Here is a 72,089-nt window from a genome sequence, read left to right as displayed (position 1 = left end):
CACATAACCTAGTTCCCAAATTTCTTTGATCACCCCATAAAATGTCATATCACAATTTATGGGATTTTTATCTTTGGAACTAGATATTTGAAAAGTCTGGGCGATAATAGTAACACCACTATTTTGTGTCTTTCTAATATTTTCACGTTCTGTGGTGTTGAATTGAATACCGTGAATATAATAGTATTGATACTTAATTAGACTTATTGAAGGACCTCGTGCTATCCATTTTAGTGTTTCAGACACTTTGTTTGTGGTGTTATTTAGAACCTAGAATACAATAAAATAAAGCAAAGTATGTTTTAAATATTCAGAATGAGTCCCTTCTTCGCAAATGGGACATTCCTTGTACCCTTTCACGCTAAATCCAGAAAGATTACCTAAGGTTGGAAAATCATTAATAGTCCACAACAACACTGCTTTAAGATTAAAACTTTCTTTCTTATAAGCATCATAAGCATTAACCCCTTCATACCACAATGTGCTCAAATCATCTATTAAAGGAGCTAGGTATACATCAATATCATTTCCAGGTTGTTTAGGACCACATATCAACAAGGTCAACATGGTAAACTTCTTCTTCATACACAACCATGGCGGTAGATTATAGATAACTAACATTATAGGCCAACAACTATATTTACTACTAAGGGAATTGTGTGGATTAATTCCGTTAGCATAAAGACCCAAATGAATATTCCTCGGTTCATTGCCAAATTCTGGTCATTTAACATCTACTGTTTTCCAAGTTAGCGAGTCAGCTGGAGGTCTTAGCTTGCCATCCTTTACTCTTTTTTTAACATGCCAAATTAAATTTTTAGCATGATCATCATTTTGGTACAACCTAACCAAACGAGGTATCGGTGGTAGATACCATAAAACCTTTGCAAGGACATCTTTTCTAACTGCATCTGAATTTTTTTTCTTTGGCCATCTAGACTCGCCACATGTCGGAAATGCAATTGCATCAACAAATCTCTTTTGATATAAGATGCAATCGTTAGGACAAGCATGTATTTTTTCATATTACATGCCTAACGAACGCAATGTCCTCCTTGCTTCATAAAATGAAGATGACATTTCATTACCTTTGAGTAATAATTCTCCTAAAAATGTTAACAACTCTGTCATTCCCTTATCACTCCACCCATGTTTGGCTTTTAAGTTATACAACCTAAGCAGTGCTGATAATTTAGTGAACCTTGTACAATTAGGGAAAATAAGTTTCTCAGCATCTTCTAAGATTGACTGAAATTTAATTGGATCCACATGTGATTCACATTGTGCATCATCAATCATTTCTACAATATCACCAACTTCGTAATCCACATCAAAATACTTATTATTCTTAGATGGTCCCTCATCAGTGACTTTCATTCTTTCTCCGTGCAAAAACCATACATTATAACTTTTGTCTATTCCATTCCTAAATAAGTGGTTTTTTATTTTAAAAATTGGCATTTTCACAACGTTACCACATTTAACACATGGATAGGGAATACTATTAGGAGATTGAGTATTTCTTGCACAAAATTCCAAGAAAAACTCAACTCCATTCCTATATTTCACGGATAACCTATCCGTTGACATCCAATCTCTATCCATTGTCAAACTTCACACAACAAAAAAACAAAGCAACAAACATTAACAATTAAGTTCGTGGATTACTTAATTGACAAGTAAATAAAGGAAACAATATGTCCAAAAAAAATGGGCAGCATTTCCCCTATTTCTATCACATTTCCCAAATTTAAAATGTGCATTTATACAGCACATGGTATACACAAAAATATCCAACTAATTAATCAAACATGCATAATTCTCAAATTACTAATCTTAAAAAATATTGGGCAGCATTTCCCCTATTTCTATCATATTTCCCAAAATTCAAATAAAATTATATTCATCACATAAATACAACAAACCAATTAATCAATCAAACATGCATAATTCCCAAATTACTAATTCTTAAAAAAAAATTGGGCAGCATTTGCCATATTTCTTTCATATTTCCCAAAATTAAAATAAACCTACATTCATCACATAAATACAACAAACCAATTAATTAATCAAACATGCATAATTCTCAAATTACTAAAGCTTAAAAAAAAATTGGGCAGCATTTCTCCTATTTCTATCATATTTTCCAAAATTTAAATAAACCTATATTCATCACATAAATACAACAAACCAATTAATCAATCAAACATGCATAATTACAACCTTATATCACCGCATCACACAGTCCCAGAACATATCTCTACTATTTTATAATCCATACATTCCACTAGGTTCAATATCTTAATTATACATTAAGGTTTAAAATATTACATCTAATATAAAATACTCCAAAACTTGATCTCACCAACAAAGTTGTCAACAAAATACCTACTCAAATATAACAATAAACAAAAAAATAATAAAAAAGTTGACAAAATATAAAGAAAAATATATTAAAGCTATATTGTAACTAAATAAACAATAAAGTGCTTTAAAAAAACAAATAATTTTTTATTTGTACTCATTTATATACTTAAACCCGAAATAATTTTTTTTTAAAAAGGTTAACAAATCACATAAAGAAAAATCGACTATAAATATCCTAACTAAATCGATAATAAAATATAACTTAAAAAAACAAACAATTTTATTACAGACATATTTAACCAATTAAACCCAAAATTCACAAATAAATTTAAAAAGTTAACAAAATAAAAATAAGAATTTACTAATAATAATCAAACTAAACAATAAATAAAATGAAATTTATACAAAATATATACATTAATATATATATACACTCATTTACATAAGTAAATTTGAAATTAAATTAAATTAAAAAAAATTAATAAAAAATAAAGAAATTATAATAAAAAAATTCTAAAAAAATAAAATATTAAAATGTAAAGTTTAAACCTAAAACAATTTCATAATCAATAATATAAAACTATCCAAAAATTAAAAACCCAAAATATAGTCAATTTATAAAAAAAAAAAATCACGAAAATTAAATTTAAATCATAAAAATTAAAAAAAAAATTGCACTTACTTATGGTAATTGAGCAATGTGGGTTCTTCAAGTAGAAAACCCCAAAAAACCAAGAAAGTTTATGGGTTTTCAAACAATAATCTTCAAAAATACAAAATCTATACAAAATTTTAAAAAAAATGAGATATAAGTTTCATAAACATATATAAATCATTATTTTTACATTAAAAAAATTGATAAAAACGTACCAAAATGAGCAAAAGTCAGTTGGGGCGCCGCTGGTTTTTGAAGGATTTTCGTTTCTGAAATTTTTAGGTAAAATGGATCTGTTGGGGACGATGGCGGTTTTGTGTAGTATGCGGGCCGTTTGAGTCAGTGGGGCACTAACGCAAACGGCCCCATTAAACATCGTCAGTGTATGTTATGACGCAATTGCCCCCTCATTTGTGGCAATGCCCAACTGTCACAAATGCTAATTTTTGGTCAACAGTTGACTAATGCGTTTGAATAACAAAATTGCCCTTTTTTGTAGTAGTGCAAAATATTACAATTAAATTCTTAAAGAAGTGTATGTATATCAAAAATTACACCCAGCCAACCTAAGCGACAAAAACAGGGCTGCAACCCTAGTTCCTCTGAGATATCCTCAGGCATGGTGGTCGAGCAGCCGCATATGTACACGCCGCCATCGAAGCTCTCCAACTCATCGTTGGTCAAGTTGTCCCTTCCCCTTACCTGCACCACAAAACACCCGTGAGACAAGGCTCAGAAAGAAAACTCTACATGTGCATAAACATAAAATATAGATTTCTAGACACTTGTCTAGCATGTCTAGCAGTAATAATCTACACATATAGTCATTCAGTTACAAACAAATGGTCATTGGACCAATTTGGGGCCGCTGCCCTGAATAGTTGACCATAGAGCCAACCCCAGACCTATGCCTTACTATGTGACCATCGAGCCACTTAGGGCCATCGCCCTTAGCTATGAGTAACTAGCCATAGAGCTAGCCCAACACCTTTGGTTTTCCAATGACCATACGTTGCCGATTTAGGCCTAAGCCTTTCGACCAGCACACAGCTCGCTTTTGCCATCCTTGACTAATAAGTCAAGCCCTGATCCAGGTATTCGAATTTCAATAGAGAAACAGATATGAATAGGCATATCCCAACAAAACAAGCATGCATGTATGTTAATCACATAACACCATCGAGTAACTGTACTCATAATACTAATCATACCTATCTAATGGGGCCTCAGGCCCTAGCCACAGAATTCATGCAACAAAAATGAAACACTTAAGCAGGTATAGAATATTCCAGAAGGATCAATCGACATGTAAAACAATAGCTTAAACATAAACATTCGCAGGGGCCCAAGCCCTAATAATAATTATTGATAACAATCGAGCCAAGCCTTGATAACATATTACACGTATTGGGTGCAATTTTCTTACCTCAGGTTCGAGTATAAAATAAGGACGAACCTCGAGCACGATCCCGATTCTGAGCGCCTAGCGATAACCTAGTCATAACCATAATATATGATTCCATCAATAAAGAGCCAATAAAGGCTTCCAGACCAAGTCCTAGTGTAACGGCCCAAATTTGCTAATAAGGCTTAAGGGCCTTGATTAGCGTGCCTGGAGGGCATATTGGGAAGTATGCGTGAATTTAATGATTAAGACGCAGGATTATGATTTTAAGCATGTTATATGACTATTTGAGTATTTGAGATGCATGATTATGTGTACTATGGTATGTGATAATTCTAGCCCATTGAGGGCATACGTGTGATAATTATGCGATGTGATTTGTACCACGTGGGTGTGGTGATATTAATGCGATGCACGTGCCGAGACGGTCCTAGAGAGTAACAAGATTGGTTAAAGGAAGTGGTAGAATTGTAAGGAAGTAGGAATGACAAAAAGGGCCTTGAGGTTTAGTTGGAATGGGAAATAGATGGAAGGGTAAAGTGGTCATTAGGCAAGGAATTGGATTACTTCAGCTGAAGGAAAGGGGGGTCACGTATAACACTTGGTGGGGAATTGATTTATGCTGAAATGTGAGGAAAAGATAGAAGAAAAGAGAAGAAGAGGAAAGCTGAAGTTGGGAGACCTAGGAGGGGAGCTTTGATGGTTCTAGGCAACTAAATTGAGCATAAATCAAGGTTACTCAGAGGTAAGGGTTTGTCTATAATTTGTGTAAGTTTCAAGTCTGATTTTTGGTTGATAAGTGTGAATTGAAACAAATTGGTGGCTGGTTTTGTATGAACTCAGAATTGGGTAATCAAAGGGGAAGGAGGTTTAAAGCTAGAGGTTGGACTCACCACTCAAGGTAAGGTTTCTGTGTGTTTATTAGGCTTGTTTCTGTTAAGGTATAGGGAGTTTGGAGTGTGGTTTGTGTTTGAGTTCAAGCTGTTCTTAATTTTCTGGTTTGAGTTGCTAAGTGTGAAATTCAAGAGTGAATTTTAGGATTGAAGGTGTGAGTGAGCTTGGGCATGATGTTTTTGGGTTGTTGTGAGGTTTATTAAGGGTTTAGAGTTGGTTTTGGGACTTAGGATGGAGTTTGGGGTGATTTGGAGAGGTTGGAGCTCGGGAAAATGCGAAGGAAAAACCCAGAATTCTGGGCTGCGAAGGCGTGCCGCGGCACGGGTTTTGTGTGCCGCGGCACAAGGAAGTGGTGCCGCGGCACAAGGCTAATTTCAGAGTGTCACTTTTGGCAATTTTTGGCCTTTGCTCCGGGGGTTTGGGGGGATGTCTCCGGGGTGTTGTTCTAAGGTTTTGGGGGTTCCGAGAGTGTGGGTTAGGTTCCGGGAAGGTAGTCTTGGATTGGTTAATGACAAAGAATATTATGTTTGTGTTGTGATTAGGACTTTGGAGAGGCTCGGAGTAGAGGACCGTGCTTGTGGCTACGTGGCATCGGAAACCAGTGAACTGAAAGGTAAGAAAGCTGCACCTGAGTATGTGGTTAGGCTGGGACTAAGTGTTCCCTATGTTTGTATGCATTGTTATGTAAATGTGATTAGCCATGTGGTCACGATGGGACTAAGAGTTCCCAATATTTGTATATCATGTCGTGAGATGGTGTTATTACGCCATGGGACATGCGATTACTGGCCTAAGGGTGTCGGAATCATTATTTGCGCACTGGGGCGCGGCTTGGCCACTGGGAGCTGAGGCAGTTTATTTATCACTGAGCTCGGTTAAGCTGGCCGGAGTCAATGAGTATTACACTGGGGGCGGCCCTATTGAGCCGAAGACAGTGTGTTAAATAGAGGGTGCGACTAAGGGCGCCAACCCTGAATGTTATTTGATGGATATGACAATCTATTAGTTATGAACGTGAATATTGTGCTATGAATATAGTTGATTGACTGTCTGGATGACAATTGTTATCACTACGTGGATAAGTGTTATGAATTGATGAATTTCTGATTATGCACTGTGGAATATTTGATTATTGATGTTAATCTTGCTATGTTATTATGCTTTCTTGCTGGGCCCTGGCTCACGGGTGCTACGTGGTGCAGGTAAAGGCAAGGGTAGGCTGAATCAACCATGAGTTGGAGAGCTCTGGGGGCGAGGTGTACATGGTCAGCTGCTCGGCCGCCACGGTCGACAAATTGTACAGGAACGGAAACCTAAAATGTATATTTTTCCATTAGAATGGCTTGAACTATTTGTAACTTCTAGAATTTGTTGTAACTAAGACATCTAAACCCTGTTTCGAGTCTCCATGTATTAAATCATCATTTTTAGTGAAAATAGCCTGTTTGTAACCAAAATCTTTTTATTCCTACTTTGATAATGGTATAGAGTTTACACTTTGTCTGAATGACTTGATTAGCAAGCCTTGCACTATTTTAAACACACAGTGTAACGGTCTTGGTTATCCAGGGCGTTACACCTAGCCTCTGGGGCCTCAAGTTCCACTAAACCGGGTAGAAGAATCGATCGTGAGCCCTAAGGAAAAGGTTCCCATCATTAAAAACTACCCAAGGAAAAAACTGCCCAGGCGGGCGGCAACCTACCCTTGAGGGTCGCGGCGCGCCCCCTATAATCCAAGGCCCTCTCCCCTAAGGCCCTGGGTTGACCTGAGTTGCGGCCCCTCAAGAACAGAGCCGTGACTTGGCCTTGCAAACCCAAATTTTCCTCATTTTCCAACAACCAAATTCAACCCAAACTATCCCAATTTCACCCCAAAACCATAATTCAATCACCACAACAGTTCTAACATCTTCCCAGCAGGAAAACCCAACAAGAATTTAGTTATAAAACTCATCAAAACACCAATTTCACTTTTGAGCTATAAGGTTCAGAAACACCTTAAGAACAACCATGGATTCTACTAAAATTCAGTTACAACAAAGAGATTTAATTGTTACCTTAGCTGTGAATGAAGATCCTCTAGCCACAAGCTATCCCAATCCCAAGCCTTCAATTCTTTGTTTTCTAGCCAAAATCCTTCTTAATTCTTCAAAGACTAGCTTAATGAAGCTTTAGAGAGAAAGAAAGAGGGAGAGAGAGAGAGGGAGAGAGAGGGAGAGAGAGTGAGTCGGTCAGTGGTACATTTCTGAATGTTTCTTTATGTTTCCTAAGGCCTATGTTTCACTTAAGCTAATATCGAGGCTCGGGATACCAAAAACGTCCCCGAGGGCAAAATGGTCAAATTTTCCAGTATTCCCTCCTAAACTCACTAACTCCCAATATATCCCTAATTAATCATTTCTATTACCCGATAACCCATTTAATTTCCAAATACCCAACATACCCCTTGACTCGCCCCGATTCGGGTATTGGGTCCTGTTGTGACTTTCCTGCTAACTTTCTCCTTAGGATCGTCTCGTGCCGAGTAAATCAAATAAACCCACATAATAATGTGGCCTCACACATATATCACAAATATATACAATTATGCCCATAACGAGTCAAATTACAAAAATTTCCTTTCTAATAAGAAACGGGGCCACATGCATATTTAATACCATAAACATGTACAACTATTCATATTATCATATAACTCAAATAATCACAATCAAATATAGCAAATACACATAGAACTCCATATATTTCCTTCCCGGCCCCATAATCAAGGCGCTAAACATTATTAGGTAATTTTGGGATGTTACATGGTGGATACAGCACCCTGAAGGGTCTCGCCCTAGCAGCCTGCACTCAGCGTGCTCAACGCCGATCCCTACCCTTTGTCGTACTTGGATTCATGCCGTTCTCGACCTTCGCCATTCCCGACCCTTGTCGTTCATTCACATACATACATATCATTCACAGATATTTTCACGTATATTAAACTTAAATAATAGGGTCGTGCCCTGCTCTACGTGTACAACGATTTTCTTACCTGTGTCCCGAGCTGATAAGGCAATGCGATACCGAGCACAGTCCCCTAATCCGAGCCTCATTGAAAACCTAGTCACAATGCATTCATAGTAACCATCCATCAAGTTTGAAATCAATAAATAACTTTAGAATACTAATCTAGCCTCTGAAACTTTGGATTCTACTAAACCAGGTAGTAGAATCCTTCTCGAGCCTTAACATTCAAATTCTCGAGCTTAAAAACCTTTATTTCCCCTTTTTTTTTCTTCCCATTTTGGGCTGTGGCATGCCCTTTAGGGTTGCAGCGCGCCTACAGGTGAGAGTACAGAACTCTCTCTATTGAAGGATGCAGGCCGCGACGCACCTTGCCTGCACCGCAACACCTGGCAAACTCAGAGGCTCCTCCAGCCTCTTCGAACACGCGGGTCGTGGCTCGGGCCCCAGAAACCCAGAAATGCACCATTTTATCATGTTTTCCCCCGAGACTAAATCAACAATTCACACCCAAAACATCATTTAAACCCATAATTAAGTCAATATCTCCATTCATACAGCCTAAGCATCCTAACAATCCCATAAACAACCTCATAACCTTTCCAAATAGTCCAAATTAAACCAAAGTTCAGGTCACATGAAATTTCCAATTCTCAGCAGAATTAAGCAGAAAACAACTCAAATTAAACCCTTACCTCAGAGATATCTTCAACCTTGAGCTAATCCTCAAGCTTAGCAAGTCAAATCCTCCAATTTCTTAGTCTAGAATCCTCTAAGTTTCATCAAAAATCTCCAAGCATCATAGAGAAGGAGAGAGAACCGAATGTGAGAGTGAGAGAGTTGAGAATTCCTGTTTTCTTCCAAGTGATTCTAGAGTTCTAGCTGCCCAAATGTTTAAGTCTATCCCTTAGCCAAAAAGTTCAAAATACCCTTAAGTCAATCTTAAACCTATAGTGCCACCAAGGGAAATTCTGTCAATTGCCACATCTCACTAAATCCTCGAGTGTTCCTTAAATTCCCATTTTAATCCCGGCATGCCCAAATAATTGCTAGATTACTACTTGTTACTCGGTAATTCCTAAACATATACTATATTCCTAAAATACCCCTAGGCTCCTCCCGAGCCGGGTATTCGACCCCGTTGTGACTATTTAACTATTCCGCTCCTTAGGACCGTCTCAGATCGCGCATCACAAATATATCACCACACACTCGTGGTGTCAATCACAATATACACATATATCACATTCATGCCCTCAACAAGATAAAATTACAAATATGACCCTAATAACCAAATGAGGCCGACATGCATATTCAATTCACCTAAACATGTATTTCTAATCACATACTCATTAAATTCACATATTAGCATAATTAAATCAATTATTGCCCTCCAGGGCACGCTAATCAAGACCCTACACCTTATTAGCGAATTCGGGACACTGCAAACATTGTTGTTTGTCAAATGTTCGACCTTTGAAGTTATGTCAAAACAACTCATTGACCCATTTTTAGCTTCAATTTCAGTCAGCCACTTGTATGCATCCTTGTTGAACTCTTTAATTTGGTCCATAATACGCTGAAAAGTTTGGAAATTTCCTGTTTCATCTGCTGCCCAAAACGTGTTCTTAAGATCAGAAGTTCGAAACTCTTTCACCATGTTATTTTCAATGTGAAAACAACAATAATGATGGTGATTTTCAGGTACATGACTAACAGCCTCAATTAAACCCTGCACCATGTAGAAGAACAAGGCATGTGTAAGTATTAATTACATTCAACAAGCAGCATGTATGAGAGAGTTGTTTCCAATCAGCTTAATCAACAAGCACCAAGACTGAATTAATTATTCATGTGCTCTTAAGCATCAAATATTCTAATTCACAAGTTAAAAATTGAAGAATAAACAAGTAGAAAAGTTCAAAAATGAAGAATTACCTTCTGCCTATCACTCATTATGCACCAAGGCTGACCATTGGGACGTCTCTCTCTAATTTGTTCCATTAAGTGCTCCATAAACCACCTCCAACTTTCATTGTTTTCAGCCTCAACCATGGCATAAGCAATGGGATAAAAGTGGAGGTTTGCATCAAGTCGAACGACAGACAATAAAATAGCCTTGTACGAGCTTTTAAGATGGCAAACATCAAGACCAAAGAAAGGTCTGCAACCAACCAAAAATCCAACTTTCACACCCTCATAGCAAAACAATATCCTCTTATATCGAGGTTTCATAATTTGGGGAACGGATTGTATCGACAAAATGCACAGAGAACAAATCTCTGATCAGAAGCTTCTTCATCGACAATGGTGGCCAACAGTTTTCTTTGTTTGCGTGAGGAAGAAGAAAAGAGAGGGAGTCGTGAAGTTTTTTAATTTTTCTTTGGGTAACTTGTTTTTATTTCAGTTTTTTATTAATTTGTTTTTTTAAATATTTTTTATTTATTTCAAAAATACAAAATACATTAAATCAAATTAATATCAAAGTAAAATTAAAAGCTGGGGATATTTTGGTCATATTTAAAAAAAATTGACCAAAATCAGGCTCAAGATATTATTTTATTCCATTTTGCAAAACACAGAGATCAAATTGTCATTTAACACAATACGGGGTCCTATCGGTAACTTTTGGTATTTACCCATTAAAAAAACTAATATTGTATAATTATATTTTTTAAAATTAAAATTAAAATTTAAGAATAAATCATTTTAAATAATAGAAAATCATTAAATAATTAAATTTTAATTTTTTTGATTGAGTAAAACTATTTAAATATTATTTATTCCTAAATTTTAATTTTAGAAATATAATATTGTTTTAATATACTAGATATTTTGTGTAATTAAAATATGAATTATTTGTTAATATTGAAAATAAATTCGATTAAAATTATATTTAAATAATTTTTTGTACTAATTTATTAAATATATAGTAGTATTTTATTTATTTATTAAATGAGATATTTGTAAGTTGGTACTGAAACAAACATAAATAAAATAAAGTGGTATAATACTTTATAATTTGAGTAACAATAAGAATTTTACATGCATTGGCGCATCTACATATGTCCTAAAGGCAGTTAATCCTCTCAGTAATTCTTTACTTCTTTTTTAATCTTTTTAATATGTACTTTATTATTGCTGAAGTCCTTCATTTTTATATTTCTACAAGTATACTTTTGTGAGTATTGCTTTGGTATAGTGCAACATGATGTCCAACACCATTTTGATATAATTGGTGCAATTTAATATCTAGAATATATGAATTATTACAAATGGACTAAAATATTAATAATTGTAATTTATAATTTTTTTATTCAGACCAAGTTCCAACATAAATCGGACTAGGCTTATAAAATTGACCAAAAGAAAGAAATAAAAGTCTAGTTTGGACCAGGTCTGAACATAGTCCGTATTAGGTTCAAGCAAGATCCAAATAGAAAATCCTAAATTGCAAATTTCTATTTCAATATAAAATTATTTTTTTGGTAAGTTTCTCAACTCAGAACAGTGAAAAAAAGCACATATAAACTATTTTATAACACACTCATAACTTATAAATAACAATAATGCTTACTCATTATCAATTTATTCAAGAACTCTTTCATCCTTCTACTATGGAACTTTTACATTAAAAAAATGATGTCAAAACTCAAAATCATTATGCCTAAGTTTCGAATTCTCTCTGTTATTGGAAATCTATCTTTGGATCTAATTGTGATTTAGATATTTGTATGATGATTTGAGAGAAGAGAATGTTAGAAAATGACTAGAGATATGATGATTTGATTTAGATCTTCTTCTTTGTTCTTTTGTGTTAGGTTAAGTTATTAGGTGTATTTTAGTCATTTTAGGTAAGATTATTGTTATATTTTTGTGAGAAACATTGGAAGAGAAATGAAATTAGAAATATAAGGTTATGATAGGTTATTTCTTGGAGTTTCCCTTTCATAACTACCTACTAAATATCTTACATTTGTCTTTCTCTCCTTCCTCTTGCTACAACTACTTTTGATATATTGTTACTGACACGTTTTCAAAATAACTGAAGAATAAATTACTAAAAACTAAACAAAATAACAAAAGTATAAGTTACTAAAAACTAACCAAATATAAGTGTGGGTGGTCTTAATAAGTTTACCTAAGTAGTTCTACAACTCTCCTCTTTAAAAGGACGTCAAGGGTTCAATCCCTCCCCCCACATCTTTATAAATATATATGGGTGTACTCTTAATGGTTACTATCCATGGATGTCTACTTTAATGTTAACCATTGGATTAAGATCAATAGTCCATATATATAGTTGTTAATTAATATTTTTAAAAGTAAATTTTGATTTTTTTTCAAATTTTTGGAAAGATTACCGGATGAAAAACGTGTATTTATCATGAAAATATAATATTGTAAGCTTTTTCATTTTTCAAATGCATGTCCATTTCTAAATATAGTTATTGTTTCTCATTGGTTCGAAACATCATTAATTATAGGAAAAAAATGAATTAAATTCGAAATTAATGTAGAAAAAAATATTTACTTGTTGGTGGCTTGCTATACCAAGTCACTATGTTGCCAAATCATCATAATTGTTAGTACCCATCTATGAGTAGTAACCATTGATAAGTCTTCCAAATATATATATGCTAACTATTTTGCTGCTAATTTTAATTTGATAAATTATTTTCAATTTTCAAGACACATTTAAAAAAAAAAATTAAACAGTAACTAAAACTATAAGGGGGTGTTTGTTACATAGGTTAGAGTTCTTGGAACATGAATATGAAGTCAAACTCATGTTTGGTGTAATTCTTAGGGAATAATTTAAAGTTTTGTGGGCCCTATTTTTAGTCTAATTTTGGGGTAATGTGAAACTTTTTGTATACTTGAGTTTGAGATTCTCCATAATCTCAACACCTCTCAACTAAAATCCAACAAGTAAACACCTTACACCAAACACCCCATAAGAGTGTTGTTATTTGACACCTTAAGATGCTCATCACTTAACAATAATGATGCATACGGGGTAGGGAATTGGCGGGGAGTGCTCCCCCTGTCCCCGACCCCATTTATAATATTAATCATCAACCCTGCCCCATCCCCGCTTATCCCCGTCGGGGGCGGGGTGGGGATCTCCTATTGGGGCGGGGAATCCCCACGGGGAACATAATTATTTTAAAATAAAAATCATAAATTATATGTAACTTAAAATACTAAGCATTATCCAAAATAAAATTTAAAATATTAAAAAAAATTACTACTATGCTACAATAACATAAAGAAATATATAAAATACATATAAAATATTGAAAAAATATATAAAAATTTAAATGAGTCTTGTCGGGGCAGAGAGTCGTCTAGCGATTTCAGCGGTGTTGTCAGCTGGCGGTGTCGGCGTGTTGCGGCTAGTAGTAGCACGCACTCCTCTTCTGCGAACTGGAGGGCATCATTGGTCGTTGGAACAACGTTGGAGGCGTTTCCGCTGGTGCGTGCAGATCTTCGGAGCGACATCTTCACCAAAAGTTCTAACAGTCGAGAACTTGTTAGAACTTACCCTAATAGGCTCTAAGGCAAAAACTTATTCTAAAACAAACATATCTCGGACCTATTTATTATGACTTCTTATGAAAAATTATATAGGTCTTTATTTATTATTAGAGTGGGTTTCTATACTTAGAAAAATAAGTCATCTTTATTTTCTAAGTGTGTTTCTAATCTTCCTATATGACTTAATTCTCAGGCTCGAAACTTATCTTTGTTCCAAAGTTAACCATATTGAGGGAGGGCTGGGATCAGTAAAATCGTTCCCACTACTAAGGCCCCCTAACTCTCAATAAGGAAACTTGGTTCATTGATTTGTATCCACCCTCACTGAACTTGGTCATTATTCATTTTATTTATTACTTATTATGATTGTGAAAATAAAATCAAACTCATACATGATGATAAAATAACATGAAATTAATTTGGAAAAAATAATTTTCACTTATTACAATCATAAAATAAAGAAATAAACAAAACAAACAATGAAAAACTAGCTATTCTTAAAAATCGGGATCTTCTACATCCGATCCTTCATCTAGCATATCATTATCTATCTCCTTATAATTAGGGGTGAGCACGGTGTGGTTTGGGCGGTTTGAACACATTTTAATACACCACGCCACAAGTGCGGTTTAGTAACTAGAACACACCATGCGGTGTGATTTGGTTGCACCAAACCGACCAAACCAAACCATTTTTTGCGGTGTGGTTTGGGCGGTTTTCCACGGTTTGTGTTAAAAAATATGTCATAACAAAATTTAAATTTTTTAAAAAATACTAAACCCTTAGTTCATAACAAATTCTTAATAAGTTCTAAACAACATCACAAGTTATCAATTAAGTTAAGTGAAACACAAAAAAAATATACAAGTCTCCCATATTGGGTAACTATAAAAAATGGTATATATGTAAAATTTATTTATTTTTAATATATTTGTAAGTATGCTGTGCGGTGCGATGCAAACCAAAATTTCACACCGCCAAACCGCGCACCGCACGGTTTAGCTCAAATACAAATCATACCGAACCATTACACTTTTGACACCACAGTTTGTGGTGTAGTATGGTGCGGTGCGGTCGGTTTAGATGCTCACCCCTACTTATAATCATCATTGTCTTGAGCCTCAAAATTTCCTCGGGGAAGATTCAAGAAGATCCTATGTTGTTGCTCATTAGTGAATTGAAACTCTAAATCATAGGTGAACTTAAGTATGAGAGAATAATATCTTAGGGCTGCTTGTAAGTCATCATCATTATTTATATTCTCCCATATTTCTTCTAAAGTTAAAATTGCTGAAGGAAAATCTTTTAAAAGCCTAATTACTAGGACATATTGTTCTGCAGCTCTCATCATGATTTGCTTAGACTCTTGAAGGTGACCTATCTCTTTGTGGAACAAGATCAATCTTTGAGTGATCTTTTCTAGTGCTCCTACGGTGTTCCTTGGCTCCCTTATTCTTTTTAAAGCCTTAATGGCTCGGATATCCTCATTGCTTAAAGCTCCGTTCATTCTTAACTGAAAACATAAACACTAAAGGTGTTAGCTATACACATAAGTAACATAACTAGTAACTTAAACACTTACTTGGCGGTCCGATTCGGAGCTTTGAGCATGTGTATCGAGGAGAACTTCATGCAAAAGAACCGTTTCTCTGATACCAACTGTAATGACCCACTACTCTAGACTATTTGGACCATTAACGAAACTATACATAAAACTTACATTTTGGCGAAAATACCATAATTTATCAGAAACTTGTAGAAACAAAGTTTACTTTCATAAAATAAGTAGGATATGGGTACCCATTGTCTTTAAAACAAAAATAACTTAAAAACTAAAAAGAGTTACATAGAAAATGCGGAAAATACATTTAAAACCATAAAAACATAAACAAGACTACATCCTCGAATCGAATAACGCTCGGCCCCTTGACTCCATTCACCATCGATACACATCCTCTAAGCGTCACGAATCTTTCCACCTCTAAAGCTTATTTCCTGCACATAAACAGAAAGGAATGAGCCTAATGCCCAGCAAGGAAAAATCTAACACTTAATCATATACATAATTTCATAAGAAACATAAAGACTTAACATAATACATATAACATACACTTATTATAATGGCCATTATTACTTGGGGTCCCATAGACTAAACAAGCATATGCCCATGGAATTAGTGGGGTCCTACTAGCTAAGTAGGTCATATGCCCATAATCCATTTGGGGTCTTGTTAGTCATATGGGTCATATGCCCAAGCCTACAAACATACATACATATCATAACACATTAATAACATAAAACATATAGATAACATAAGCACATAACATATTGATTCTAGCCTATTTTCCTTACCAAAGTTACCGGGATATAATGGACTGAGTTGGGACTTTTTGGAACACTCCTAAAACCATAAGAAAGAGTGAGTCTAAAGAAAGGAGATGAAATGAAAGAGATGGAAAGACTAAACCATTTGAGAAACATGCTTACCGAACTTATGTGCTCAAGAACTTAGATTCCCTAACCAAAATGAAGATTAAGGTTAGAGATTGAGTAGAAGACTATGAGAAAGAAAATAACATAATACAGAAATGAACTAGAGTTTTGGTTACCTCAAGGACTTGAAAGACCAATCTACACCTCAACCGAAATACTATAGAACCTCACTTCCCAAAGTGTTTGATAAGCTTATGATGTTTAAGCTTATGATTTTCCCAAACCAGGTGTTTACACTCTCACACTCACTTAACACTAGCAGCTTCTGAACTTAGAGCAAAAGGTGAATAATGGCTGGGTACTAGGTCCTATTTATAGAGTTTGGAGATGAAAAGATCTTGATTTTACTTGAATAAAAATAATGGCTTTTTAGGTGAAAATCATTTGAATAATCGTTCAGCAGAGGCTGAAGACTCGTTCAAAAGATGCTGGACTGTTGAAGGAGTTTGAATGGCTGAAAGGAAATGAATTCAAAAGAGTTTGAATTTATGCTGAAGGAGGCGATATATCGCCCCCTGTAGGCGATATATCGCCTGGGCCAGTATGCCCGAGGCGACCGTGCATCGTTTCGTGTTTTCCGTATCTACGTGCTGCGATATATCGCCCCCTATAGCTGCGATATATCGGCACACGCTGAATATTTAAACACGAAATTACACATTTTTAGCTAAGTTTGAATGGAGTAAACAGCCTTGACCAAGCCCTCAACGTACTCAAAGCTGCTGACTGACCCTATAACATTCAAACTTTACTCCTTATTATATTTAATCCTCAAAAATCTTTAATCCTTAATCACCATTCATAACATGTGCTTAAAATCCTATTGGTTGATGTCTAAACCTTATAATATAATAAATATAATCCTTAATATCAGTCACATTAATCAAACCTTAGGTTATACTTAATATTCTTAAACTATAGGTTAAACTTAGAAAATCTATAAGTACTACTATGAGTGTCCAAATAATTCCCGGTCTGAACCAAAAATCCATAGTAACAAAGATAACACTAAACATACTATAATACTACTAAACAATTAGCTAAGTAAAGTTCTTGGACTCTACAATTCTCCCCTACTAAAAAGAATTTCGTCCTCGAAATTTACTTACCAAATAACTCCGGATACCGGCTCTGCATATCCTCTTCCAACTCCCACGTTGCCTCGCGTTCAGAACTATTGCTCCATAAGACTTTAACTATAGGAAAGCTCTTGGACCGTAACTGCTTCATCCCTCTATCTAGGATGCTAACCGGTCGTTCCTCGTAACTTAAGTCTTTCTGGAGCGCTATGGTATCGTACTTGAGGACGTGAGATGGGTCTGACACATACTTGCGTAACATCGAGATGTGGAAGACGTTGTGACTATTGGCTAGTGCTGGCGGTAGGGCTAGTCTATACGCAACTGGTCCCACTTTGTCCAATATCTCAAAAGGACCTATGAATCGGGGACTGAGCTTGCCTTTCTTCCCGAACCGCTTGACACCCTTCATAGGAGATATCTTCAGGAAGACTTGATCTCCAACTTGGAACTCCACATCGCGTCGCTTGGTATCTGCATAGCTTTTCTGTCGGCTTTGAGCAGCAAGCATACGCTGTCTAATAAGCGTTACTGCTTCTTGTGCTTGTCTAACAGCTTCGGGCCCTAGAAGCTGCCTTTCTCCTACCTCGTCCCAGTGCAACGGTGATCGGCACCTTCTTCCATATAGCAACTCATAAGGTGCCATCTCGATCGTCGACTGGTAGCTGTTGTTGTACGAGAACTCGATCAGCGGTAAGTACTTGTTCCACGATCCTCCAAAGTCAAGTACACATGCGCGTAGCATATCCTCTAAAATCTGAATCGTACGCTCGGACTGCCCATCTGTCTGAGGATGGAAAGCTGTACTAAGACTTAACTTAGTACCCATGGCTTGCTGTAAGCTTCTCCAAAATCTTGACGTAAACACTGATCCTCTATCTGATACTATCGTCTTGGGGATTCCATGCAATCGTACAATCTCTTGGATGTAGATGTCTGCGTATTGGTCTGCCGTGCATGAAGTTCTAACAGGCAGAAATGAGCCGACTTGGTTAGTCTATCTATTACTATCCAAGCGGAATCATGCTGCTTGTTCGTCTTTGGTAGCCCCGTCACAAAATCCATGGCTATATTATCCCACTTCCATTCTAGTATGCTAAGCGGTTGCAATAAACCTGCAGGCCGCTGATGCTCTGCTTTCACTTGCTGGCATACCAGACACTTAGATACATACTCCGCTATGTCCTTCTTCATCCCTGGCCACCAATAGACTGCCTTGATGTCATGAGTCATCTTGGTAGACCCTGGATGAACTGAGTACGGGGTGCTGTGCGCTTCTTCTAGGATCGTCTTCTTAATACTCTGATCGTCTGGTACGCATACCCGATCCTTATATCTCAATAAACCTTAACTGGATATTGAGAAATCTGTAGTCTTGCCTTCTCTGACTGCATCCATGTGTGCTGCTAGCGATTCATCATGTCTCTGACCATGCTACTCAATAGGAGAGGCCATTCCAGGATCCTGAGCAGCAACCACCCTCTCGCGCTGGTCGAGATAACACCCAGCAGCAAAAGTAGAATAGGGTCGGACAGCATCCTAGAAGCCTTAGACGCCAGACGGCTGAGGAATAAAACCCTCCGAGCAGAGGAAAACATCCTTCGGGGAGTAGAAGGCAGGTGGAGTCAGGATCTGCGGTCAGGGGTCCTCCATGACACAATAATGCTAGGGGACCTACCGACCAACACATGCCTCCACCTATCTATCGGGACATTCCAGCAGGGAGAGAGGGAAACAATGCGAACAGCAAGTCGCACCATCATAGGTGACAATAGAGATGTCCATGATTATAATGAGGCGGACTCTGGCAGGAGGAATGTTGGTTGACAGCATGAGGAGAGGGGTGAAGGACAGAACCCTCTGCCAATGGAGAATCAACAAATAAGCCAGAATGTTGGGGGGCAACCTAAACAACCTAATGTCTTTGACCAACTAGGAGTGAGCGAGCAAAGGCAAAGGGAAGAAGATATGAGGGATGTTCTCAATGATCGAAGGGAAAGGCACGACGAGTAATTTCCCCCAGCACTGGCCACTCCAGTAGTACCAGATGTTGTACAAGCCCAGCTAGATGCCTTAAATCAGGTCGTCCAGCAACTGGTTGGGAATAGGACATCCCATATAGAATTTGATTGGAGAAAGGGCACTCCATTCGTGCATAGAATTTTTGTGGCTAAGACTCCAACCGAGTTTAAAATACCAGTCTTGCCCAACTTCACTGAATTGGAAGATCCTGTCTCTCACGGTAACATATTCGAGATACAGATGGACATCCAAAAGGTGTCAGACGATGCTTGGTGCAGAATTTTTCCTGCCACTTTATCCGAAACTACTCAAGAGTGGTATTTCAAATTCCCTCCGGCCAGTATAGTTTCTTGGGAAATGTTCGTAAAAGAGTTTTATGGACAGTTCTATGATGGCTGAGTACATCTAACTGAGGTCAATCAGTTGGTCGAAATACGCCAGAAGGAAGGAGAGACCTTAAAGGGGTATATTCAATGATTCATGCGAGCAGCTACTGTGGCCAAGATAGTTGGGGATGAAGGAAAGATGATGGCTCTCACTGCTGGGGTACGGCGCCACTCATCCCTTTGGAACAGTTTGCAAAAGAATGGAGTCAAGAGCACTGAGGAATTTCTAGATCGAGCAGACAGGTATATCAAGCTCGAGGAGGCCATCGCCAATGAAGGAAAGTCTCCTACAGACGACCAGGGCCAGAAAGAAGACTCCACCAAAGCCACCAATGGATCTGGGAACACCAATGGAAATGAAAAAAAATAATGGGAAGAATGGGGGAAAAGGGCGAACCACGAGCCAATAACATCTGATAATAAGCACCCAAAACAGAATAGATACGAGCTGAGGTTCACCAATTACACAGCCCTAGTCGATAGCCGAGCGGAGGTATATCATGCCAATCACACTACTGTTCCCTTTAAGCGACCAGCCCCAATCAGGAAAGATATATCCAAGGAGATACTACCAAGTTTTGTCATTTTAATAACGACTATGGCCATGACACCAACGAGTACAACCAGCTCAAGGATGAGATTGAGTTCCTTATCAGACAAGGACATTTAAGGAGGTATGTGCGAGCAGCTAGAGGTTCTCAGCAAGAGGCTCAATGAGGCAATGGGCAGGAACCTGTACGCCAACGCTCGCCTCCTTTACAGCTAGCTCCAGTTGTCGGTACATTGTTGACCATCTGTGGAGGACCACACATAGCAGGTGACAGTGGGAAGGCAAGAGAAAGGTATGCCAGAACCTTACATCACGATCAGAATATTGAAATGCTGAACATCGAGGAACGAACTCCCAAAAAAGCTCGAACAGAGGAAGAATCAATAACTTTCTCCGAGCTAGATGCTCAGCATGTTCGATTGCCCCATTCAGATCCTCTGGTGGTGGATGTTCAGATTGCCAACATGATGTTTAAGTGAGTGTTGGTGGATATAGGAAGCTCGGTCAACATTTTGTATAAATCTTCACTGGAAAGAATGAAATTATCGGTGCAAGATCTGGAACCATGCGACCAAACCATTTATGGTTCTTTCGGCAAAGGACTCACGCCAACTGGGTCAATTAGGCTTCTAGTCACAGCAGGAGCTGCACCTGCGAACATGACATTACTCACTACTTTCATAGTAGTTGATTGTCCTTCTGCATATAATGTTGTGATTGGAAGGCCCATTCTCATCGATATGCAGGCAGTCAGCAGGCAGTCACCTCAATATGGCATATTTCCATGAAGTTACCAACCGACTTAGTTATTGGATGCTTGTTGGGAAACCAACGAGAAGGAAAAAAGAGGCGGATTGGGAGAAAAAGCCGAAAAAAGGTTGCTAATGATAAATGAACCACAGGCCCAATCAGGTTAACAGGTCACTGAATAGGGTGTTGCCCAAAGTGAGGATAGGGACTTATATCCTCTCTTTGAGGATTTTGAAGAGAACGTTGGACCGTGGAGGACCTCGAGGACGTCCAATTAGAAGCAGATCCGACCAGGGTTGTAAAAGTCGGTAAAAACTTAGAGACAACAACAAAAAACAGACTGGTGGAATTTTTGAAGGAGCACCAGGAGGTGTTTTCCTGGTCGCATAAAGATATGGTTGGGATAGACCTATTGGTGATAAGCCATGTCCTAAATATAGACAAAAACTTTCCACCTGTACAACAAAAAAGAAGGCTACTCTACAAAGACAGATTGAAGGCTCTAAAAGAAGAATTCGAGAAGGTGAAGGAAAATGGATTCATCAGGGTAGCATTTTATCCATCTTGGGTCTCTAATCTTGTACTAGTTTCCAAGCCAAATGGCAAGTAGAGGACGTGCGTGGATTTCACAAATCTTAATAAAGTCTGCCCGAAGGATTGTTTCCCACTTCCAAGAATTGACCAACTAGTCGATGCTACATCAAGGCATGAAATTTTATCGCTCATGGATGCATACTCTGGATACAATCAAATTAGTATGCACCCACCTGATAAGGACCACACTAGCTTTCGAACAGATATGGGACTTTACTGTTATAAAGTAATGCCCTTCGGTTTGAAAAACGCTGGTGCAACTTACCAGCGACTAGTCAACCATATGTTCAAAGAGCTGATCGGCGTTAACATGGAAGTATATGTCGACGACATGATGGTCAAGTCAAAGAAGGCCAAAGAACACATCAAAGACCTGCAAGAATGCTTCAACATCTTGAACAAATATCAGATGAATCTGAACCCTCTCAAGTGTTCCTTTGGTGTTGGATCAAGAAAATTTATGGGATTCATAGTAAACTCACGAGGAATCGAAGCTAATCCCGAAAAAATTCGGGCGCTAATCAAGATTGTAATGCCCTAAAATCCCTAATGCAGTTTAATGGTTGGATTAGTAGGCCGGGAGGGCCATAATTGATTTATTATGTCATTAAACTATTATATGCATGTTTATGTGAATTATATTATAATATGATGTTAAATGCATGCATGTGGGTCCACATTTCATCATAGGGGCATTTTGGTAATTTTCCCCATTGAGGGCGTAATTGTGTATTTTCATGCATGTTGATGAATTATTGTTGAGGCCACATCATAATGTGGATTTGTTCGAACCATTCGGTATGAGACAATCTTTAAATGCAAGTTAGCGGTTTGGTCATAACGGGATTAAGTTCGGGGCTCGGGGTGAGTCTCGGGGTAATTTTGTGATTAAAGCGTTGTTGAGAATAAAAGGGTAACAGGATATGAATTGTTGGTATTTGAGAATAATGGGAATTGGAGGGGGTTAATTATGATTAACGAGATAGGTAGGAAAGGACAATTTTACCCTTGGGAGCCTTTAGAAAACTTTAAATGACCTAGTGGCAAAAAGGTCATTTCACCTTAAGATTTATATAAGCCATTGAAGGCTGTAGAAGGTTGGAAAAAACAGAGTACCAAAAACATCTCTCTCGTACCTTTTTTCTTCTCCTTTTTCTTTTGAATTTTTGAGTTGTGCTTGAGGATTCAAGCTAGGGAAGTGGATCTTGAGGGCTTAGGATTGTGTTCCACCATTGAAGAGGATCCTAATCTAAGCTTGAGGTAAGTTTCTAGCCATTAAAACTCTAGCTTTGCCCTGTGTTGACGCGGTTTTTCGCCAACAGTGAATTACTTAATTAGCTGGAATTGATTAGTGCTTAATGATAAACCGTAAAAAGAAAATGATGCTTAAAAGAGGCTGGAAACGGAAGATGAAGAACACCCATTCCTTTTTACGTGGTTCGGAGGTTAAAATCCCCCTAGTCCACGAGTCTATATTATTACTGTATATCTCTCTATATCTTGACAGAGTATTTGCATTATATAAAGAAAAATAACCAGCCCCCTTCCCTATCCAAGGCCTTGGTATTTATAGAAAAACCAACCCTGGAATAGGCGTTGGGGCCATCACGTGAATCTGGATCCCCCAAGTGACTTGTCTTGCACTAATGATGAATATTACAATTTATTTTAGGGTATGGTCTAGTCATTAGGTAAAACTGATCATGGGTCATCTGGCATTATCGGACATGTGATGTCTGATCATACACGTTTATATTACGTGTCTGCGAATTCAGGGATAAATGGACATGCGATGTCTTATCACGCACGTTTATATAACGTATCTAGATTTATAAAGATCCTTGGAAATGGCAGATCTCTAGCGCACCCCGAGCTGAACATAGCGTCATTTTGTGTCTCGGATGTTGTGCTTCATATGTGTTCCCAGCTCGTGTCTTATTGCTTTGTATTCATCAGCTCATTCTATTTTCCTGGGGAGTTGCACTGTCTTTCCAAAGGAAATATGAATAGTACTAAAAAACTCGGGCTGAATATGAGGACGTACATTTGCCCCCGAAGTCCCTGCCCATGTCTTATGACGTCATTCTCTGACTGACACGGTGGGGACTTTTAAACTTCTGTCGCGATTACCCAGGTTCGTCCACTACTTGAATACGGGACACGTGGAACACCATGATTGGCGTCTGTTCGAGTTCTGAGGATTGCATTAATGGTATGGCCAACTTTTTGCCGCCGTTTAATCTTTCGAACCATGATCCTCGTATCTTGCACCAGCTTGATCGGATGGTCCACGTCGCTTTATGCCTTTTACGTATAAATAAGGTTGGCAATTTCAAGGATTCACCACCTTTCATTCGAAAATTTTCTACATTTTCTCTCTTCTGCATCTCCAAACCCTTCTTCCTTTTCAGAGAAAATCCAAAAATCACCTGTCACCAAACTCTTGAAAATCCAGTTACTCAGGATTTTTCCAGGAACTCTACCCTACGACGTCTACCTCTTTTACTGAAGAATATATTGTAAGTTTTCTGGTTTTACCGAGACTTTTCTTCTACTGGTTTTCATGTGTTTCTCTTCCCTTTTTTTTTATCATGCTCATCCGCACTTCATTGTAGTCAGTGTTAGGTTGTTCCCCAAATGTTTTTGGCACATAGGCTTCGACTTAGGTTGATTGAGTAGGTCCTAAAATATCCCTAGGATTGTGATGTTCATAAAACTGGGTAATTTCTGGTTAATTTTAGGAAATACCCATTCGGTATATAGAAGACGAAAGGATTTTAGGGTTCGAAACTAGGTTGCTTAGGGGCTACGCTTCTAAGGTGGTTTTGGGCCCAAACTGCCCTCAAGGAAAGTAGTGGCCTGATCGTCTGACATGTGGATCCCTAAACATCAAGGGTTTGTTGGGAAACCTAGGTGCGTAGCATAGGTAATGCATGGCCATCACGTCACGGGCTGAGATTATCTCAACTCGTGGACTAAAAACCTTAGTCTTCCTGCTATCATGCCTTTATATAAATTCTAGGTCGCCTACTAAGTGATTCACCATTCTTGTTCATTGGGCAATCTAATGGCGCCCAAGAAGAGCGTATCAAAGAAGAGTTCAACTGGCTCATCGTCCCAACAAGCCAACAAGGGAAAGGAGGTCGCACCAGAATCCCTTATCCTTTAGTTCAGCCCTGCCGTGGAGAAGGAGGTCGTGGTCAGACCTGATGCCTACTTCGAGGTAGAGAGAATAGTCTCCAAGATCACGACCCAAGGAAGGGTCAACAAGATAATGTTGTCCCAAAACATTGAGGTCGGGACTGGCGTCCCCATCGCCCGACCTCCCTTTGAAGGGGAGCGGAGCTGTTCACTGCTCCAGGACAATTGTGCGGCCTGGAGTGATGAGCACTTAAAAGCAAGGGTATTCCTCCCCTTCGATCAATACTTCGCTGAATTCCTTAATTACGTGAAGTTGGCGCCGCTTCAACTCCCCTCATACTCGTATCGACTGCTGGCGGGGTTGAAATACCTCTTCCTGAAACAGATGTGGGAGGTCCCCACTCCTGCGGATATCCTATATTTCTTCTGCCTCAAGGCCAGCTCGGATCAATAGGGGCGAGGTGACGAGTTTTATTATTTGACCCGATTCCTGAACTCGCCCGCAGTCATCGAGATTCCCAGCCATCCCAACGACTATAAGGATCAATTCTTCATGTCGAATTGGTTTCGCAACTGCGAATATCGATATTTCAACCGTCCTTGTAAGTCTTCTTTCCTTTCTTAGCTCGTGAATTTACTCTCTTCGTGTCTAGAGTCTTCTCGCATGTATTCTAACTGAGTAGTATCTTCGTGCAACCATTTTTGCGAGGACGGCCAAATCCATGACCCTCGGGGGTCAATATGATACCCTAGCAGGGCTTCCGCCTCGCGAGAAGGATTACCGCCAGCTCGTGTCTGATGACATGATGCTGGCGTGTAAGCTAATTATCGCCAGCCAGACTCTGGCTCTGAGAATGACTCGGGCTAACTTCCCGATAGTTCGCGAGCTAGCGCCTATCCCCGAGGGGGTTGCTGAAGCCAACAAAGGTGAAGAGGAAGAAGAAGATGAGGTACCCCTCATTCGGAAAAGGTGAGCTCCGAGGGTGCTCGGGACCCTGATGTAGAGCAGGCTTCATTGGGGGCAGCAACCGGCCCCTCTGGCCAAGGTAACCCATACCCCTTTAGGGATTTAGATAGGGTAGTCGCCGACCTTAGGCTAGTCAGGTTTAACCCAAACTAGCTCCTACATCGCCATCCCACTGATCCTGACCATAACATAACCTTCCTTCAGAGCGTGGATCACTTAGTGGTACACCACGACATGGGTCGTCCTAAAGGCACTGCAGTTGTAGATAATACCCTATTCTTTAGGTCAGCCCTTTTTGAAGAGTATGGAACCAACCTTAGGTCATGGGTCTCCCTGCGTCAAGGTATCCTTGCCCCTGGACTTAGGCAATATGTAGAGGAGTCCAACCCCGAGATAGAACCCCTGGATCACTTAGTGGTACACCACGACATGGGTCGTCCTAAAGGCACTGCAGTTGTAGATAATACCCTATTCTTTAGGTCAGCCCTTTTTGAAGAGTATGGAACCAACCTTAGGTCATGGGTCTCCCTGCGTCAAGGTATCCTTGCCCCTGGACTTAGGCAATACGTAGAGGAGTCCAACCCCGAGCTAGAACCTGAGCCTGAACCTCCCCTAATCCAGGAAATTGTAGACTTGGGCTTTCCCTCTCCTGTAGCAGTTCTGAGGCCGGAGGCCGTGTCAATAGACTCCTCCTCTAGCTCGGAGGGTAGGACTTGTTATATCGCATATACTTTTTTATGTAAACTGATGACTTTGTACGTATACTAACGTACTTCCCATTCTTTTTCGGGCGAAGAGATGACACAACAAGGGGTCCCAGACATCCGCGCGATTTTCCAGGAGGGAAAATCCAGCTCGGGGCCGCTCGTAAAGAAACCCCAGCCTTCTCCAAAGAAGGCGCCTCTTGCTGCCAGGACGCCCTCCAAATCCCTAGCTAAGGGGAAAGGCCAGAGCTCTGTAGCTCAGGAAAAAAGGGCTGCAGCTCCACCGCCTCCTCGATTCCCTCCTGCCCCTGCTCGAGATCAGGCAGCGCTAGCTGATCCCCCAGCTCCTCTCGTCCCCACCGCCTCCGTATGTATTCCGGTCAATGCCCAGGACCTGGAGAAGATCCTGAACATCTTTCGAGGGACTCTCTACGAGACGGATAACCATACGGTGGAGCACATTTACGAGGCCAATCCGAAGGACCTAAGGGTGATCGAGGAGAGGAGCCCCGAGAACGTTATGGAGTCTACGTTGGGGATGAACCTTACAGTAAGCCAACTTCCCTTAGCTAAATATACTATTTTGATTTTATCCATGTGCTTGTCTAACTTGCTTCTTTACTTTTTATAGGCGATCTTGGTTCAGCACCGAATCATAGCTCAGGCCAAGGCCAGGAATGACGAGCTTAAGGCTGAGCTCCAGACCGCTCAGGGCTCCCTTGCAGCTGCTCAACAAGGTGAGCTAAGTGCCAAGGCTGCCCTAAAGCGGCTCAAGAGGGCGAGCAGGCCGCAAAGGCTTCCTTGGCCACTCTTCAAGCCAAGCTTGTGAAGGCCAAGGCCAAATAGCTGGAGGCCGAGGCTGCTACTAAGGAGGAAAAGGTGGCCTCGATCTCCTCCATGGAGAGTATGCTATATCATTGCTGGGCCTTCAATCAGGATGGCAACTTCTCCTTCCTGGCCTCCGTAGTATAGGAGCCTTACCTTGAGAGGTTCAAAGCTCGACTTCAACAAGAGCCGTCCGAAACCGGGGAGGCTTCCACCACTGGTGGGCAGGAGATCGAGGAGGTGACGTCTTCAGAGCGCTCTGGGGGGTCCTAATTTTCTTTTTCTTTGTACTTTATTTTGTAAACATTTGCCGTTTTTGGCTCTGTACGAGGTTATTCTCCTCGAGACAATCTACTTTTTATCTATGTCTTTTCCTTGATGACTTGTTTTATGACTTGTTCATTCAAAATCTTAGGAAGTGACTTTTAGATCGGGAAAGATATTTTAATTTCGGTTACAACCAAAATTAATGTTTGATTTATATCCTACCTGTTAAGTATCAGGCCTTGGACCAGGTTATATCCGAGATTTTGAATGTTCCAAACCTAGTTCTTGCTAGGTTTTATTGTTATCCCGAGCTTCTAAGGAAACCATTGGATCTTTAATTTTACTAACCTCCAAGTTTTGGACCTGGTCATATCCTAGATTTTTTAATTAAAAATCAGTTCGCGTTAGGTTTATTGACACCTCGTGTTTTTTAGAAAAAACAATGGTTAATCAACTTTTCTAGCTTCCAAGTTTTGGACCTGGTTGTATCCATGATTTTTAATTAAAACTTAGTTCGTGTTAGGTTTATTGACACCTCGTGTTTTTTTTTTAGAAAAAACACTTGTTAATCAACCTTTCTAACTTCCAAGTTTTGGACCTTCTCGGGTTATATGCCCCCCAAGTAATCAGAAAGTGAACTTTCTTGGTTGCTTTGGACAAACGATATCACATGAACTAAGACATGGATAGAACTATGTGAAAGACAAGAAATACACAATGATTCTTTTACTTCTTAAATTAAACGGTTTTTATACTAAGCTTTACATAGACGGGTGGTATCATCATTGATAATATTTCTTTAGGTGCATGGTATTCTAGGTCCGTGGGACCGTTTCTCCATTAAGTCGAGCTAACTTGAAGGTTCCCTCATGCAATACCTCCACTATATGATAGGTTCATTCCCAGCTAGGACCTAAAACACCGTCTTTAGGGCCCTTGCTGGCCAAAAAGACCCTTCAGAGTACCAGGTCGCCTAAACCAAAGACACGCCTCCTGACCTTGGAATTATAATAACGAGGGATTTTCTGCTGATAATGCACGAGCTGTAGCTGTGAATCCTCTCATTTTTCATCAATTAGGTCAAGAGATGCGCTAAGCAACTCATCATTCTGCTCCTGGTTGAATGCTTGGATCCTGTGCATGGTGATATTTGTTTCGATGGGAAGGACGACCTCACTTCTGAAAGCCAGGGAGAAAGGGGTGTGCCCCGTAGAAGTTTGGTGGGAGGTCTGATATGCCCATACTACCTGCTGAAGCTGCTAGGGCCAGACTCCCTTGGCCTCGTCTAACCTTTTCTTAAGGCTTGCTTTGAGGGTCTTATTCACGGCCTCGATTTGCCCATTGGCTTGTGGGTAGGCCACCGAAGAGAAACTCTTAACTATTCCATGCCTCTCATAGAATTCAGTGAAGAGATCGCTATCGAACTGAGTTCCATTATCCGATACAATCTTCTTTGACAGTACGAACTGGCAAACAATACTCTTGACTAAGAAGTCGAGGACTATTTTTGAGGTGATTGTTGCCAGGGGCTCCGCTTCTACCCACTTCGTGAAATAATTAATGGCCACCACCGCATGGCGAACTCCTCCTTTTCCCGTGGGTAAAGCTCTTATTAAATCAATTCCCCATACCGCGAATGGCCATGGGGATGATATCATTTTAAGCTGGACCGGTGGAGCTCGGGCGATTGTGGAGAAACGCTGGCATTTGTCACACTTTTGGACATGGGAGACGGAATCCTTTGATAAAGTGGGCCAATAATACCCCTGCCTTAATATTTTTAAGGCCAAGCTTTGCCCCCCAACATGGTCCCCACAGAAGCCTTCATGCACCTCCTGCAAAATAGTTTTGGCCTCCTCTGGCAGAACACATCGCAGAAGAGGTAAGGAATGGCCACGTCGGTATAGCGTACCGTCCAGGATTGCATACCTTGGTGCTTGATAGAGTATCCTCCTCGCGTCTCTTCGCTCATCAGGCAACTTCCCTGTTGTAAGATACTTTTATTATGGGAGACATCCAGGTCGGTCTAGTGTCGATCATCTCGACCTCCATCGCGCTTTGTGCCACGCTGGGGCTTTCCAAGAATTCCACTGGTACTATGCTTAGAGTCTCGCCAAAGCTTCAACATTGTCTTTCTGCTCGCGAGGGATCTGCTCGACTATGCCATATTCAAATTCTGATAGCTCTTTCTTCACCTTAGCCAAGTAAGCCGCCATCTTGGCCCCCCACGCCTAGTATTCTCCTAACACTTGGTTTACCACAAGCTGGGAATCCCTATAGCATTGGACGGCCCTAGCCTTCAATTCCTTCGCCACTCTAAGCCTGGCCAATAAAGCTTTGTATTCGGCTTCGTTGTTGGACGCTTCGAACCCAAACCGTAGCGCGGAGTGGAACTGATGGCCTTCCGGAGAGATCAATATGATCCCAGCCCTAGATCCGTTCTCGTTAGATGAACCAGCCATGAATATTCTCCACAATGCCTGCACTAGTTCTCTCAAAAGCTCTTCCTGAAATCCAATGCATTTAGCCATGAAATCAGCCAAGGCTTGGCTTTTGATCGTAGTCCGTAGTATGTACAGTATTTCGAACTGGCTGAGTTTGAATGCCCACTTTAAGAGACGCCCCGATGCTTTAGGTTTTTGCAATACCTGCCTTAAAGGTTGATCGGTCATGACATGGATTGAATGGGATTGGAAATATGACCTAAGCTTCCCGGAGGCTATAATAAGGTAGAAAGCCATCTTTTCCATTAAGGGATATCGCGATTCAGCTTCGAGAAGTCTTTTACTTATATAATAGACCGGTTTCTGGACCCGGTCCTCTTCTCGAACCAAAATGGCACTAGCTGCATTTTCCGTGACAGCTAAATAAAGAAGAAGGGGCTCCCCCGCCGTTGGTTTAGACAATAATGGTGGCTAGGCCAAATGTGTTTTTAGCTTGAGAAACGCCTGCTCACACTCCTCAGTCCACTCAAACTTTTTATTTCCCTGGAGCAGGTTATAGAATGGAAAACATTTGTCTGTGGACTTGGAAATGAATCGATTAAGGGATGCCACTCTTCCAGTCAGACTTTGGACATCTTTACGCGACCTGGGTGAAGGCATTTCTAGTAACGATCTGATCTTGTCGAGGTTCGCCTCTATCCCTCTAGAATTGACTATGAATCCCAGAAACTTTCCTGACGCTACTCCGAAGGTACACTTCTGGGGATTCAACTTCATGTCGTATCTCCTTAAGATCTCAAAACATTCCTTCAGATCGGGAACTTGGTTATCGAAAGTTTTAGATTTGACCAACATATCACACTTCCATGTTTTTCCCGATCGGATCAGCAAACATCCTGTATGGCCATCATTTGCTGACCGGAATGTGATTTTCCCTTCATGGAAATGCTGTAGCATTCCCTGGCAGCAAGCTAATCACCTCGAACAGTACATATTCCCACAGATGAGGGGAAAGTAATCACAAGGTGACGGACGAAGGTTATGGCTTCGAATGCCATCAAGGTAGGCCGACCCAAAACTGTATTGTACGCGGTCGGACAATCGATGACCACAAACTCGAGAAGCTTGTAAATAGTTCGTGGTCCTTCACCCAAGGTTATCACTAACTCGATGGTTCTGATAGAAGTCGATCCCTCACTGGAAAACCCGTACAGCATCATGAAGATTGCCTTTAGCTCGGTCACAAACAATCCCATTTTTTCCAGTGTGGACCTGAATAGTAAGTTCATAGACATATGGCAGCAAGCTGAACTTCCATCTTTTTTAGTAAAACTGATTGGTTGTTTGTCCAATCATTGTTGCTTAGATAAACGCTGCTTCGAGACAAACTCGACTTCGTTGTGAGACCTCAGCTCATTGATATATCTCTTTTGGGCACCTCTGCTCGTGCCTGATAGATGAGGGCCTCCAGAGATGGTTGTTATCTCTCCCCCTGTTATCGGAGGAGGGGTATCCTGATTCATCTTTGCTCTAGTCTAATTTTTCGGGGCCTCCGGAGCTGATGGAATGTGTTGTCCAGCGGGCTGACTGGGAGTTACTCGATTCCGGGAATATTGGGTCAAAGGTCCAGCCTTGATGAGTGTCTCAATCTCATCCTTCAAGTTTCTGCAATCATCGGTATTGTGACCAATGTCATTGTGGAATCGACAAAATTTTGAAGGATCTCTCTTCGCCCTTTGGTTTTTTAAAGGATCCGGCTTTTTCCACGGGAGGCGGGTAGAATTTTCCAAGAAAATACGCTCCCTAGTATCTGTGAGGTCGGCGTAGGTCGTATAGATCGGCTTGAACTTATCCAAGGGTTTGTTTTTCTTTGAACCGTTCTGGCCACCCTCACCATTTCCCTTCCTCTTGCTACCTCCCCCTTGGTTATTCTGGGTAACGGTTTGAGTCGTAACTGCTCCAATGGGCTGGGCAGGGACTTGGCTGGTTCTTGCGACCAAAGATTGTGCCTCTTCCAAGTTGATCCACCTTTGACCCTGTTCAGGAACTCATCTACGATGTTAACCCTTTTTCTTTGGATTTCCTTCCATAGGTCGCCCCCAACAAGAATTCATGCTCTCATCGCCATGATCTTAGAACTTCCGTCCGCGTCTCTAGCTCGCATGGCAATATTGGCGAACCTACTCAAATATTCTTTCAGAGGCTCTCCAGGCTGCTGCTTTACATTTGCAAGGGAGTCTACCTTGATGCGAGCTGCTTGAGAGGCCCGGAATGCCCTCTTGAAATCAGCTGAGAAACTCTTCCACAAGCTCATATAATGTTTTTTGTATTGCTTGAACCACTGCCAGGCTGGCCTGACCAAAGTCGAAGGGAATGTTGGTTTTTATTGATCAAATCAGAGATTATATGTAGCGGAACAACAATCAAATTGTTAATTTAATCCCCCAAGATTTCTAGAACTACTTCTTCACATGCATATAAATATATATTGAATCAAAGACATGAATAGAAAATTACCTCAGGTCCTTCCTTGCTGCTATCTTATTGTATGGAGAAATCCTTGAGATCTAACACCAAGATCTTCCAAAATGTTCTCAGCACACAAAGAACAAGTGTGGGCTTGCTATAAAAAATAATTGGTAAAATCTATTTTATGAGATGTTCTCAACACGTGAGATATGATAAAATTTGGACCTAGGTTTTGTGAAGAACAGTGACTTTTGTTTGTATCACTGTTCTCTTTCTTTGAGAGAGATTTCAAGATATTTTTCTATCCCTGAAAAGTTACGTTATGAAAAACTAATATCCTATGTTTAATATATCCAATATATTAAAAATAAAATATTAGTTATTTTAAACAATTTGAAAATAACTAATCAGTTATCAGATTTTGTTTAAATAATAATACTTTAATCATATTACAATATCTCATTATTTATTTAATATTTAAATAACTAAAATTGTAGAACCAAGAGACTGCTCGGTCTCTTATGCGTGTAGCACAGTTACTATGCATTGTGCTACACGTGTACCACATGCCAGTGATGGCATATGATTTTTCCCAATTTTTATTATTATTTAAATACCAAAAATCCCAAAAATAAATTAATTCAAAACTAATTATATTTTTGTTAAATCAAATAATTAATTAATTCTTAATTAATTAATTACACATAATTATACAATAATTATATTTGATTCATAGAAAAATATTTTACTTATCAAATAAGTCCTTTTTTCCCATTTTTGTATTTACCTTTGTCAGTGTTTGTTTGAGCCATTTCGGGGACCATGGACCTATAATATTAAGCTCCAATAAATTGAAAATAAATAATTAAACTCTTTAATTATAATAGTTAATTTATTAATTCTGATATTTCTCCACTATAAATTCAAAATTGCACTCTTTATGTTATAGATATACTTTTACAGAAATCTTATCTTAAGTCATCCATTGATATAACCATCTTACAATAGTTCAACCCTCTAATTAATTAGTTCATAAATTAGAATGGAAGAATTACCATTTTACCTTTCTAATTTACTTCTTATTCCTTAAGTACCATTAACTCACTAGTGAATAATTAATCTATAATCTAATTATAAATTTGAGCTCAAAATCATTCAGTTCCAGAATTAACCCTTAAGGGAACTAATATACGATCCGTTAGAAAAGATTAGATTCCTTATTGTTGATACATGTTCCCAGCCATCCATGATATTAAATCTCCAAAACAAAAGTCATTAGCCTCATTCTATGAAGAGACCTTAACAAATGAATCAAAAGATTTAATAAAATGAACAGGAGTTCATGAACACTCAGGATTTAGGTTGATCTATAAATGATCATCAGTTATGATATGAATTACAAGTCTTTATTGTTAAATGGTTTTTGGATAAAGACTTTAATTCATATCGGTCCATGTCATATATAATCATATTATATAAAGCACCTTTACCGAGATGTCTTACCACATCAATAATCCGAATCTAGATTATTTGTATCATTGCGATACTCAGTAAACCGTACTTACAACTCCAATTAAAGAATTCCATAACTTTAATTTGTTGTTGTTGACTATTTTTATTCATTCATGTGATCTTAATTCTCTCGAACTAATACAAGATCACATCCTCAATAATGAATATGGAATTTTTCTGATATTTACAAAATTATTCAAACAATAATTTAACAATCTAAATATAACAATAATAATAAACCATTGTATTTATTTATTCACAAAAAAAAAAACAAATGTCTTTTACATGCTTTTAGGACACACTCCTAACAGGGAATACCAGACACCTCAACTCAGGTCCGATATTATGGGCCATCATTAGAGTATTGAACATTCCCAAGTGGTCAGATGGATCTCCATCTCCATCAAATTTTGATAAATGGGGCATCTTGAAACCCGGTGGGTATGTTGTTGCTGCGATGTTGGGGGCGAAGAGCTCGAGCTCATCCCCCGAGTCATATTCGTCTTTTTCCTTCTCTAATAGGAGTCTTTTCATCAGCTCCTCTATCTGGGCTAACCTCTCGAGGGTTTGGTCCTTGGTTCCCTGGGGCTGTTCAACAGCACCCATGCGATTGATTTGGCTAGATGGATCCTCAATTTCATGTTTTCCAACTCCACCGCAGCCAAGTAATCCAGGTTCGGATTCAGTGGTAGAGGCACTGAACTTCCAGTGTCGCCGTGGCCCATCGGTTGCTTTCCCGATCGTTGTTGAATCTCTGGGTTTTGTTTGTCGGAAACAGCGGTATGGTGAGCATCCTGCCCACCATAATAATCCGTTTAATTACCGTGTCTCAAGCGAGTAACCGCCATGATGAGTTTTATCTGAATCTTTTACAACAGCACTAATCTGTAGCTCTCAATGAAAGCACCAAACTGTTGACGCGGTTTTTCGCCAACAACAAATTACGTAATTAGCTGGAATGGATTAGTGCTTAATGATAAACCGTAAAAAGAAAATGATGCTTAAAAAAGGATGGAAAGGGAAGATGTAGAACACCTGTTCCTTTTTACGTGGTTCGGAGGTTAAAATCCCCCTAGTCCATGAGTCTGTATTATTACTATATATCTCTCTATATTTTGACAGAGTATTTTCATTATATAAAGAAAAATAACCAGCCCCCTCCCCTATCCAAGGCCTTGGTATTTATAGAAAAACCAACCCTGGAATAGGCGTTGGGGCCATCACATGAATCTGGATCCCTCAAGTGACCTCTCTTGCACTAATGATGAATATTACAATTTATTTTAGGGTATGGTCTAATCATTAGGTAAAACTGATCATGGGTCATCTGGCATAATCGAACATGTGATATCTGATCATGCACATTTATATTACATGTCCGAGAATTTAGGGATAAACGGACATGCGATGTCTAATCACGCACGTTTATATAACGTATCCTGCTTTATAAAGATCCCTAGAAATGGCAAATCTCTAGCATACCCTGAGCTGAACATAGCGTCAGTTTGTGTCTCGGATGCTGTGCTTCATATGTGCTCCCAACTCATGTCTTATTGCTTTGTATTCATCAGCTCGTGCTATTTTCCCGGGGAGTCGCACTGTCTTCGCAGAGGAAATATGAACAGTACTAAAAGACTCGGGCTGAATATCAGGACGTACACCCTGTTTTTGGTTTGGTTTTCAGCTTGGTTTTCTTGATTGGTTGAAGGGAATTTATAGGAGTTTTTGGCTAGGGTTACTTGGGTTGTGATGCCGAGGACATGTGTAGATGGTTTTTGGGTTCATTTGGGACTTAAAATGAGGTTTGGAAGCTTTTGGTTCAGGTTGGAGATGGTGGAGTTGAAGGGGGAAAGTTTCAGGGTGTTTCTGGCTGAGTGTAGCGCTACAGCGCTACTCAGGGGATTTCTTGCTGACTTGGGCGCTAGGGGGGTAGCGCTACAGTGCTACCCTGTTCCATCAGATTCCTGTTTTGGGCATTTTTAAGGGTATTTGGCTCGGGGTTTGAATTCTTAAGGCTCGAGATCGAATCTACTCACCGTTTGGGTACAATTCGGGGTCCTGGGAGTGAGGTTTAGGTCAAGACCCTATTATTGTTGATTTTCATTAGTGAAGGTTATAATTGGTTATGATTAGGTAACCGCTAAGGAATTAAAAGGTCGATCGTTGTCAAGGGTCGTTCTGTTACTATTTCTCGCTCGAACCAGAGGTAAGAAAATTGCACCCCATATGTGACATGCATGGTTATTCTTGGGGCATGTTGAATGTTTAAATGTGGACATTGATTTCATATTGAATGCTTAGCAAATACTTCTCACTTGTGCATGGCACTGACTAAATAGTCCGAATTGGCAATGATGTCAGTATTAACTGTGAAGTCGGGACTCATTAGTCAAGTTCGGCAGTAGTACCTGAGCACTGGTCACATGGTATTGACGCATAAGTCAAGAACGGTTTTAGCATGTTTAACGTAAGCCGACAAAGATTAGATCTAATCGACATATGCATTGAATGACTCAAATGAGCATTAATGTCGAACCGACCTCAACTTCGATGAAAACTAAAAAGCGCTTGTCTAGTCTATGGCTAGTCACATAAAGCCAGGGCCAGAGAGCCCCAGTGACTGATTCGTCACATGGCTATGGGTGTCGTGGCCCGTAGTGACTACCCATCAGTCACTCATTTGATTAGAGCCAGGGCCAGAGAGCCCCATTGACTGTTTCGTCACATGGCTATGGGTACTGAGCCCTGTAGTGACTCACTCGTCAGTCATTCATTATGGTTTACCAGAACCTCAAGTGTTAAATCACTCATTTTAATAGAGCTATATGCTCCTTCATGGTTAGCGTAACCACAAAGTGATATTCATTCATCTGTTCAGGCCTATAAGCTCTGTATGATGATAATGATCATCATTTGATAATGTTTATATGCAGTATTGAGTTTTCTTGCTGGGCTTTGGCTCATGGGTGCTATGTGGTGCAGGTAAAGGGAAAGAAAAGCTCACCCAGTCTTGAGTGGAGACCTTAGGTGGTGATGTGTACATATGTGGCCGCATGACCACCACGGCCAAGGAGTTTCTCAGAGGGACTAGGGGTTAACCCTATTTTTGCCGCTTAAGTCGGCGGGTTCTAAATTTTAAACTGTGATGACCATTTTGGATTGTAAATAACTTGTAAATGTTTTTATGGGCCCATGAACAGTTTTATGTTTTAAATAAAATATATCATTTCCTTTTGATTGGTTTTACACCTTAACCTATTAATAACACCTAGATGCACGTTTATAACCAAAGAACTCTATTAGCGAGTTAAGCACGGTTCAAAGTTCACAGTAATGGTCTTGGAGTAACCAGGGCGTTACAACTTGGTATCAGAGCATGCCAAGGTTTAGGGTTCCTGTAGACTGGCTGGGCATGTACACTCACCACTGAAGACAAGCTTGACTCATGGTTTGGTAACTAGTTATGTGGTTATATATTTAACTGCTTAATATAGTATAAATGCTTTACCTATTTACATGAGATACCTTGATAAGGCTATGCCTTAAATGCTTCATCTTCAGCAACAGTGTGCTAATTAGTACTGATATTGCTGGAACATACTCATTAGTATTGTTCATTGTGAACTATTATTTGATACATGTTAAGTGCTAAATGTTATAATCATGTATCCATCTATATATTTGTGTGACTGTGGAAGTTGGTGATTATCTGTTGATCTTGGACCGTGAGGCGACAAGAGGTTTTGGTTATTACTGCTTAACTGGCCACATTGATTGTTTCAGCAACGTTTAAGTTGATAAGAATGATTCCAGGACAGACAGATTCATTAGCTAGCCAGGGTGATCAAGGCCAGAATAACAATCAGGGTCAAGAGAATGACTAGAGTCAGAATCCACAGCCAGCTTCTGAGAACTGGCAGTAGTTATTTAATGAGCTGCAAGCTATAGTATTGAGGCAGGGAGAAGAACTCCGCCTCCTGAGACAATAGCAAGTTCCTGTAGTAGCCAGTGTATCTGAGACACCTCCTGTATCGGTGCCAGCAGCTGCCTGAGGTTGGTAACAAATGGGAGCCTCTCTATGAAAGGTTCAGGAAGCAGCAACCTCCAGTTTTTTAAGGTAGTGCAGATCCTGGAAAGGCAAAGCAATGGATGAACATGATTACCACCATCCTAGACTTCATGAGGGTGACTGGTAATGAGAGGGTGGCCTATGCCACATATATGTTTCAGGAAGATGGCCGAATTTGGTGGGAAGTTATATCCCAGCAAGCATGTGGCTCATGACCTGGTTGTTCTTCAGCGGAGGAAGATGGGAAAAGGCTTCCTGACTGCGACGGTGCCTAGACAGTCTTTGTAGCTTCTCGTGAGTGGCATTAAAGGCGCTGTTCAGCAAATCAATGGCCAGGGATCTCCCTGCCTACTTGGAGGAAGGCTCACCACTACACTCCCTTGGCTGCCTTCTGTTCGATCTCTTCTTACTCGATGGGGCTTCGACCGAGGCATACATGTCGAAAGCATCTTTAGACGGCATGACTACAAAATAAAGACAAACGACCAGACCAAATAGTTTGGGGTAATAATGAAATAATGCAAAGAGAAATTCTAAGTAGTATATCCGAGCTATTATTACTAGTCGATATATTATCTATAGAACTACAGCTACACTCACTATCTGCCTCGAAGAAGTCCAAATTAAAATTACTGGTCGTAAATTTAAAGTTGGCATCCTTATCGAATAAGTGACAGAGGATATGTAAGTTATCTAAGAGTGAGAGGTCTATACCGTTCTTGTCGGAGGATTTGAATATAGGACCAGTGTACTCTGGTAGTTTTTGTTTTCCCTTCCCATGGTGGGCAGGGATAGTTGCAGCCCGAGGGTTGTTGGGTGGTTCTTGGATGTTCACTCTCGTGGGTCGCCGCCTCTGGAGTCGTGACACATCTTGTTGTTGCTCGGGGATTTACTCTTTAGTAGCACTCCCCGCGGTAGATTCTGTCACTTCTTGATGAGGTTCCAGAAGGCCGACTAGCCTTAGATTGCTTTCAGTAACCAACTCCTTGACGCTCTTCTCTATGTTTGTCGTGCTGGCTAAGGCTGTGGCCCTTATCTCCATTTCTGGAGTGGGGTCTGGTCGGTGCCATGGACCTAGGCGCAACACCAATTTTCTAAGGACAATGAAAGGAAAAATCGACAAAAATAAACGACCAGAGATTGAAAAATTTACCTCCTCGAGTGAAGGCCAAGTTGTTAGCGACCAGGTCTGTCATAAGGAAGTACTCCTAGAAGTATTTTCCTACGTTGGATTTGTAGGTAACATCACTCAGGAATATGCGAGCAGATTCCTAGTGGCAGAAGTAGAAAAAACCCGTGTTGTTTTGGTTGGGATTAGATTTGAGATAGAACAGATAGTTGATCTCGCGTGGTGCAGGCACAGGCCAATTTTTATGGTTGTAAAGGATATAGATTGCTAATAGTACTCTATATCCATTGGGTGTTATTTGAAAAGGGGCGACCTCAAAATAATTGGCCACCCCTTGAAAAAATTCGTGCAAGGGCAAGATTGCCCCTGGCCCGATATGAAACCTCAACCAGGCGCTGAACGCACCTCCAAGCACGTTTGCCCTTTGGTCGGGTGTGAGTTTGTGTAAAGTAATTCTAGGAAGCCCATACTTCTTGGAATATTTAACCACCGTCCTGATCGATATGACACTAGGAGGGGCAACGTACCAGTTCGTTTCTGCTCGGGGGCCATCGCGAGGACAGGCTTTTAGCTGAATGTCTGGTGGTGAGAAATTTAGAGGTTGAGGGTCATTTGATGGACCCTCAGTATTGGTTGTTGGTTGGTTATAAGGAGAATTGGTGGTTTTCTTTTTCTTACGAGTTGTGTATTTGACATGACCCACGTGTGCCTGACTGACTGAAGGACTGGTCGTGGGATTTTGATATGAAAATGAAGGCTCAGGGAAGGGAAAGGAAGGTTGTTCTTGGTCCTCGAACAACAACGCGAGAAGATCATCGTCTATTGGTCTCTCACCTCCCCAAGGATCATACATGAATATTTGAGAAGTGCAAAGGGGAAGTGAGAATCTACGACCAATAGATAGATGAAAGAGAATAATAAGGATAACGCTGTTCGTGTATAAAAGCTAAGCTTTTATATGACCACCAGTATCCTAGTATAAACACTATAAACATGCAAGTAGTTTGAAAAAAAATATCGAAAAGTGAAAGTGAAAAAAATTTCGAGAAAACTTTTTGACTCTGAAAACAGGCGGGAAAAACCCAGTTTTTCTGAAAATAGTAAAATCGAATTTTCACTTAGATTTCGGGCCTTAAATTAGCACTCCTATGTCCCACATTAATTTCTAAACCTCACCTAGTATTTTATACTACATAAAATCCCTATTATAGTGTGTTTCTATATATATTTGTATAAACCCGATTACCCGAATAGTTTTTTCTCAAGAACAATGGAAGCACAATAAGAAAACTCATGAAATTTATTCTAGATTGCATAAAAGAGAAGGTGGGTACAAAACTTACTTGGATTACGGCTTGCAAAGGAATCACGAAAGTTATTGCTCAGAGCTAATCGAATGTGTCTCAGATCACAGAGGGTTTCTGGGTTTTTTCTTGAAAAAATTTCTAAGTTCTTGAAGAGAGAGAAAGCTTCGGTAAAAAGTGAAAATTGGAAATGTGATATATTTTTATATTGATCATGGTGTTGTTGAAAGGTAATGATGGGAATGGGATTTCGATGTATGGGGAATCGCAATAACCGTCAAAATATTTTTGGGAAACTATAAAGGTCATGATTGCTTACTTTTTCGAAAAGGTGCTGATATATGTGACAGGTCGGACGAATAGCTGGTCGAGTAAGTTTATTAAATGTTGGTCGCAGTAAAATAAACTTGGGGGAAAAATTTTACCCAAAAAAGATTCACTTGATGATGTGGCAAAATTAGTACGCACGTGAGGGGCGTGTGACTATTTAAGTGGTTATGTGCTGGTCGACCATCGACCAGAGGAGAATTCGTACGATAGAGGACATGTTTCATAGACGACCAGAGCTGGTCGCAGTATATTGGATAGTTTCTAAAGATATTTGATCTTGCATTTATGTAAAAAATTTAATATCTGTTATTATTCATATATGTTTGTATTAATTGTAATCAAGGTCCATCGGCCCATAAGTAGATCCTTGAGCCTATAAATAAGATGGAAAAGGCTCAAGGGATGGAGGGAGAGAGAAAGAAAACTACTGTTTTTAGACAATACCTTGTATCTATTATTGAGCGTGTGAAACTTGGTAAACCCTTGTTTACTGATCCCAGGTTCTCATTACATTAATAAGAACACTAAGTGGATGTAGGTCATTACCATCACTTGGGGCCGAACCACTATAAATCTTGGTGTCATTTATCTTCTTGACTTGAATTCATCTAATTTCTATAATTTTATTTGACTCTGTGTCGTTGATCAAATCAAGGGTCAACAGAAAACTATCCACGTTCCCCATTTAGATGGGGAATCCTTGCCCTATTAGGGGCGGGTCTCTGTGGGAACCCGTCCCCATGCATAAAATGTGCATCCCTACTTGATACCCTATCATTAGTTAGTGATACTCTATAATACTTATTAAATTAAAATGTGTGAAATTTGATATAGAATTGAACAAATAATAGTATGTCACTTCTTTTTAATTTTGGGCATCTGGTACTCGTTGAGAATACTCAAAACAATAAATATTCTTATACTGCTTGTTTCACTTTACATAAACATTTAACTTAAGTATAATGGTTGTATCAAAATAGTGATAAAAGATAGTATTATCTTCAAAGAAATTTTATTTTTTAAAAGAAAAAAAAACTTAAATATTTATTTACAACTTTTAACATAACTTACTTGGAAATTTTGCTCAATGGTGGATTTCTTCAGGCCATATTTGGAAAAATAGTTGAAAGACATATTTGACAAGAAATTTGTTTTTCGGGCCAAATATGCAATTATATGATAAAAGTGATTAATTAATTAATTACAAATTAGTTGTGATTAACAAAATTAATTAATATTTAATTATTGTATAATTTTCAAAATTATATCAAATAATTTTCGAAATTTGATTAAATAATTAAATAATTATAATATTTGAAATTATAATAAATTAAATATCTAATTTTCGAAATTATATTGGATTTAATTAATTGGTAAAATTAATTAAATATCTTTGTTTGAGTAGGAGATAATAATCTGATAAGTTGAAATTGGATTTGAATTTAAAAGATAGATATTTATTCAAATAATTAATTATATTTCATAATTACTTAAAAAGATATTTAATTTAAATTTGAATTAGTTATCAGGTTTGTTGACGCGGTTCTTCGCCAATAGGTAATTAAGAAAATAAGAGAAAGGGATTAGTGTTGAGTGATGAACCAAAATAGATGAATGATCTTAATATGAACTGAAGATACGACTACGTTTTTAGGTGGTTCGAAGGTTAAAATCCTTCTACTCCACCAACCAATATTATTGCTATATTTCTGGTATTCTTTACAGTGTATTTCGTTACACAATAGAATCCAACCCTTTGCAACTCCCAGGGTCTCCATATTTATAGGAGAGGGCACCTGGGAGTTGGTAAGGGGGGTCATCCCGTGACCTTCTTACCCATCATGTCACTTCTGTGACATTCATGATTAATTCCTAAAACCTGACAGATGAAGTGTGGTCTAATCAATAGGTAAGGGGGATAATGGGCCGCACGACCCAACCCAGTCGTGGGTGTCTGAACACGCATGTTCATGCTGCGTGTCCGAGAATTCAGGGATATATCAAACACGTGATGTCTGATATATGCACGTTTACATTGCGTGGTTGACTTCATAAAGGGTCACAGCTTCCAACTCCAGCTCGTGCCTCGGGCTGGATGCCTTCTCGACCCGCGGTCTTCATATCTTTGACTCGGCCCTTAAATAATCTTGATAACTTTTGGATACCTCGAGCTAAATAGGTAGGACCTGACAACAGCAGCTTCGGCCATGCGGTATCCATGTGGCTGATATAATTATGCCATATCTCAGCTCGCTAATAGCCCGTGGAAAATTAGGGCGTACATTTGCCCCCCAAGCCTCTGCTCGTGGCACATGACGTCATATGGGGCCACAGTGGGGGCTTTTAGGCTTCTTCATGGACTCTTCATATTCCACCCATTACGCAGGCGCCGAATACGTGGAGCATCGTGGTTGGCGACGGTACATCTTCCGAGAACCGCATTAAATGGCCTAGCCTATATTCGGCCGTCGTTTCGCCTTTCGAGTAGAGAGCCTCAGATCCCACATCAGGGCAATCCAACAGCCCTCCTCACATGGCCTTTCACGTATATAAAAGGGGTGGCCACCTTACGCATGGACCACCCATTTATTTGAAAATTTTCTAAGTTTCCCATCTTCTTCTCTCTTCTCATCCTCAAACAACCCTCTTTTTATCCCGGTTACCGTTCCCAATATTCCAGAAGTTTAGGTGCAAGGGCTCCTTTGAGGCTTTGGTACCAGCTATTCCAACGAGGCTCCAACCCAGACGATCCCTTCATCCCCTCCACAGCAAAACACTCCGTAAGTTTTCTGACTATGCATGCTTTAAATTTTCTTTTCACTGTAGCCTAGGTAAATAGTTCCTGTAGATGCATGCAACATTCTGTTGGTTTTTTGTGGGTATGAAGGGTGTAGGTTTTTATTTAGGGCATCGATTGTAGAAGAAAACCGTTTAGGAGCATGGCTCATAGGGTACGCTTTTCGGGGAAATCTTTTGGGTAGGATTTTTTGGTATGCTTGTTTAAATATCCATCCTTTTGGGTGCAAAATCGGGTAGTTTATGGGACACGCTTCACATGCGGTTTTGCACCTCTTGCCTACTGAAACTTTCCTTCCAAGGCAAACTTTTATCCTGACCCTCCTGACACACGAATTCCGAGTAATCGGGGATTCGTTGGGAGAACAGGCGCGTGTTCATAGAATCGCGTGGTCTCACTCTCCACAGGCTGAGATTACCTCAGCCCGTGCAAAGGAAGCACTTCTCTTCAGATTCTTTCTTATGCTTAGGTTGCCCCTTCTAAAATTTCTTCTTTTGTTCGCTAGGCGACCAGATGGGACCCAAGAAGAACGCCCTTAAGAAGACCGCAGGCAGCTCGTCCTCCCAACAATCTAAAGGAAAGGAGGTGGTGACAGACTCCCCAATCCCCGTTTTCGGGCCAGCCGTGGAGCGGGAGCTCGAGGTGGCGCCCGACGCTTTCTTCGAGGTCGAGAGGATCGTCTCAAAGATCACCGACCAGGGGAAAGTGAATAAAATATTCCTTTCCCACAATATCGAGCTGGGGAGGGGCGCCCTGATTGCCCAACCTCCCCTAGAAGGTGAGCGGAGCTGCGCGCTGCTCGACGAGGAATACGCGGCTTGGAGTGACGAGCACTTCAAGGCTGGGGCCTTCCTCCCGCTGGACCAATACTTTGCCGACTTCCTCAACTACATGAAGTTGACTCCTTTCCAGCTCCCCCCTAACTCGTACCGTTTGCTAGCGGGGCTGAGATATCTGTTCCTGAAGCAGGAATGGGAGATCCCCACCCCAGTGGATATCTTATATTTTTTCTACCTCAAGGCCAGCCCGGAGCAGCGGGGGTGAGGTGACAGGTTCTACTACCTAACCCGTTTTCCAAACACGGCTGCGGTTATCGAGCTGCCCAGCCACCCCAACGATTTGAAGACCAGTTCTTTATGTCCAAGGGGTTTCGCAACTGCGAACTTCATTACTTCAACTGTCCTCGTAAATATCTCTTACCCTTAGCTCGTAAGTTAAGTATTGATTAGCTCCCCTTTATCAGTTTCTAATTTAGAACAATTCTACAGCCATTTTCGCGAGGAAAGACAAGTCTGTGATCCTCGGGAGTCAGTACGAGACACTAGCGAGTCTGCCCCCCAGTGAAAAGGACTATCGCCAACTCGTGACAAACGAGATGATGCTGGTCTGCAAGCTGATCTCTCCGGGCCAGACTTTGGCCTTGAGGAGACCCCGGGGTCCTCCTCCAGCCCGCGAGATGGCACCCATTCCCGAGGAGGAGGCCATAGGGGAAGGAGAGGACGAGGACGAGGTGCCCCTCTTAAGAACAAGGAGGAAGCGGCACTGGAGGTCGCCCAAGAAACGAACGAGGAGAGGGTCCAATCCGGAGCAGCCGCAGGTTCCTCTGGGCAAGGTAATCCTTACACGTTCAGGGACTTAGATAGGGCCACCGTCGATCCTTGGTTAGCTAGGTTTAATCCCAACCAGCTCGTCCAACGCCATCGAAACGACCCAGACCTCGACATAACCCTACTCCAGTGTGTCGACCGGCTCGTGCTGGATTACAAGAGTAGCCGCCCTAGGGGTACTGTAGTCGTAGACAACACCTTAGCCTTTAGGTCGGCCTTCTTTGAGGAGTATGAGACTAATCTTTGGTCGTGGCCCTCTCTTCGGGAGGGTACCGTAGCTCCAGGTCTTAGGCAGTATGTAGAAGAGTCTAGTCCCAAACCAGATTCGGACCCAGAACCTGTTCCAGCTCGTGAAGTCATTGTCTTAGATTCCCTCGCAGAAGCTCCGGGGCCGATGGTCGTGACCATAGATTCCTCTTCTAGCTCGGGGGGTAGGATCCCTTTCGATATATACTTGAGTTCGGCTTTTTCCCTCTTATTTTTGTTGTTCTTGCATAAATGCTTACTTGTATACTAATGTTGTCTTTGTTTTGCCAGAGGAGATGTCTCAGCCCGGAAACAAAGACCTGCGAGCTATGTTCACCGGAGGGAACTTTTTTGCTGGGGCTTCTGGGCCCATGGTGAAGAAGCTCCAGGTGGCGAAGAAAGCCATTGGGACAAAATCCAAGTCTCTTGCAAAGGGGAAAGACTAGACCCTAGCTGCCCAGGCCAAGGTACCTCCACCTCCTGCAGTAGTGGAGAAGATGCCCCCACCCCTTCCACGAGTTCCTGCCTCTGTTCGGGATATGGAGGTGGAGCCCGGGACTTTGGCAACCGCAGTCCCTGAGGTGCGTGTTCCGATGGACCCCCAGGCCTTGGAGAAAATTCCTGACGTCTTTCAGGGGACGGTGTACGAGACGGCGACCTACACCGTCGACCACTACTACCACGCCGCCGAAAGGGACCTGCGGGCGATTGAAACAAGGAGCCCGGAGAGTGTGATAGAGTCTTCACTGGGAATGGCTCTAACGGTAAGTTGGCTTTGCATTTTGTATTCTTTGGTTACCACACATTGCACGTTATCTCTTTTTTTTTCTTCTAAGGCAGTTTCCTCTTTGTTTTGTAGGGTGCCTTGGCCCTTCACCGGAGCATATCCAGGTCCAAGGCTCGCCTCGAGGACATGAGGGGCGAGCATCAGGCTATTTTGGCCACCCAGCAGACTACCTTGGCCGCCATGAAGACTGCCCAAAAGTAGGAACAGGAGGCCAAGGATGCCTTGGCGGCTGTGCGGGCTAAGCTGGACGCGTCCCGCCCCAAGCTGCAAGAGGTCGAGGCTACCAAGGCTGCCCTAGCCGCTGTAATGGCCGAACTCGAGGAGGCCAGGGCTGTGCTAGACTCTGCGAAAACCGAGGCCGAGGAGGCTAAGGCCGCCTTGGCAACGGAGAAGGCGGCTTCCAGCTCTGCCATGGAGGATATGCTATACCACAGCCGGGTCTTCAACCCGGATGGCGACTTCTCCTTTCTAGGAGCGGATGCTTAGGAGCTCTTCCGGGAGGGGTTTAAAGCTCGCGTCCAGCAGGAGGCACCCTCTGAGACTAGAAAGACCTCCACAGCTGCCGAGCAGGAGGGTGAGGTGGTGACCTCATCGGAGCAGCCCGATGGAGCCTAGGGCCTTCTTTTTATTTTTTGAACGTGTATTTTTTTTCTTGTAACTTTGTATGAGGTCTTTTCACCTCGAGACAATTGGCTTTATCAATTTTTGTTTTTAATTGGTTTATATCCTTTTGCCTCTATGCACTTCAGTAATAGTCTTAGTTTGTTTTTCTTTTCGTTGGTGCTATGATTGATACTTTTATACTTTTCTAGGAAAAACATGTTAACCAATCTTGACCCAACTTCTAAGATAAGTCCTGGTTGCTCCCCGGACATTGCCTTGAAAACTTAGTTCGCGTTAATTCTTGATATAATATCTCGTGCTCTTTAAGAAAAACAACGATCAATCAACTTGAATTAACTTCTAAGTTTTAGGACCTGGTTATGTCTAGGACGTTAATTTGAAAAACTTAGTTCGTGTTAATTCTTGACTAATATCTTGTGCTTTTTAAGAAAAACACCGATCAATCAATTTGAATTAACTTCTAAGTTTTAGGACCTGGTTATGTCCAGGAGGTTAATTTGAAAACTTAGTTCGTGTTAATTCTTGACCAATATCTTGTGCTTTTTAAGAAAAACATCGATCAATCAATTTGAATCAACTTATAAGTTTTGAGACGACCTGGTTATATCCAGGATAGGACTTAGTTCGCGTTAATCCTTTATCAATATCTCGTGTTTTTTAAGAAAAACATCGATCAATCAATTTGAATTAACTTCTATGTTTTAGGACTTGGTTATGTCCAGGACGTTAATTTGAAAACTTAGTTCGTGTTAATTCTTGACTAATATCTTGTGCTTTTTAAGAAAAACATCGATCAATCAATTTGAATCAACTTCTAAGTTTTGAGACAACCAGGTTATATCCAGGATAGGACTTAGTTCGCGTTAATCCTTTATCAATATCTCATGTTTTTTAAGAAAAACATCGATCAATCGATTTGAATCAACTTCTAAGCCTTTAAGGCGACCTGGTTATATCCAGGCACCATATGCCCCCCAAGTAACTAGGAAAGGGTCTTTCGTGGTTACTTGAGATTACATCTGCAAATATACACAATAATAAACAAAGATTTAATTCTCATTTCTTAACAAAAAAAAAGGTGGCCTTTAAGCCTTACAAGGGTGTTATTGATACTATTTCTTCAAATGGATGGCGTTCCAAGTTCGTGGGACTGCTTTTCCATTGAGCCGAGCTAATTTGTAAGTTCCTTCCTTTATGACCTCGGTGATTTGATATGGCCCTTCCCAGTTCGGTCCCAATACTCCATCTTTGGGATCCTTACCAGCTAAGAAGACTCTCCTGAGGACCAGGTCGCCAATGCTAAAGGCGTGTTTTTTGACCTTTGAGTTGAAATAACAGGTCATTTTTTGCTGGTAATGCACGAGCTGAAGCTGCGAATCTTCTAGTCTTTCATCAATCAGGTCGAGGGACGCGCAAAGTAGTTCGTGGTTACGGTCCTGGTCATACGCTTGGACTCTATGCGAAGATACCTTAATTTTGACAGAGAGGACTGCCTCACTCCCAAAAGTCAGGGAGAAAGGAGTATGACCCGTAGGAGTCCGATGCGAGGTCCGGTATGCCCACAGTACCTGGGGAAGCTGTTCTAGCCAGATCCCCTTGGCTTCGTCTAGCCTCTTCTTAAGGCTCGCCTTTAGCGTCTTATTGACAGCCTCGACCTGGTCATTTTCCTTGGGATAGGACACGGAGGAGAAGCTTTTCACAAGGTCGTACCTTTCACAAAATTCGGTGAAGAGGTCGCTGTTGAACTGAGTCCCATTGTCGGATATGATTTTCGTTGGCAGACCGAACCGGCAGATAATGCTCTTGACCACGAAGTTGAAGACTTTCTTGGAAGTGATTGTTGCCAAAGGTTCTGCCTCAGCCCACTTTGTGAAGTAGTCGATAGCCACCACAACGTAGCGGACCCCACCCTTTCCAGTAGGGAGGGCGCCCACCAAGTCGATTACCCAAATTGCGAATGGCCACGGGGACGAGATCATCTTCCGCTCGACTGGGGGAGCTCGGGAAACTGTGGCGAATCGCTGGCACTTGTCGCATTTCTTGACATATGAGATCGAGTCCTTTGATAGAGTGGGCCTGTAATACCCTTGCCTTAAGACTTTTAGGGCCAAGCTTTGTCCCCCAGTGTGATCCCCGCAAAAACCCTCGTGCACTTCCTGCAAGATGGCCTTTGCTTCGCCTGGAAGAACACATCGTAGGAGGGGTAGGGAATGCCCACGTCGGTACAGCACCCCATCTAATATCGCATACCTTGGATCCTGGTACAGTACCCGCCGTGCGTCATTACGCCCCTCCTGGTAAATTTCCTTCTGTGATATACTCAAGGATGGGGGTCATCCAGGTCGGTCTGGCGTCGATCATCTCGACCTCCGCCCCGACTTCTTCTATACTTAGTTTCTCCAGGAACACTACTGGTACTAACACTAAAGCCTCTGTCTCCCCGGAGGTAGCGAGCTTGGCGAGGGCGTCTGCGTTAGCGTTCTGCTCTCGAGGTATCTGCTCGATTGAGCCTCGTTCAAATGCGGACAGTTCGAATTTTACCTTGGCCAGGTAAGCAGCCATCTTGGCCCCCCGCGCCTGATATTCACCCACCACTTGGTTTACCACGAGCTGGGAATCGCTGAAGCATTGAACGGAGCGGGCCTTCAACTCCTGGGCTATCCTTAGCCCAGCCAGCAAAGCTTCGTATTCGGCCTCATTGTTGGAGGCCTTGAATTCGAATCTCAGCGCCAAGTGGAATCTATGCCCTTCTAGGGATATCAAAATGATTCCAGCCCCGAAGCCGTTCTCATTAGATGAGCCATCCACGAAGATCTTCCATGACGCCTGGGTCGAGGTGACCTGGGGTGACCCTTCCACAGGATCCTCACTGAATCCTGTGCACTCTGCCACAAAATCGGCCAGGGCCTGACATTTTATAGCAGTTCATGGGGTGTACAAAATCTCGAACTAGCTGAGCTCGATAGCCCACTTCAACAGGCGTCCCGATGCCTCAGGTTTTTGCAAAATCTGCCTTAAAGGTTGATCGATCATGACGTGTATTGAGTGGGATTGGAAATACGGCCTGAGCTTTCGGGAGGCCATGATAAGACAGAATGCCATCTTTTCCATCACCGAGTATCGAGACTCGGCTCCAAGAAGTCTCTTGCTGATGTAGTAGACTGGTTTTTGAACCCGGTTTTCTTCACGGACCAATACGGCACTAGCTGCATCTTCTGTGACAGCTAGGTAAAGGAAAAGAGACTCTCCTGCCTTTGGTTTGGACAATACGGGCGGCTCAGCCAGATGTGCCTTCAGGTCGAGGAAAGCACTCTCGCACTCCTCCGTCCATTCGAACTTCTTGTTTCCCCGGAGCAGGTTGTAGAATGGCAGGCACTTGTCGGTGGATTTTGAAATAAACCGATTAAGGGCTGCCACCCTTCCTGTTAGGCCTTGGACGTCCTTACGTGACCTAGGTGAGGGAAGCTCGAGCAATGACCTGATCTTATCGGGGTGTGCCTCGATTCCTCGGATATTGACAATGAAACCCAGGATTTTTCCAGACGCGACCCCAAAAGTGCACCAATTGGTCGATCCTTGGCAAGGGAAAACAATCTTTGGGGCAGGCTTTATTCAAATCGGAGAAGTTGATGCAGGTTCGCCATTTCTCGTTGGGCTTCGGGACCAGCATAGGATTGGCGACCCAAACTGGAAACTTGGCTTCACGGATAAAGCCGCATTTCTTGAGCCGGGCTACTTCTTCTTCTAGGGCTTCAGCCCGAGTTGTTCCCAGGCGCCTCTGTTTTTGGGACTTTGCAGGAATGCTCTTATCCAAATGAAGGGTGTGCATGATGACATTTGGACTGATTCCCACCATGTCCTTGTGTGACCATGAGAACACATCCAAGTTCTCCTGCAGAAATTTGATCAGCTCCGCCTTCCTCTTGCCACAGAGGTTTTTCCCAAGCTTAACCATCCATGAGGGATTTTGTGGATCGATATTTACTTCCTCGAGCTTTTCAATAGCTTGGAGCTCGGACTTATCCTCGCCTATTCGGGGGCAATATCCTCACTTAGGATGATACTTTCCCCTTCGGCGCTTTAAGGTTTTTCAATCTCAGGATTAGGCAAAGGTTCCTGAGATTCCTCTTCTCCACCTTGGATGGCCATTATTAACTGCCCGGGTTTCAATTTGCCCTTCATGGAAATGTTGTAGCATTCCCTGGCAGCAAGCTGATCGCCACGGACCGTGCATATCCCTGTGGAAGAAGGGAATTTCAGTGTGAGGTGGCGGATGGAGGTTATGGCTTCAAAAACTATTAGTGTAGGATGACCCAAAATGGCATTGTATGCGGCGGGACAGTCGATGACCACAAATTCAAGGAGTTTTGAGACTGTCTGAGGTCCCTCTCCTAAGGTGATCACCAACTCGATCGTCCCTATAGTCGCTGATCCTTCTCCCAAGAAACCATAAAGCATCATGGAGGTTGCCTTCAGCTCGGCGACAGTCAAACCCATCTTCTCCAGCGTGGACCGGAATAGAAGGTTTACTGAGCTCCCATTATCGATCAGCACTCTCCTAACCCTCCGATAAGTGAGCTGCACTGCTACGACTAGAGGGTCGTTATGAGGGAACTGAACATGGCTGGCATCTTCTTCAGTGAAAATGATTGGTTGCCTTTCCAATCGCTACTGCTTTGGCAGATGTTGCTCGGGGATGAACTCTACTCCATTATGAGCCTTGAGTTTGTTGACGTACCTCTTTTGGGCACCTTTACTCGTGCAAGCCAAATGAGGACCTCTAGAGATTGTGGAGATCTCCACTCCTGTCATTGGAGGAGGGACGTCCTGATCTACCCGAGACCCGGGCTGAGTGATCGAGACTTCCAGAGTCGGATGGGCTGCGGGAACTCTGTTCCGCACATACTGAGCCAAGGGGCCAGCTCTGATAAGAGTCTCGATCTCATACTTCAGGTGTCTACAATCATCGGTATTGTGGCCAACGTCGTTGTGGAAACGGCAAAACTTTGAGGGGTCTCGCTTCCCCTTCTGGTGCTTTAACGGCTCCAGCTTCTTCCAGGGGAGGCGAGCAAAGTTTGCTAGGAAGATGCTCTCCCTAAGGTGGGTAAGCTCCGTATAAGTCGCGTAGACTGGCTTAAATTTTTCCATGGACTTATTCTTCTTGGGGCCGTGCTGGTTGCCCTCGTCGTTCCCCTTTCTCTTGCCTCCACCAAACTGGTTATTCTGTGTAACATTCTAGGTCGCTATCACGACCTCCGTTCCCACTCCAGCGGGCTGCTCAGGGACCTGGCTGGTTCCTGCAGCTGAGGCTTGGGCCTCCTCCAAGTTGATCCACCCCCGGGCCCTATTTAGGAATTCATTTAGTGAGCTAACTCCCTTCCTTTGTATCTCATTCTAGAGTCCCCCTCCAACAAGGATTCTAGTCCTCAAAGCCATGAGTTTGGAGCTGTCATCTGCGTCTCTAGCCCGAGTAGCCACGTTTGCGAACCTGCTCAGGTAAGCCTTCAAAGGCTCGTCAGGTTGTTGCCTCACGTTAGCCAGGGAGTCGGCCTTGACGCGGGCAGCCTGGGAGGCTCGGAATGCTCTCTTGAAGTCAGCAGAGAAAGTTTTCCAGGAGTTGATTGACTGTTTCTTACTTTGTTTGAACCACTGCCTGGCTGGCCCGGTCAGTGTGGAGGGAAATATTAAACACCTCAGCTCGGGGCCAACGTTGTGGGCCATCATCAAGGTATTGAACATACCCAGATGATCTGACGGATCTCCGTATCCGTTAAATTTGGACAGGTGCGGCATACGGAAACCGGGCAGGTATGTCGTTGCTGCTATGCTGGGGGCGAAGAGCTCAAGTTCGTCCCCTGAATCATATTCGTCCTTTTCTTTTTCTGACAAGAGCTTCCTCATTAGCTCCTCCATCTGAGCCAGACGCTCAAGGGTTTTTTCATGATCTCCTTGGTTATTCCGGGGTTGTTCAACAGCTCTGGATCCATTGTATACGTTTGGTGGGTTATTGCCCCTCCTATCTTGAGATAGGTTATTTGGGACGTTCCCGCCGTCACGTACATCAGACAGGTCTCCCCTTGAGCGAGCATGGCTGCCACTTCCTATCGGGTCCCCCCTATGAGAGTTAAGGCAATCTCGTAGGTCTCCCCTTGGAGTGGCTTGAGGAATTTGCGTCGAACTTAGGCGTTGGTGTAGGTCTCCGCTAGAAAGGTCACTTCGGCGACTTCCGGTCCAGTAGCTCCCGTTAGAGAAGCTCGGAGCCCGCCTTTGGGGCTGAGGATCCAGGACTTCTCTGGGCGTCTTGCCACGATGGGAAGGTCGTGCGGAAGGTGGGTTTCTCCTGCTGCTCCCATAAGCTGGAATATCTCGGACGAGTCGAGGAGGAGACGGATATCTTATCGGTGAAGGAGGATGTCTGACCGGGGATGCAATCCTGGTTCCGTCAGGGCGGATCAGGTTAGGTAAGGGCCTTTTGGCCCTGCCAACTTGCGGGCCTTGCGCCTGGCAATCTGAGAAGGGCGCAGGACGGCTGGCTAGGACAGGCTGTCGCTGTGAGCCCTCCCCAGATCTCCTTCTAGAATTCCCTTGAGCCCTCCTGGGTGCGTTCGAGGCTGGTAATGAGCTGGGAGTTGAAGTTCGAACCGAGCGGCTATACTGTTGCTCGGCCCTGGTTAGTTCTTCGAAGGTTGCCTCTCTGCGGTGCGATGAGGGAGTAGAGTTGGATGTCGAAGGTCTGGCTGAGCGGCTAGGCCTGGACCGATTACCTCGGCGGGACTTATGAGTCTCGCCTTGCCTCTTTCCGACGTTAGCGTCGGTTGTAAGAGGGGGTAGTCGGGCCAACAACTCCTTAATCTGCTGATTAGCTTTTGCCAGCTCACTCCTCAGCTGAGCATTCTCCATCTCTACTGCCGTGTAAAAGTCTGGGTTTGGATTAGGTGGCCGAGGTGCCGAACTTCCAGTGTCATCCTGGCTTATTGGCTGCTTGCCCGACCGCTGCTAAACTTCAAGGTTTTGCTCACCGGAGATGGCGGCATGATGGGCCTCCTGCCCATCATGCTGGTCCGCCTCGTTACCATGTCTTGATCGAGTGATCACCATGGTTGGATATTTGCGATAGCACCAATGTAACAAGCTCTCAATGAAAGCACCAAACTGTTGACGCGGTTCTTCGCCAACAGGTAATTAAGAAAATAAGAGAAAGGGATTAGTGCTGAGTGATGAACCGAAACAGATGAATGATCTTAATATGAACTGAAGATATGACTACGTTTTTAGGTAGTTCGAAGGTTAAAATCCTTCTACTCCACCAACCAATATTATTGTTATATTTCTGGTATTCTTTACAGGGTATTTCGTTACACAATAGAATCCAACCCTTTGCAACTCCCAGGGTCTCCATATTTATAGGAGAGGGCACCTGGGAGTTGGTAAGGGGGGTCATCCCGTGACCTTCTTACCCATCATGTCACTTCTGTGACATTCATGATTAATTCCTAAAACCTGACAGATGAAGTGTGGTCTAATCAATAGGTAAGGGGGATAATGGGTTGCACGGCCCAACCCAGTCGTGGGTGTCTTAACACTCACGTTCATGCTGCGTGTCCGAGAATTCAGGGATATATCAGACACGTGATGTCTGATATATGCACGTTTACATTGCGTGGTTGACTTCATAAGGGGTCACAACTTCCAACTCCAGCTCGTGCCTCGGGCTGGATGCCTTCTCAACCCGCGGTCTTCATATCTCTGACTCGGCCCTTAAATAATCTTGATAAACTTTTGGATACCTCGAGCTAAATAGGTAGGACCTGACAACAGCAGCTCCGGCCACGCGGTATCCATGTGGCTGATATAATTATGCCATATCTCAGCTCGCTAATAGCCCGTGGAAAATTAGGGCGTACAAGGTTGTTAGATTTTTATCTGACAAAATAGTTTAAATAAATAATTAAATAAAAATAGAAAAATTAAATATCCCTAAAAATTAGGGTGGTACACGACCACACACAGTCCATGGACTGTGTGTGGCGTGTACTGCAATTTTTTCAGGGATTGGATTTTTAATTTTTTTTATTTAATTAATTAATTAATGGATAATTAAAAAAAATCAATTTTTGGATATTTTCATTAATAAGATAATTAATTAATTAAAAAGATAAATTGTAAGTTAGTTACAGATTTAATTTTAAAATTTGAATATTTTCTTCTAAGTATGAGTAATCAGAAAATATACAAATAACTCAGACAACTCAGTCTTTCGCTCTGTGAAAAATAGAATGATATTTTTCTCTCCCTAAAAAGATACAAACCAATTATCAGGCCTATTCTCTTGATCTCATGTGTTGATTACATCAACTAGAATCACAAATAAATTATCATTTATATTCTAAGTGCCCACACACTTCTTGAGGTGTAGATCTTGGAGTGAGTACCTGGGAGCATCTTGGATAGGAATATCGTTCTTATTACGAATAGATAGCAAGGACACTTGATAGGCTTCAAGAGGTATGATTTCTATTCCTAACTTGCTTATGATTAATGTATGTATATTAATGGATCCACATATTCAAAGGTAGTTTAAATATGTTACAAAATTTTAGTTGTACACTAGGCCAACCCCACCACCATTCCGCTGCGTATTAGGAAACTCGTTCCTAACAATTGGTACCAGAGCGATCATTAATCTCTGCATACATTAATTACTATGTGGGCATAATATGCATTCTTATGTTATTGTAATATATATGAACGGATGGATGTATGTATGATTATAGTTTATTCTTAAGGGTCATTAATATATGGTGTTTTGGGTTTAGGAAATGTTCTTAAAAATCTAGATGAAAAATGTAAACCATTTTGGGGCATAAGAATTTTTTTGTTATTTAAGGTTATGCATTAAATTATTTGAAAAAATTATGTAAAGCCTGAGCCCCGGGTTCCGTGCCCCAAAGCCTGAGCCTATGCCCAGTCGTGCCTAGTGTCACGGGCTGGCTATTTGGGTACTCCAAGTAGGCGGAACATGCGGCACTTGCAGACACTTCAAGCTAGCAAGTCAGCCTACAACACACACCTGCAGGCAAACAAACTCAGTGGCTAGCCACATACACATCACGGACATGCAACGGGCAATAACAAAGTATGAGCAAGCACAAAGCAAGTCATTTCTGGGAACGTCGACACAACACAAAGCACACAACAAGGCTAGTGGCACGCAGTGGCCCAACGAAGATAATAAACAAGTAACACATATACAACAAGGGAGCATACAGGGGTAAGTGTGGATAAACATCGTTTTATTAATATATAGTCTTGATAGGGCAAGGGAGTACACAGCTTTGGCCCCTATCTCCTGATGGCCATGGTGCTTCCCTAAGTCACCAGGTCACCCCCCCCCCCCCTAAGGATCCTTCTAGGGATACAAGGTCTTCCCAGTAACATATATGATTTTTATCTAGGAGACATATGCATAATTACAAAACTGTCACTACCCTATCCCATGAGGTTGCTTGGTGCAAGAATTGACTAATGATCAAGCACCAAGGCATGCTCACTTACAAAATGGCCCCATGTGGGTGTGCCAAAGGGACAGCACGCCATACTCTCCCCCACTCAATTCTTCGGCGTCCTCGACAAAGTAGCTTGTAGATCTTCAATCTTCTGTGTGAGCTTCTTCAAGTCTTCCGCCCTCTCCCATATAATCTCGTCATCTGCGAGCCCCTTCCATTTTACCAGATACTCTTTATGCTTTTTACGGTTAGTGGTGACCGTCCTTTCCGCCAGGATTTCTTCAGGTTGACACTTGCTCCTTGGCTGAATGATGACTCCTCCTCTGGTTGACTGGTTGCGCTCTGGATTTGCTGGATCTTCATGATACGGCTTCAATTTGCTGACGTGAAGGACCGGGTATATCTTCATCCATGATGGTAGGTCGACTTTGTAGGAGGTTGGGCCAACTTTTGAGATGATTGAGACCGAACCCTCGTACTTGCAAACGAGTCTGATGTCTTTGTCTCCTCAGAATCTCAACTGTTTGGGCCTCAACTTGATTAACACTAAGTCACCTGCTTTGAACTCCAGTGGTCTACGCTTCTGATCTGTCCACTTCTTCATTCTTCTTGATGCTTTTTCTAAATAAGCTCGGGCAATCTCTGTCATTTTCTTCTAGTCTTTTGTGAAGTGAAAGGATTGCGGGTTCCGACTGCGGTATTCGTCCACTGTATGGGGCAACAGTGGCTGCTGTCCATTAACAACTTTAAAAGGGCTCTTATTCGATGAAGAACTCTTTTGAGAGTTGAAGAAAAATTGAGCTACATCGAGTAGTTGCGGCCAATTCTTCTAATTGGCATTGACAAAGTGGCGCAAGTACTCCTCCAACATCCCGTTGAATCTTTCTGTCTGTGGATGGTAGCTCAAGGATATGTTCAATTGTGACCCCAAGAGACTGAATAGTTCGAACCAAAAGGTCCCAGTGAATCTTCCATCTCGGTCACTAACAATGTTCTGGGGCACTCCCCAATATTTGACAATATGCTTGAAGAATTGTCGAGTTGTCTCCTCTGCCGAACAGTACTTCGACACCGGGATGAATGTTGCGTACTTCAAGAATCTGTCCACGACCACCAAGATCACACTTAAATCCCCTGTCTTCGGTAGGCTGGTGATAAAGTCAAGCGACACACTCTCCCATGGTCGGCTTGGGACTCGCAACGGCTCCAACAACCCAGGTGTCTTGTTCCTATCGACCTTGTCTTGCTGACAAGCGAGACAGATCTTGGTGTACTCCACTACATCATCTCGCATTTGTGGCCAGTAGTATCCCTACTTCAAAAGGGTATGCGTTCTCTGCCACCATGGATGACCTGCCCACAAGGTGTCATGACACTCGCTTAGTAATGTCTTCCACAATTATCCAGCTTTCGGAACATACAAGCGACCTCCTTTGGCCCACAAAAGATCATTCTCCACCCAGAACTAGCGAGTCTTGCCTTCTTTTACGAGCTTCAGGATGGTTCTGACAATCGAGTCTTTCTCCAGGTTTTCTTTGATGCGCTCCTTGAGTGGAGTGTCACCACGCTAGCCGACAAACTAGCCTAGATCTTTAGAGTCACCAATTCTTCTTTGCGACTCAAGGTGTCAGCTGCCTGGTTCAAGCGTCCTGCCCTGTGCTCAAAACGGAAGTCGAATTCTGCCATGAACTCCTGCCATCAAGCCTGCTTAGGGGTCAGTTTTGGCTGAGTAAGGAAATGACTAACCGCTGCATTATCCGTCTTCACCATAAATTTCAACCCCAGCAAGTAATGTCTCCACACTCGCAAGCAATGGATAACTGCGAGGAGTTCCTTCTCCTGGGCAGTATACTGCCTCTCAGCTTCAGACAGCTTGTGACTCTCATATGTTGCTGGGTGGTCTTCTTGTACTAGTACCCCTCCCAATGCATAATCTGAGGCATCTGTCTGTACTTCGAAGGGCTTGCTAAGATCTGGCAAGGAAAGGATAGGATCCTGCATCATGGCTTCCTTCAAACTCCTAAATGCTTCAGCACACATGTCAATCCATGCCCAAGTCACACCCTTTTTCAGTAGCTCGGTCAAGGGTGTCACTCTTCTTGAATAGCCATCCACAAATCGTCTATAGTAGTTGGCTAGGCCCAAGAAAGAGCAGAGCTCTTTCACGTTTTTGGGGGCTTTCCATTCTTGGATTTCCCTCACCTTCTCCAGATCCATACGAATTTGGCCACGTTCCACCACATGGCCTAGGAACTTGATGCTCTCCTGTGCAAATGAGCATTTCTTGCGCTTCACATATAGCTGGTTCTCTCTCAACTTCTGAAACACTTGAGCCAAGTGTTCTTGATGCTCTTAAATCGTGGCGCTATAAACCACGATATCATCCAAGTACACCACCATGAACTTATCTAGATACTCATGGAATACTTAGTTCATTAGTGTGCAGAAAGTGGCAGGTGCATTTTTTAACCCAAACGACATTACTCGAAACTCAAATGCTCCATATCGAGTAACGCACGTTGTCTTTGGTTCATCCCATCTGTGATCCTCACCTGATAATAGCCCGATCACAAGTCCAACTTTGTGAAGTATTTGGCTCTACTTAGCTGGTCGAACAAATCAGCGATCAGAGGGATGGGGTAGGTATTGTGAACTGTCACCTTATTGAGAGCCCTATAGTCAATGCACAGTCTCAATCTCCCATCGTGCTTCTTCTGGAATAGCACAGGTGCGCCAAATGGTGCCTTCGACGTCTGATGAAGCCTGCCTCCAATAACTCTTTTAGTTGTTTCCTCAACTCTTCTAGCTCAGGGGGTGCCATTTTGTAAGGCGCTTTTGTTGGAGGTTTCGCCCTCGGCACCAGCTCTATCTGGTGATCAATCCCCTTCTTTGGTGGCAAGGCTTTAGGGAGTTTATCTGGCATCACATCCCCATACATCTTCAAGACCCTCATAATTTCTAGTGGAACAATCTCTTCCACTGATTCTTCGAACACGATGGGTACTACTACATAAGTGGGCTCCTGCTTCTTCACACCCTTCTTGAACTATAAAGCTGATAGAAGCTTCACACCAGGGGTGGTTTCACCTTGGCGGGCACCATTGAAGGAGTCTCTCCCATTATGAGCAAACTCCAAGTGGCAGGAATTGGGACGGCACCTTTCTCGGTTAGAAATTCCATCCCCAAAACTACATCGAAGTCATCCATATGGACCACCATTAAGTCAGTCTGTCCCCCCCACGTGTCAATTTTAACTATTACGCCTTTAACCACACCAGTTGTGGCCAAGGCCTTGGAGTTGACCGCTTTCATACGGCCTGCATCTTTCTCCAGTTTTAGTCCCAGTCGCTTTGCTTCGAGTTCTGAGATGCAGTTATGGGTGGCGCCAATGTCGATCATCATGCTTTTGGCGGGCTTGTCATTGATGGTGGAATCCATGAACATTAGCCCCTTCCCCAAGGCCTTCTTCCCCTTTTCTCCATGTTTCTTGAGAGCACTCAACAGGCAGATAGCACCCATGTGCGTGTACTCTTCATCCTCCTATTCTCCTTCGCCAAGTTCTTCCTGGCCAATAAGGCCATTCAGCTTGCCCCTGTAAGGGCAAACTGCCGACTTATGTGGGCCTTTGCAGAGCCAACAAGCTAGCGGCTTCCTCCCTGTAGCAGCATCTGTACCGCTAGAAGAACTGGACTCTACTGTCCTCTTCTCTCCCCCACTCTTGCCCTTCCATGACTTCCCAGACTTCTTACTCCAAGTGCTACTTGAGCTGGTTGGAGGGGTAGCCCTTTTCGGCAAGCTGCTCTCTAGAGTGTAGTCTGTTAAGCGTTCAGCAACATCTTGAGCGGTGGCTAGGTCAGACACCCGCTGTCTTTGAAGTTCTTGCTTGGCCCACGGTTTCAATCCCTCGAGGAAGCAGAAGAGCCTGTCTACTTCAGACATGTCCTTTATATCGAGCATTAGTCCTGAAAACTTCTTCACATATTCTCGGACTGTCCTGACTTGTTTAAGCTCTCTCAACTGGCGTCGAGCCATGTAGGCAACATTTTCTGGCAGAAATTGCGCCTTTAATTCTCTCTTCAGGTCTACCCAAGATGTGATGGCACACCTACCATTCTCTATGTCATCATAATTCGTCATCCACCACACCTTGGCATCCCCAGACAAGTACATGGTAGCCATGGCGACCTTTCCTTCTTCCGAATTGGCCAGCACGGCTCTAAAATAGTGTTCCATGTCGAAGAGGAAATTTTCCCAGTCTTTTGCGTCTCTGGCCCCATTATAGGGCCTCGGCTGTAACGCCCAACTCCAGGGACCGCTACAGTGCACATTGCAAACAGTGCTAAACTCGCTAATCGATTCGTTTGGCCATAAACGTGTAACTAAATATGATTAGCGGTTTAGGGGATAAAAACTTTGGTTAAGATAAAACGTTTCACTAGAATGTTTACTGTATACATTGGGATCCCAAAAATATAATTTCAGAGTTTATTACAAGAAAGTGTTTACAACAGGCCGTTCTAAGCGGCAAAACAGGGTTCAGCCCTAGTTCCACTTCAAACCTCGCCCAAGTATTGGTCGAGCAGCTGCATATGTACACGTCATCACCTAAGCTCTCCAACTCAAGGATGGTCCAGCTTTCTTTTGCCTTTACATGCACCACAAAGCACCCGTGAGCCGAAGCCCAGCAAGAAAACTCATATGCTCATAAACAGTCATATCATGATTTCAAGTCATATCTGGCATGCCTAGCATTCATAGCTCTACTCAGCATGCAAATGTATTCAAACAGATGCTGGGGTATCCAGGATAAGAAATCCTGGCCTTCTGATTGGAGGACTATCAAGTCGATCCTAATCAGATGAGTGACTGCCAAACAAGTCACTAACCAGATGGAAGAGTGGCTGCTAGGTAAGCCACTAGCCTTTAAGCGCTTATGATATTCATCAAATGAGTGTCGCAACACCTGAGGTTCCGATAAACCATACTGAGTGACCGACAAGCGAGTCACTAACTCAAATGGAAGGGTGGCTGTTGGGTAAGCCTCTAACCTTCAATAGGTTCTGGTAAACCATACTGAGTGACTGACAAGCAAGTCACTAATTCAAGTGGAAGGCTGGCTGTTGGGTAAGCCTCTAACCTTCAATAGGTTCTAGTAAACCATACTGAGTGACTGACAAGCACGTCACTAATTCAAATGGGAGAGTGGCTACTGAGTAAGCCACTAACCTTCAATAGGTTCTGGTAAACCATACTGAGTGACTGACAAGCACGTCACTAATTCAAATGGGAGAGTGGCTGCTGAGTAAGCCACTAGCCTCCAAGCGCTTATTTCATTCATCGACCCTCGGAGTCGGTCTGGCATTAATGCTCTTTGAGTCATTCAATGATGATAGTCAAATAGACCTCATCTTTGATGGCTTGCGTGATACACGCTAAGACCATTCTGACTAATTAGTCAGTACCGTGCACAGGTAAGCAATGCTATCAATGTGTATCATATGCCAATTATTCAAAAATAGGGCATTCAGCATGCTTACTAAACGGTTGCTAGCATAATTATGATCATGCACAAACTCAGAGACTCAAGCTCTGACTAATCTCATACTCATCATTCATGGCATGCCCTAATCACATGTTTCTCGTGCATCACATGCATCACATTTAATCATCCAGCATGCCTCAACAATAATCATATGCAAATGGGCAAGATTGCCAAGAATTCGTTATGCTATCAATGTTTACATTTAAACATTCAACATGCATCAATCATAACCATGCATGTCACATATGGGGTGAAGTTTTCTTACCTTTGGTCCAAGCACAGGTTACCAACAAATGAGCCACAAGCACGATCCTGATCCAAGCCTCTAGTGTAAACCTAGTCACAACCACAAATGGTGATCCAATGAGTTCAAGTTCTAAAACCAACCTTTGAACTAACACTTAGCCTCCAAGACATCAATCCTCACTAATCCGGGTAGTAGGAATGATCCCGAGGCCCAAAACCATGTTTCCGGGGTCAAAACGAGCAAACGGGGTGAAAACAGGGCAAGGGCTGCGGCCCTAGCACCTTGGGCCGCGGCCCCCAGGGTTCTCTAAGGCTAGGGCCGCGGCGCCATCCTTCAAGGGCCGCGGCGCCCAGCAAGGCCAAATTCTGACACCTGCTTCTTCGAGCAAGGCCCGCGGCGCCCAAGAACAGGGTCGCGGCCCAACTTCGGGGCAGCCATTTTTCCTTCGTTTTAACATTTTAAAACCTCCCAAAAACATGTCTAAACATTCCCAAATCATCAAATCAAAGTTCCCAAACTCCCCAATGGTCCAAAACCACCAAAACCCAAGGTTCAAACAAACTAAAAACTCAACGATTCACAAAGTCCAATTCAAGCTTAAAAACTTTTTAAAAACTTAAAACTTAAACTTGAATTACCTCCGATTGAGTTGTTTCCAACTAAATCCTCCGGCTAATAAGCTTCTAATTCTCCTTAGGATTGCTATGCCTCGATCCTCGCTTGATTCCGAGTCCTAGAACTCAAGATACCTTCGAAAATGCGATCGGGAACGAAAAAGGAACTTTAGGGAGAGAGAACGTATAGATCGTTCTTTTTATTTTCTTAAAAGGTTACTTCAAGCTTAAGTAGCTTCCAATAAAACCTAATGCTCGGGGTCCCGAAAACACCCCCAGGGACATTATAGTCAAAACTTCCAGAATTTCCCCCTGGTCTTACCAACTCCCAATTTATCACCAAATGTTAATTCCCATTACCCAATAACCCAGTAATGCTCTAAATACCCCTTGACTTACTCCAAGTCAAGCTTAAATCCCGTTGTGACTTTCCCACTAGCTTACCTCCTAGGATCGTCTTGTGCTGGGTAACCCTGGCATAACCAGATAATAACAAAGCACCACGCCCATTTCACATATATGCCAAAAATGCCCGAAATGGCCAAAATATGAAAATCACCCAATTAATCACAAATGGGTTCACATGCATATTTAATACACCTAAACATGCATATTATCATTAAATAGCATAATAAAGCAATTATGGCCCTCCCGGCCTCCTAATCAAGGTCCTCGACCTTATTAGGAAATTTGGGGCATTACATCGGCTCAGGCACTTTAAATCGGCCATATTCCATACTTATCGGCCCTGTTGCAGGGGCATTCCCAACCGCTTGCATGGTTAGGTTTACCTTGGCAGTTAGCTCAGCCATTTCTTCTCTGAGCACGCCAACTGCCTCCCTGCAGTCTTCCGTGGTGTCATTTATGGAAACTTGTTGTTCCTTCAGCATGCACTCCACTGCCGCAATGCGCTCTTCCCACCGAGGGGAAACAGAAGTACTTGTTGGAGTGTTTCTTTGCTCCAATGTGATTATTCTGGATAGGAGAACGTCATTTTCCTTCTCTAGTACAGCTATGCGATTGTTTGCATCTGACGATCCAGAGTTATGACTTGCAGAGGAAAGATCCCTGACCCTTTTGTCCAAACCATCTAATTCCCCCACAGGCTTCTCAAGTGCTTCGATCCTCTGAGTGTTGCTCAACATTAGTTTGTTTTTCCAAGCTCTCTCTAACTTGGCTCTGATACCAATTATCACGGGCCGGCTATTTGGGTACTCTAAGTAGGCGGAACATGCGGCACTTGCAGACACTTCAAGTTAGCAAGTCAGCCTACAACACACACCTGCAGGCAAACAAACTCAGTGGTTAGTCACATACACATCGCGGACATGCAACGGGCAATAACGAAGTATGAGCAAGCACAAAGCAAGTCATTTTTAGGAACGTCCACACAACACAAAGCACACAACAAGGCAAGTGGCACGCAATGGCCCAACAAAGATAATAAACAAGTAACACATATACAACAAGGGAGCATACAGGGGCAAGTATGGATAAACATCATTTTATTAATATATAGCCTTGATAGGGCAAGGGAGTACACAGCTTTGGCCCCTATCTGCTGATGACCATGGTGCTTCCCTAAGTCACCAGGTCACCTCCCTATAAGGAGCCTTCTAGGGATACAAGGTCTTCCCAGTAACATATATGATTTTTGTCTGGGAGACATATGCATAATTACAAAACTGTCACTATCCTATCCCATGAGGTTGCTTGGTGCAAGACTTGACTAATGATCAAGCACCAAGGCATGCTCACTTACAAAATGGCCCCATGTGGGTGTGCCAAAGGGGCAGCACGCCACACCTAGCGCATGCTGCTGCCAATCGCCCCCCTACGCACTGCGCCCAGCCCTTGTATTGCTGCCAGCCACCTGCGCCCCTGCGTTGCTTGCCCCGTGCGCCCCTGCGCACCTTGCTCAGCCGCACACCCAACGCCTGCCGCGCACCCCGCGACTGCGCCTGTCGCACACACACCGTGCACCCCAGCCGCACCACCCAACAGCTGCCATGCCCCATGCCAAGCCACCATATGCAACCGCCCCTAGGGTTTCTAAACCCTAGGGCTTGCATCTAAAATTATCCATTTAAATTATGGGCTTAATTAATTTTAGCCCATAATTAAAATTGTTTTATTTTGAATTAATTGTATCAGACCAAATTCAAAACTAGGTCTAATAACTTATTGGGCATTATAGCCCAAGTTAATTATTCTTAAAATTTGTTTAAGATAATTAAAAGTTATTTTAATTCAAAATTAAATGGATAAGTGGCTTAATGGATCAAGACTACTGGTGAAGGCCTAAAGTTGAAGATAGAGATCTCTTTAGGTCTTATTTAGTTTCTTACATTTTTGTGTATATTTTTGCAAGTGTTGTAATTTTTCTAGAAATACCCAAGACACCCGGCCCACATTTATTTATTTAGTATTTTTTTTATTTAAATATTTGAATGTGATTAAATTATTTAATACTTTATCATGCATTTTTGACAAGCCATACATATAACCCACACAATATTTAAAATTGTGCATGCATCTCATATGAGTGGAAACATGCCTTAGGATTTTCCTATGTGATTATATGCTTTATGTGATGGACCATTAAATAATAAGTCTAGTTTTAAACTAGTTCAAGAGCGGAAATAGATTTTAAAAGTTGTTTAATTTCTAGTACTTAAAAAAAATTGTTTTAATAAATAATAAATGATATTCCTAGTAATTATAGCAAATTAAAATTGAATTAATTAGGGCATAGTTCTATAATTTTAATTTTTCTTAATTTGATTAGTAATTATTATAATATCATTTGGTAAAAATAGATTACTTTATTTTTACAACCAATTAAAAAGCATAAGATGTTTTGAGAAAATACATATTCCAAAATAGTGAGTGGGAGAGGGAGTTACGACAATAAGTCCCATGGTCTCCATTATTAGTTAGCACCGAGGTAGCATGGAGAGGGCATCGCGACACCATTTCTTGTGTCCCCCTAAGGAAGGCTTCCGACTGTGTTATTCTCAAGGCAAACTTCTTTTTCAAGAATAGGATTTAATGATGTATTTCAAGTTTGACTGACCCTAAGGAAGACTCTTGAGTTAAGTCATTGATCTAAAATAATGAGTTACACTCACAAGGTACATTAGGCTTTTCGAGAGAACTAATGTATTCTTGACCAAACAAACGGTTGTTTATAATTCAAAAGAGAAATATTGATTTAAGTTTTCACTTATAAATTTGATAACTTGTCTCAAAATTAATTTGGAATTAGTCTGACCTACCCTAATGATGGTCCATTAATGTTAAAATTAATTAATCGTGGAATTAATAATTTATTTTTATGTGTTCTTTAATTGTTGCAGTCATGCATCACGTTTACTATTCCGAAAATTACTGATATTTATTATATGCATAAATTCATTTTTTTTCAACAATTATGTCTAGCTCAAATCCTATGTCTTCTTTACTTGCTAATGAAAAGTTGACTGGTGAAAACTACATGAAATGGAAATCAAACTTGAACATTGTATTAATATGTGAGAACCACAAATTTGTCTTGACTGAGAAATGTCCTGAAGTCCCTCATGCTACTGCTGCTAAAACTGTAAGGGAAAATTTTGATAATTGGATCTTATCAAACAACAAAGCAAAGTGTTATATGCTTGTGAGTATGAGCGATGTGCTCAGAAAGAAGTTTGAGAACACTGAAAATGCTTATGAGATCTGGGATACCCTTCAAGATATGTTTGGGCAGCAGTCAGACCAGTGCAGGCATGAGGCCACCAGATCCTACATGACCAAGAAAATGAAGAAATGAGTTTTTGTCAGAGAACATGTATTAGACATGATCAATATAATGCACGATGCCATTATCCATGGGGCAATCACTGATGAAAGGACTCAAGCAAGAATTATACTTGAATTTCTTTCTCCAGCTTTTAAAGGTTTCACAACCAATTATGTCATGAACAAATTATCATATAACATGACACAGATGTTGAATGAGTTGCAAACTTATGAATCTCTTAACAAAGGTTCTGAGAAAGAAGGAGAAGCAAATGTTGTTGATTTTAACCCATCCTCTTCAAAGGCTAAAACCAAAAAGAGGAAAAATGGAAATGGCAAGGACAAGGAGAAAGACAAGAATACAAAAAAGCCTAAAAAGTCATCCAAAGGCAAAGAGAACAAGAACACCAAAAACTCCAAAAAGAAGACCCCAAAAGGGTCTTGCTTTCACTGTGGAGAAGATGGTCACTGGAAGAGAAACTGTCCAAAGTATCTCGCTAACCTGAAAGAGAAAAAGAAAGGTAAATTTGATTTACTTATGCTAGAAGCTTGTTTAGTGGAAGACAATTCCTTATCCTGGATAGTAGATTCAGGAGCCACTAACCATGTTTATTTTTCTCTACAAATTCTTAGTTCGACGAGGAAGCTTGTTGATGGAGAGGTGGCTATGAGGGTAGGCAGTGGTCAGATTGTCTCTGCAGCAGCAGTTGGAACAGCCCGTTTGGAATTTGAGAAGAGTAAATTTCTTATTTTAGAGAACATTTATTATATTCCTGGATTTTCTAGAAACTTAATTTCTGTTTCTATGTTGCATGAAAAAAGTTTTAAATTTTTTTTTAATAATAATTCGATTGTTATTTCAAGATATAGCTTTAAGATATGTTTTGAAAATTCTATCGATGAGCTTTATAAACTGCAAGCTAAAGAGAAATCTGTTTATAATTCTGAATTATTTAAAACAGCTAATCCTAGATCTATTAAACGACAAAAGACTGTGGCACTTGAGATTGGGCCATATTGGTCAAGACAGAATAAATAGGCTTGTAAAGGATGGTCCTTTAAGAGAACTATATATTGGATCTCTCCCTGTTTGTGAATCCTGTCTAGAAGGCAAGATGACCAAGAGACCTTTCTCTGCTAAAGGTTCAAGAGCCACAGAACCACTTCAGCTAGTACATACGGATGTTTGCGGTCAACTTAATGTACAAGTAAGAGGAGGTTATGAATACTTCGTCACTTTCATTAACAATTATTCAAGATATGGTTACCTATACTTAATGCAAAGAAAATCTAAAACTTTAGGAAAGTTCAAAGAATTTCAAGCAGAGGCTGAAAAACAATTAGGTAAATCACTGAAAGCTCTTCGATCTTATCGGGAGGAGAGTACTTGGATTTTGAATTCGAGGACCATATGCGTGAGCATGGCATTCAATCCCAACTCACAGCACCTGGAACGCCACAACAAAATGGTGATTCAGAAAGATGGAACAGAACGTTATTAGATATGGTTAGATCAATGATGAGTTTCTCATCATTACCACTATCATTTTGGGGCTATGCGATTCAATGTGCTCTATACATATTGAATGTTGTTCCATCTAAGTCTATCCAAAAGACACCCAGAATTATGGAATGGTAGTAAACCTAGTTTACACCATTTTTGAATTTGGGGGTGTCCTACACACGTGCTTAAAGGAAAGACCAGGAAGTTGGAATTGGGCTCTGAAATGTTCATGTTTGTGGGATATTCCAAAGAGACTAGAGGTGGAATTTTATATAGTCCCAAAAGAAAATAAAACAATTGTATAGACAAATGCAACTTTTCTTGAACATGAATATGTTAATAACCACAAACCTCGCAATAAGGTTGTTCTAGAGAAGATGGTCTTGAATGAAGTTGCAAAGTCACATGCAACAACCAATGAAAAACGGCAAAAGGGAACTGCTAGTTCTAGTCAAAATAGTAGAGAGTCTCGTTGTAGTGGGAGGGTTAGTAAGCAACCCACACGCTATGAACACAAAGTTCAAATGCTTGTGTCTGACACAAACAAAGACGAGCCATTGACATTTAAAGATGCAATGAATGATTCTGACAAGGACAAATGGCAAGAAGCCATGAACCTAGAAATGGAATCAATGTATTCCAATTCTATCTGGGTTCTTGAAGATCCACCTTAGAATATCAAACCCATTGGTTGCAAGTGGATAGTCAAGAAAAAAAGAGGAGCGGATGGCAAAGTGGAGACTTTCAAAGCAAGGCTTGTAGCCAAAGGTTACACACAGAAAGAAGGGGTTGACTATGAAGAAACGTTTTCTCCTATAGCCATGCTAAAATCCATTTGTATACTCTTGTCCATTGCTGCATGCATCGATTATGAGATTTGGCAAATGGATGTCAAAACAGCTTTTCTGAATGGCTACCTTAATGAAACAAATTACATGTCTCAACCAGAAGGGTTCGAATTAAAAGGTCTAGAGCAAAAAGTTTGCAAGCTTCTTAGGTCCATTCATGGACTCAAATAAGCTTCTAGATCTTGGAATCTTAGATTTGATGACACACTTAAAAAGTTTGGTTTTAAACAAAACATTGATGAATCTTGTGTCTATAAACAAATCAAAGATGGTGTAGTAGTATTCCTCGTTCTTTATGTTGATGATATATTACTGATTGGAAATGACGTAACATCATTATCAAAGGTAAAGAACTGGTTAGTTGAAAATTTCCAGATGAAAGATTTGGGAGAGGCCAAGTATGTTCTGGGCATTAAAATTCTTAGAGATAGACAGAACAAAACTTTGGCACTGTCTCAAGCAACTTATATTGATAAGGTGCTAGAACGCTTTAATATGCAAAACTCCAAAAAGGGTGATATGCCAACCCGTTCTGGAGTATTCCTTTCCAAGGATTAGTGTCCTAAAACACCTAAGGAAGAGGAAGATATGAGACAGTATCCCAATGCCTCAATGGTAGGCAGCCTAATGTACGCTATGTTGTGTACAAGACCTGACATTTGTTATGCAGCAGGGATAGTCAGCCGTTATCAATCCAATCCAGGATTGAGTCATTGGACTGCAGTGAAGAATATTCTCAAGTATCATAGAAATACTAGAGATTATTTGCTTGTATATTCAGGTGGAGACCTGAACCCCACTGGTTACACTGATTCTGATTTTCAATTAGACAGAGATAGTCAGAAATCGACTTCTGGATCAATGTTTACTCTTGGAGGAGGAGCAGTAGTCTGGCAAAGTATTAAACAAACCAACATTGCAGACTCCACCATGGAAGCCGAGTATATAGCAGCTTGTGAAGCAGCTAAGGAGGTTGTATGGCTCAAAAAGTTCTATTCCGATCTGGAAGTAGTGGCAGATGTGGATAAGCCACTAGTCCTATACTGTGACAACAGTGGGGCAATAGCTAACTCAAAGGAACCATGGAGTCACAAGAGGGGAAAGCACATCAAGAGGAAGTATCAGTTGCTTAGAGAGATAGTTCATCGAGGAGATGTTGAAATTATGAAGATAACTTCAGAGCATGTTCTTGCAGATCCTTTCACAAAGACTTTATCCATAAAATCTTTTAAGGAGCCTCTAAGAAACATGGGAATGAGAGAGATGCCTCATTTTCTTTAGGGCAAGCAGGAGATTTTTGGGAATTGTGCCCTGAAAGCATATGTAGTAGACATTGTTTTATGAAATAAATAAATAAATTGAATTTGTTATACATATATTTTATGGACTATATATATTATGTGATAATATTATGTAAATATCAGAAAAATTCCTAATTTTATATATGTGATCTCAAATACGTATTGGTACGGGAGGATTGTGTTTGAGATAAATGAACTTGAATAGTTCGCAGTAAAATAAAGTTATAGAATCTTTAGATTAATTACTGCAAGTACGGTCCACTAGTATTATGAATACATGTGATCTAGATCTAGATCACTAGTGTAGTAGGACACTTTAGTGGAGGTACTTTATATATTAGAGAATATATAGAACTGGACCAAATATATTTATTAATACTTAGTTAAATACCCTTTCAAAGTATTAATTAAATATATTAACTGATGATCATATACAAATAAATCGTAATCTTGAAGTTACTATGAACTCTTGTTTATGTTATATGAGTTCTTTGATTCACTCGTTAGGGTCTGTCAGAATGATCAGGCTATAAACTTTTGTTTTGGGAACTCATTAATGTAAATGGCTGGGGACATAGTATACAGATATGGAATATATGTTGGAAATAACTTATACAGGATCTTTATTTATTTTCATGTATATCTAATATTAAACAAATTAATACGAGATAGCCTAAAACATGTTTCTAAAATTGAATTCAAAGAGAAACAAAAATAGAATACTTACAGTATACGCAGCGGAATTAAGAGTCCTTCCTTCAGTTTCTCTAACTCTTGTATCCTCTCTGTCGCAGAGTATTATCAAGAAACTGAACCGATCTTCTATTTTCTTCACGATCTTCCAATGTATCCTTAGAACCACCTAGACTAGTGTGGGCAATTCTCAACACATGAGATAGATATAGAGAGAAGAAGAGAAAATAAGAAAGTGGCTTAGAAAAGGACTTGTGTTTAGAGAGAATATAAAACTATCAGAAAATCTGACTTATCAAAAACCCTTGTTTTGACTTCTCTATAAGCACTCCTTTTATAGACTTAATTAGGCCATTTAATTTAATTAAAAAAATCAATAAAATAGCAGCCATTTTGAAGCCCTAGGTCGAAATTATCATGGGCTATAGGCCCGTGAAATTTCCGATTTGATTATAAGCCCATTGGACTTAAAATCAAGGCCTGTATTATTTTCTATTGATTTAATTAATTAAATAATTATTTAAATCCTTTATCAAATTAATTATTTATAATTTGAACCTTGATTTAAATTTATTTATTAATTTAGATACCAATTTATCTTAATTAATAAATCTGCCATAATTTCTCTTTTCTTCTCAAAATTACACAACTCTGTGAAACTATCCAAAATTGACCTGGTCAACTTTGATAATTCTAATTGATGATTAAATCAATTAATTGAGACTATCTAGATGATTTTATCCAAGGTACAATGGGGACCATGGGCCTATGAAATCAAGCTCCAATAAGTTATCATAAATCTAACAAATAAATTTACTAACTTATTAATTCCTCGTGACTCCACTATAGACTTGGAATTGCACTCTTGAATTCATAGAACGCTCTATAACAAATATAGATACGCTATTAATTATCCATTGTTACAACCATAATTGTCACTCAATCCTCTATAGACGGTCTACAATGAGGTAGGACTAAAATACCGTTTTACCCCTCATTGTATTTTATCCTTAAAACACTTAGTTCCTTGTAAATGATATTTCAGTAAACTAATTTAATTACTGAAATGAGATCTCTATCATTTAACACA

This window comes from Humulus lupulus, chromosome 9 (assembly GCF_963169125.1).
Source record: "Humulus lupulus chromosome 9, drHumLupu1.1, whole genome shotgun sequence".
In the NCBI taxonomy this organism is placed as follows: Eukaryota; Viridiplantae; Streptophyta; class Magnoliopsida; order Rosales; family Cannabaceae; genus Humulus; species Humulus lupulus.
Note: the sequence above shows the minus strand (reverse complement) of the source record.